Raw genomic sequence first — 72,089 nt, 5'->3', positions numbered from 1 at the left:
ACTGCAGCTGCTTGAATTCCTGCAGCCTGTGCTGGCCCCGGCTGAGCTATAGGAATCACTTCTGGGTTTGTAGAGGCTTCTGCTCCCCCTACTGCTTCCCCAACCTCTTCACACACAGGCAGGGCATACCTTGCTCTCTGACTTTCAAGAGCTTTGTGCAAGAGATACAGGGTCTGAGTCACCCCGAGATCTTTTTTGTCAGCTTCCTGCCAGGCAGCCTCTCCATGCTAGCATTTGGCAGCAGTTATTCCAGGGGGGAGCTCCTCCAGAATTTCCATTCATCCTATGCCCAACAATCATTTGGCTTGGAATGGTTTCTCCTCAAACTGCAACTCTTACAACCACTCAATCTCCTCCTGACCATGGTGGGACTGGGTGGGGGTGTCGACTTGAGGCTTCCATATCCTCTTGATTGCTGCCCTGATTAGACATTCTTTGGTCAGCCCCCGCGGTAGAATTGATCTCAGTGTGAGGGATCTCATGAAGAATGATGGTTCGTTGAGGGCGCTTCCAAGAAAAGGTCAGCACACAAGGATGCAATCAATTAAGTCTTTATTTAGAAGTAAAAGTGGAGTAAAATGAGTTCCCTGGCATGGAGGCATCCATGCCTGGATTGAGCCTATGGATCAGTCCCATAGGAAGGTAGAACAAGAGCAGAGAAAAAGCAGGGAGCAGCCCCTGTGCAGGGGTTCTTATAGGGGTCCCTGGCCCCTCCCTTACAAGGTGTGTGAGGGGGCCAGAGGGCCATTAACTTTCCCCAATGGGGCTGCAGGGGCTGGAGCCCCTTGACCCACCAGTGGGATCAAAGGTGCCTCTTTGCTCCCATCTGGTGGCCTTTGAAAGAGACTGCCATGGCTGGCACAAAACACCTAACAATTCCCCTTCTTGCCAGCCAATGACAGGTGACGGTGAATATGTCTGAGAGGGCAAGCAGGTGTCATAGACATACAGATGCATCCTTTATAGGACCAAACACAAACCCAGAAGGTTGTGTCGGTCAATGGGCACAGGTTTTGTAAACAGGTCAGCTAACTGGTCGGTAGTGTTACAATGCTTGATGTGTACAAACCCCATTCTGGCAAGCTACCTGACATTCTTGTAGCGGATGTCTATGTGGCGGGACCTAGAGCCCACCACGTATGCCACAGAGATCCCAATTGCAGCCATATTATCTTCCTGAATGTCACATATAAATGTCATACCTGCTCAATATACTCCCCCTAGCCTGGCACCTCAAGGGTGAACTCAAGCACTTCTGGTCCCCTCCCCTTCCCCTGGGCACTCCTTACCTGATGCTCCACCCCTAGGGTACTTAAGGTCACCCCAAGTCGCTCCTGTTGTTGTTGTTGCTGATACCTGTAAAGAGAAACATCTGTAAATAAAGGATGATCTGATTCAATCCAGAATAGTGTCTTTGTATGTTATTGGGTCCCTCCTCGATCCTTTCACAACAAAATGGTAGCAGAGGATGGTTTAATGGACCAATAACAAGAAGACATGCCCAAGAAACAAATACCTGGTGAAGAAAAGAAGAAACCACACACCAGGTCAGATACGAAAAGGATGAAGGAACTACACCCCCAGGATGGAGATTCCCCGGTGGGGACACCTGAGAGGCCCGAGGACAAGGCAGATCCCAAGATTTCCACTTCCGAGGACGAAGAAAGGGTCGAGAGCCTAAGCGACGAGGAAGCCAATCACCCAGACAGCAATAAGCTCAGGCACGAGATACTGAGACTACTGGGATCGACTGCAGCCGACAAAGACCTCATAAGCAAGATCCGGAAACTGTTCCAGGACCGCGAGGCAACCAAAGATGATGGCAAACGCTCGAAGAAGCCGAGAGACACCCACCCGGTAAGCAAACCTGCCCAAATCGAATCCCACGCCGAAACCGAGGGAATCGATGCCGCACCGAATTTTGAACAACATTCATTTTTGACCACATGGTCCACCAAGATGGCCAACCACCAGCCAATCAAACTTAAAGATTCAAAATGGCCGGCGCGAAAAAACTGCAGCCCCCAAAGCAGCGAAGGGGATAGCTCAGGGGATGACGATACCGGGTCGGACACCGTGACACCCCCAAACGACTGGCAGATAGAAGAAGCCATAAAGACTCTCACTGCTGCGTTTGGGCCGCAACTGGAAGTGCAGAAAAAAACGAGCAAGACAGCAAAAGGGGCGAGGAGCAGAGAAAGGAGACCTCCGGCCACCCAATCGAGGGACAAGGACACCAACGACAGCCCAGCGATACCACCATGCACCCCGAGGACCCGACCACACACGCGATCCAGACCGAGCGTGCCGCAGCGCGAAGAACGGAGCCAGCACTCACTGCCACCACGAGCGCGTCCAAGGGGACCTGGACTCCACCACAGAGAGAAAGCGACTCTTCGGACGTCTCCGGACTGCTGCTGGACCCTCGGGGGCAGAGCAGAGGCCAGCACGACCAGGAGAGGCCTTTCCACCAGAGCAGCCACAGCGAGATCCTTCGCCAACGACTCCATGACCGGAATGGACTTCGCGCATGCGCAGAGCAGCCTATGGGGAGAAGAAGAAAAAAAAACGCAAGGAGGGACTTTTAAATTGCCTACAAGCATCCCCTTGCCATACTGCGGATATCCACACATTCAACACCAGGGACAGACACCTGCTGTAAGTAACATGAACTTTAACGCAGGGAATTTAGCTAAAGACTTTCCAAAGCTAAAAATGAATGGATCTAATCTGCTGGAGTGGTACCAGCAACTCCAGGTAGTGTTCTTAAAGGAAAATGTATTGTTATTCATAACTAACCCCCCAGAGAAGCCCTGGACTCTCAAGCAGGATTGTATGCATCACAGGGCATTCTACCTACTAATTTCCAGCATTTCACCACCCATGTACCCCAGTATTGAGCATTATCTAACTGTATCTGAGTTGACACAAAAGAAGTTTAGGCTTGACGACTTCCACTTGGCTCCGCGAGCTTTGAAGACGCTCCTTTACGAGCGCCTGATCCCTGGCTCTGTTAAAGCCCCAGAACAGCTGTCTGGAGGCTTGGAACCCTCTCCCCGGGCAAAGGGGAGAGAGAAGAGCAGACAGGTGGAGGTTGAGCCCCCCCAAATGCCCTAGGAAGGATCCTGGGGCACGAAGGGTGCGCGCTCCCTAAAAGCCTGTCAAGCCACTCCGGACCAGGGACGAATCCGCTAATTAGCGGATTTAGAAGCCACGACCAATTTTGCCGATGGAAATGAGGGGATTTTAACATTTTGAACTAGCAGCAGGCAAAACAAGCAAGGAGAAATCAGACCGCAAGTATCTTTACCTAACTCCGATGTTTGTAGCCTCCTTCGGAACTAACAATTAGTACTTTGCAACAAAATGGTGATTCAAGCCTGAAGGGGTGGGAGAAAGTGAAAGCCAGAGAAAGTTTGTTTTGCTGGCAGCCCTTTGTCTGAAAAGAACTTTGTACTGACAGGAGGAAGATTTTAAAACGCTAAGACTGGAACTTTTCTTGAGGAACTTTTCTTTCTGGCTTCTGATTAAAATATAAAGAAATTTAAATTGGAAATGGCCTCAAAACCTGTAAAGACTGTTCCTATTAAAGGAACAGGAAGTGCTGGCAGCTCCCCAGCTCATGTTTCTAGACTGCAAGCTTCTGCCCCTCCAGCAGATCTGCAGACTTTAACGTTGGAGATGTTACAACAAGCCCTCCAAGTTACACAAGAGAAACTTGCTATTTTGATTAATGAAAAAATTAATGAAACCAATGAAAAAATACAGGCTGTGTCAGATGATATTGCAATTCGGAATCAACAAATTAGGGATGATATTATAAAGACATTTAAATGTTTGGCAGGCAATATTGAAATGGTGGATGATAAAGTTGAAGAAGTTAAACAATCTATGGTAATCTTGGATAATAAATTAGATGAAGCTCAGAACAGAATTCAAAGGGCTAAAGATGATGTAGCTATGATACAATACAGAGATATGGAATTTGCTTTAAGATTTAGAGGGGTGAAGGAGAACAAACAAGAGAACTTGAGAGAAATGATTGGGCCCTGATGCTTGCTGCATCAGTGGGGGGGGGTGAGCAGTTTCCATGCTGCCTTGGCTGGCTGCCATCAGTTGCTGGGCCTCGTGGCCTAGCTGGGGCCCACCAAGCCTCGCTGGAGTAGGTGGCCTGGGGGTCACCATGTTGCTTCCAGTTGGCCCTGGAAGCTGCAGGTCGCGATTTGGCGCCAAAAGCTCTGGGCCCCCAGGGGCCTCCAGGATGACGGTGCCATGTTGGGGAGCCTCCTGGGCGCTGGGGAAGGACTTACCCGGTGTTCAGAGGCCCCCTGCGCTGGTGTCCCACGTGGCTGGGCTTCTGGCATCCCTCGGGTTGCTAGAAGCGTTCGTAGCAGCTCTCTGCATTCCTCGCCAGTGAGCTGGTCTACGCTGGGGTTGGCCTGGTCCCTGGCCGCATCCCCAGTGTCCTGGCAGTCCTGGGTGGACTGCTGGTCTTCCATGCCTTCCTCTGTGGCTTGCAGCTGCAAGGAAGCATGCAAAGGGGTCCCTTGCGTTCTGCTGGGTCCTCTGGGGGCATAGAGATCATCTGTACCCTCCTCTGGATCGAAGCTCGCTTAAGGGACCAGATGCAGGGCTGCCAACCTTGCTTGGAGACTCCTGGTCATAACTGGGGAAGTCCTACCATCCATCTCCGAGGGGTTCTTGCTGGAACCTCCTGACGTCTTGTTTCTGCTGGCTTGGAAGCGCTGCCTCAAACCATCCTCTGCTACCACCTTGTGAGGGATTTCATGAAGAATGATGGTTCGTTGAGGGCGCTTCCAAGAAAAGGTCAGCACACAAGGATGCAATCAATTAAGTCTTTATTTAGAAGTAAAAGTGGAGTAAAATGAGTTCCCTGGCATGGTGGCATCCATGCCTGGATTGAGCCTATGGATCAGTCCCATAGGAAGGTAGAACAAGAGCAGAGAAAAAGCAGGGAGCAGCCCCTGTGCAGGGGTTCTTATAGGGGTCTCTGGCCCCTCCCTTACAAAGTGTGTGAGGGGGCCAGAGGGCCATTAACTTTCCCCAATAGGGCTGCAGGGGCTGTAGCCCCTTGACCCACCAGTGGGATCAAAGGTGCCTCTTTGCTCCCATCTGGTGGCCTTTGAAGAGACTGCCATGGCTGTCACAAAACACCTAACACTCAGGGCTGACTGATAAAGCAGATCTTGCTTAATGTCAGGTGTGCGTCTGTTCAAAACCCAAGAAAGAAACCCCCCAACTCCATGTTTGTAGAGAAGAGGTACTTTTACTGAGTTTGAAATGATAGCAACAAAAAAAAAAAGAAAAATCTGAAGCAAAAGGTGCAAAAGTTACATATTGAAAGTATCCCCAAATCCCTCCCCCCAAAAGGACCCAGGCTGAATGTCCAATCCTCAACCCATATGGCAGTGATGGAATTCAAATTTTTTTACTACCAGTTCTGTGGGCATGGCTTGGTGGGCATGGTGTGGCTTGGTCGGCGTGGCTTGGTGGGCATGGCAGGGGAAGGATACTGCAAAATCTCCATTCCCACCCCACTCCAGGGGAAGGATACTGCAAAATCTCCATTCCCACCCCAGTCCTGGGGGAAGGATATTGCAAAATCTGGAGCTAGCCAGAGGTGGTATTTGCCGGTTCTCCGAACTACTCAAATTTCCACTAGCAGTTCTCCAGCACCTGTCAGAACCTGCTGAATTGCACCCCTGCCATATGGTGTCATGTGGGGCGAATCTTCAGGTGTTTTCACCCATCTGGTATGCCAGGACGGTTGACCTTGACTGGGTATAAACAAATCCATTCAGCTGCACAGTAGATCATGAGACAATCCTCCCTTTTCATTCACACAGGCCATCTCTCTCCAGCTCCCATCCCCCCTCAACTGCCTATCTTCCCTGCTTCCTGTTACTATGGCAGCAAGCAAGCATCATAGAGGCTGACAGGTGGATCTTTCTCTGTATTTGGTGGGACTTGGGGATGGGTGGCAACAGCCAGCCACATGGTGAGGCACTGTGCTGCTCGGTGTCCCTCTTTGCTGCAGCAGAAGTAATGGGGCCCCAACATGGCTTAGCCAGCTTTGAGGAGGAACGCCTCCCTTTCTCCCATTTTAGGTGCTCCATTTCTCTGGAGCATAGTGGCTTCAGCCTTCTCGACCCATATGCTTGTGGAATTCAGCCAGTTCGATTTCCACTTTGCTGGGTAAGATGTACCACCCTGGGAGGGTCCATGGAGCTCCCCAGGACAAGCAGGTGTAGTATATCTTATTCAGCCCTTCTGGAAAGTAGGTCATCAGCAGACATTTAGGGCCACTCCCCCAATCAGCTGGCCAATCTTTGAAATTCTTGGACATATTCCAGCACTGACTGTTTCCCCTGTTTAATGGCTGGGATTTGGATCTCCACTCATCAGTCAACAAGGAGGAAGTCCTGCCCCTGGCCCCTTTGTTGGACCTGGAAGCCTTGCCCTCCGGCCTTTCCAGGCAACGTGGAGCCAGGCACGATTGTCCCTTCACGCCCGGTTCCCAGGAGACTGGCCAGGAGTCTGTGGGTCTCAGGCTAGGCAGGCTGACTGGCTCATGAGGCGGTGGTGGCTGCCGAACTGGTGCTGGGATCACCGCTCGGGATGAAGCCAGGCCTGGATATGGTGGCCTGCCCTCGCCTGGGCAGCTCCAAAATTAAACGCTTCTTTTTCTTGCAAGTACGTACAAACATCATTGAAGGGTGAAATGATGAGTAAAGGAGAAGCGAAGTTCTGTAACCAGAAAAACTGAGAATGAAAACAATGTATTCCAGCTAAATTAGAAGTGGTTCTTTGTGAAGGATCTCTGAAAGTTTTGGAATATTGCAATAAGGCCCAAGGGGGAAAAAAAATAAAGTAGAAAGATTCAATTAAAAAAGAAGAGAAAAATGGTAAGACATCCACTGACTGCTTTGAAAATCCCTTTCAAATTTGTTTTCATTTACAATGGATTGAAAATATTTGCTTGACTACATGCTTTAATGTTCAAAAAGAATAATCTTTATCAGTATAAGCAGAGATGTATTCTTCAAGCTTTAATGCATTTTGCAAAATTGTAATAAACTGAATGCCACTGTAGAACATCATTTCTCACAAAAAATGAAATTTAATGGACAGTAAAGTAAGATTTTACACTTAGGCAAGAAAAAAACCAAATGCACAGGTGCATAGGTAGTGCCTGGCTCAACTGGAAGTAACTGTGAGATGGATCTGTGAGATGGAAACTTATCAAACTGATCCAACGTAGAAATAAGAAGACATTTCCTGACAGTAAGAACAATTAATCAGAGGAATGGGATGCCTTCAGAAGTTGTGAGTACACCATCACTGGAGGTTTTTATGAAGAAATTTGTCCATAATCGTAAAGGGTCTCATGCTTGAGAAGGGGTTGGACTAGAAAACCTCTAAGGTCCCTTCCAACTCTGTTAGTCTTTATAAATCTCCCCATTCAGTCTTACCAAGAGAATGGCAATAAACAATACTTGGAAATATACATCAGGTCTTCTGATAGCAAAATCTCATCTTATTGGCTAGTATCAAGGGGAAGATGAGTTTGAAAAAGCTTCCTCTCTCACCATAACATGCAAGACAAGTCAAGGACTGGCTGGAAGGGGAGGGGCGAGGAGAGGCCAGGCGAGGCACTTCTTGATGTGAGTGACATTGAGTTGGCCACACCCACCCAGTCACATGACCACCCAGTGTCAGGTTCCGGATCAAGACGGGAAAGAAAACAGAAAAGAACTGCACTTGAGTCACCAGAATGCCAAAATGAGACTCAAAAAGAGGCTTGGAAAATTACAGCTTTTATTTGTACAAAGAAGAGATGGGTTGACTTATTCCATATGCATATAGACAACAAACATGTGTGTCACCTTGTTGCATGGGCAGAGGAAAAAAAATACACATGCTCCATACCAACGGCTAGGCAATTGCACTTAGGCAAACTTTCTACATATCCAATATAATTTGTAGCATGCCAGTTAAGAATTTCATTACCCGCATCTGTCCATAACCCACTAAGTTTAGGTGCATTTTCAAATGGGTTACTAGGTTGTGTCAGGTTAATTCCAGACTAAAAGGTTACATTGAGCAAAGAAAAGACCCTTGCTTGTAATATATGGTTTTTCAGATTAATCATTGCATTATATTCTCCTATTAGTTCCTCCTCCTGTAAGAAAATTATAACCATTGCCTTAAATCGATTCATCCTATATCTTCAGGGCAGTGGTGGGTTGCCCCCGGTTCAGACCAGTTCTATAGAACCAGTAGTAAAATTAGTGGGAGGCTCCGTCCACAGACCCTGACATCATCAGAAGCGATCTGCGCATGCACGAGTGAAGCAAGCGTGTGTGCGCGATCCCGTTGCGAACCGGTAGTAAAGGTAAGTAGAACCCACCCCTGCTTCAGTGATTATGATATCACTACCTCCTAGGACTACTGTGTTCAAGGCAGGTTGATCAGGTTAAAGGCCCCAATTCTTACACAGTTAATCTACCCAGTCTTCCACTATTACTATATCACAAGGTTCTTCACAAGCGCATACTGGTCCACAATGACAACAATTACAATCACAGAACCAACGCAAAGTTTGAAAGTTTGAAAGTTTATTAGATTTCTATACCACCCTTCTCCTGAAGGACTCAGGGCGGTATACAGCCATATTAAAAACACATATATTTATAAAATTTAAAACCAATTAAAATCGAATATATAAAATTGGCCCTCAATTTAAAACACACATACACCCATTTAAAATTCATATTAGGCCAGTCCGGCTTGCTGGAACAGAAGGGTCTTAAGGGTGCGGCGAAAAGTACGCAGGTCGGGGCTAAGACGAAGCTCTAGGGGCAGCTCATTCCAGAGGGCTGGTGCCCCCACAGAGAAGGCTCTCCCGCTGGGTGTCGCCAGTTGACATTGTTTGGCCAACGGCACCCTGAGGAGCCTCTCTCTGTGGGAGCGTATCAGCCGGTGGGAGGGAGGTTGTTGATGGCAGAAGGCGGTCTCGTATATATCCCGGTCCTAAACCATGGAGCGCTTTAAAGGTGGTGACCAATAACTTGAATTGCACCCGGAAGACGACCGGGAGCCAGTGCAGCTCGCTCAGGAGTGGTGTTACGTGGGTGCACTGTCGCATCCATAACCACCCACACGGCCGCATTCTGGACCAGTTGGAGCCTCTGAGTGCTCTTCAAGGGGAGCCCCATGTAGAGAGCGTTGCAGTAGTCCAGATGGGACATGACGAGGGCATGAGTGACAGTGTGCAGGGCATCCCGGTCCAGAAAGGGATGCAACTGGTGCATCAGGCAAACCCGATAGAAAGCTCCCCTGGCCACGGCCGTCATGTGATCTTTCAAAGACAGCCATGCATCCAGGAGAACACCCAAGTTGCAAGCCCTCTCTGAGGGGGCCAGGATCTCACCCCCAATAGTCAGCGATGGAACCAGCTGACTATACCAGGACGCTGGAAGCCACAGCCACTCGGTCTTGGAGGGGTTGAGTTTGAGCCTGTTTCTCCCCATTCAGATCCGCATGGCCTCCAGGCACTGGGACATCACGTCAAGGGCATCATTGGGGTGGTCCGGGGTGGAGATGTACAGCTGAGTATCGTCAGCGTACTGATGGAATCTCACCCCGAAACCACGGATGATCTCGCCCAGCAGCTTCACATAAATGTTGAACAGAAGGGGCAAGCGGACTGACCCCTGCAGCACCCCACATACAAGGCACCTCGAGGTCGACCTCTGCCCTTCTGCCAACACAAACTGCATACGGTCGGAGAGGAAGGGGGAGAACCACCGCAACACAGTGCCCCCCACTCCTAACCCCTCCAATCGTCGCAGATGATACCATGGTCGATGGTATCAAAAGCCGCTGAGAGATCTAATAGGACCAGGAAAGAGGAGCAACCCCTGTCCCGAGCCCTCCAAAGATCATCAACCAATGCAACCAATGCTGTTTCCATGCTGTACCCTGGCCTGAAGCCTGACTGGAACGGGTCTAGATAATCGGCTTCATCCAGGTACTGGGGCAGTTGTCATGCCACCACACACTCAACAACCTTCACCACAAAGCGAAGGTTGGAGACTGGGCGATAATTCACTAATACAGCTGGGTCCAGGGAAGGCTTCTTGAGGAGAGGCCTCACCACCACCTCTTTCAAAGAGGGGGGGAAGTAGCCCTCACTCAAAGAAGTGTTAATAATCCCCTGGAGCCAGCCTCGTGTAACCTCCCGGGAGGCCGGCACCAACCAGGAGAGACATGGATCCAATAAACATGTGGCAGCGCTAAGCCTCCCCAGAATCCTGTCCACGTCTTCAGGAGTCACAGGGTCAAACCCCTCCCAGATAACATTCTCAAGACCCCCCCTCCATCACTCCATCTGGATCTACCCAATCAGAGTCCAGACCTTCCTGAATCTGAGTGACTTTGTCATGCAGGAATTTCACAAAATCCTCAGCCCTGCCCTGCAAGGGGTCTTCTCTCGCTCCCAGATGAAGGAGGGAGCGGGTCACCCTAAAAAGGGCTGCTGGGCGTTTCTCTGCAGACCCGATAAGAGCAGAAAAATAATTAAATTTTGCCGCTTTTATCGCCACTAGGTAGATCTTAATATGAGACCTCACCAGTACTCGGTCAGATTCGGAGCGACTGGTCCTCCAATCACTCTCCAGGCATCTTTTCCGGCGCTTCATCTCTCTCAGCTCCTCGGAGAACCAGGGAGCCAGTTGAAATCGGCACTGGGTCAGAGGCCGCAAAGGCACAACACGATCCAGAGCTCCGGCAGCCGCCCTATCCCAGGCGGCCACCAGCTCTTCAGTCGTGTCGTGAGCCAGAGCCTCAGGGAATGGCCCAAGCTCTGTCAGGAACCTATCCGGGTCCATCAGGCGCCTGGGACAGAACCATCTAATCGGTTCCGTCTCCCTGCAGCGAGGTGTAGTGGTTTGAAAGTCCATACGAAGGAGGGAGTGACCATGACAAGGGCTCGATGACTAAATCCCCTCTTTCCAAATCACTCTGCCACTGACCAGAGACAAAAATCAAGTCCAGAGTGTGTCCCCCCATGTGAGTAGGGCCTTGAACTAATTGGGTCAGGTCCAAGGCCGTCATGGAAGCCAAGAACTCCCGAGCCGCCATAGACGTTTCACCAACAGATGGCAGGTTGAAATCCCCCATAACCATAAGCCTGGGGGTATCAACCACCACCCCAGCTATCATGTCAGGCAGCTCAGGCAGGGCCGCTGCCACGTAGCAGGGAGCCAAGTACGTAATCAGCAGGCCCATCTGCACCCCACGACCCCACTTCATCAGGAGGGACTCACATCCGGCTATCTGAGGTACAGTGGTCTCCCTCAGACATAGATTTTCTTTAATAATAACTGCCATCACCCCCCACCCCTACCTGAGCCCTCGGCTGATGAAATGCCCGGAAACCTGGTGGGCACATTTCAACCAGGGGCACCCCCCCTTCTAGGCCCAACCAGGTCTCCGTGATACCCACCACATCCGCTCCCTCCTCCTGAATAAGATCGTAAATGACGGGGGCCTTATTTATCACGGATCTGGTGTTGCACAACAACAGCCGAAGGCCCAGGCCCTGAGAGTCTGTGCTACCTGGGGAACGAGTGAAGCCTTGGGGACTGGAGTGCGCAATCGCTCGAAGATAGCGAGAGCGCACTCCCATAACATGATATGGCCCCCTGCTTCCACCATATCTGCCCCTCCCACCCACAGTACAGATCATACGGCCCTTGTAAAATTGACCTCTAAACCCCTCCCTGATGTCCACCCCTGCACCCCTAGTGCCGCTGCCCTCTGCCGGACCCGGACTTGACCCTTGTGGGTTCTCCCCCAATCCCACTCTGGTCATCCCTGAACCCCTTAAAATTTTAGTTAACAATACATTTAAAAAAACCCTTAATCTTCACTTTGACGCATGCCATCTCTCGGGGTTCCAAAACCCGTCATCAAGTTCCACAGTTTCTTTTGGGTTCTGCAGATGGAATAACAGAGGCCATCACTCAAGCAGGAAAAATCAAAAATTTGATACTCCTGGAACGAGAAGCCCATTCATACCACAATGACCACATCAGTTTTTGGTAATGTTTATTATCAGCAGGTCTTCTCCAGGAACCATATTCCACTATTTAAGTTCATCAACTGGTCCTTTTTGTAGTAGGTCCACCTTTTGTCTTTAGTTTAGACTGCTGTTTCAGTGGTCAGCAGGATTTGGTAGGGCCTTTCCCAGGCTGGTTAGGTTTTTCCTCATGTCAGCTTTTATCAGGACCCAATCACCAGGCTGGAACTTATGGACAGCAAATTCAAGAGGTAAGGTTTGAGCTAGTAGTCCTTTATTTCTGAGGTAAGATAAAGAAGAGAGTCCAAGAATACAGTTCTTTACAAAAATATCTTTAGTTTCATATTGTGGATAGTGTGGTAAACCAAACATCATTTCATAAGGTAATATATCCCTTTTTGGACAGATTCGAATTCTGAGCAAGGCTAAGGGTAAACATTCGGTCCATGGCATAGATCCATGATGGCGAACCTATGGCACGTATGCCAGAGGTGGCACGCAAAGCCCTCTCTGTGGGCATGTGCACCGTTGCCAGCTGCTCTTCTGGTTTCTGGCACGCGCATGCACACTGGCCAGCCAGTCTTCACATGCACCAGAAACCCAAAGACCAGCTGGCTGATGCGCAACCTGGTCTTTGGGTTTCTGGCATGCACATGCATGTCGGCCAGCTGGTCTTCATGTGCGCCGGTGTCAGCTGGTCTTTGGATCTCCAGCACTGTGGCGTGTGCGTGCATGCACAGTATGCATACACGCGTTCTGGTTTGCGCACTACTGAAAAGTTTGCCATCACTGGTATAGATGAATTCGCATTCCATGGAACATGACATTCCCACTGAATTCCCACACTCCATGATTGATTGAAGCACTTTTGTAGTAAAATGAGTTGTGTCTATGGCTTTTACTATCCCATATCTAGGTATTATCTGTTCCAATATAATTTTGGACACTGCTGCAGTGGCTCTCATACCTGGATAAGCCTCAACCCATCCAGTCAAGTGATCCACTATCATCAATAAATATTTATTAATCTCCCCACTTGAAGTAGTTTAATAAAATAAATTTGAATGTATCTCCAAACAGCCATATATTGCAACTGGGAAAACCATACTCTTGACTATACGCATTTTTGTTGGCAGGGTGATGTCTCTGCTTTTTAGTATGCTATCTAGATTTGCCATAGCTTTCCTCTTTTAATTTCTTGGCTGCGGTCCCCATCTGTGGTGATCTTGGAGCTCAGGAAAATAAAATCTGTCACTACCTCCATTTCTTCCCCATCTATTTGCCAGGAATTGAGAAGGCCGGATACCATGATCTTAGTTTTCTTAATGTTGAGTTTCAAGCCAACTTTTGCACTCTCCTTCTTTACCCGCATCAAGAGGCTCTTTAGTTCCTCTTCACTTTCTGCCATTAAAGTGGTATCATCTGCATATCTGAGGTTGCTGATATTTCTCCCAGCAATCTTAATTCCAACTTTTGATTCATCTAGCCCCGCCTTTCTCATGTGCTCTGCATTTAACTTAAATAGGCAGGGCGATAGTATACAGCCTTGCTGGACTCCTTTCCCAATTTTGAACCAATCAGTGGTTCCGTGTCCAGTTCTCACTGTTGCTTCTTGACCCGCATATAGGTTTCTCAAGAGACAAATACAATGGTCTGGTACTCCGATCTCTTTAAGAACTTGCCACAATTTGTTGTGATCCACACAACAAATAGTCAATGAAGCAGAAGTAGATGTTTTTCTGGAACTCCCTAGCTTTCTCCATGATCCAGCGTATGTTGGTAATTTGATCTCTAGTTTAGGAGTGGGTTCTAAATTTTTTTACTACCGGTTCTGTGGGCGTGGCTAATTTTGTGGGTGTGGCTTGGAGGTCATGTGACTGGGTGGCCATGGCTATGTGTATAGGAACTACTCAGAGGGCTGAAAAAAGTCAGGTCCTGACAGGTCCTTGCACTTTTGACTAGTCCTCACACTTATGACCATCCTCACATTTATGCCCCTGCAGCATTCTTAACAACCATGTCACTCATTTCACAACTGCTTTTCTTCACCATGGTGATAAGATAGAGCAAAAAACGTAAAATGTGAGGACAGTCGTAAATTTGAGGACTGGTCAAAAGTGCGAGGACCAGTCAAAAATAACTTTTTCAGCCCTCTGAGTAGTCCATGTGCACAAAAGGACTACCCAGAGGGCTGAAAAAAGTGATTTCTGACAGGTCCTCACACTTTTGACCGGTCTTCGCACTTTTGACTGGTCATCATTTATGCCCATTGTAGCATTCTTAACAACCGTATCACTCATTTCACAACTGCTTCTCTTCACCATGGTGACAAGATAGGGCAAAAACGTAAAATGTGAGGACAGTCGTAAGTTCAAGGACCGGTCAAAAGTGCGAGGACTAGTCAAAAATAACTTTTTCAGCCCTCTGAGTAGTCCATATGCACAAAAGGATACAGCAATAGAGAGGGATGAAGGAAGGAGAAGAGAGATGGAAGAAGGAAGGAGAGAGAGAGAAAGAAGAGAAGGGAGGAAGGAAGGGAAGGGAAATTAGAGTAGGAGTGAGGGTAAGAGAGGGAGGAAGAGAGGAGGAGAAGGAGAAAGGAAGAGGAAGTAGGGAGGAGAAGAAGAGGGGGAGGAAGAGAAAGTAAGAAGGAAAGAAAAGAGAGAGGTGGTAGGTTTGAGGAGAAAGATTGCTGTACAATAAAAAAGATGAAAGGGAAGAAAGCCAACCCCAAACAAATATAAAGATATTAAGATAAAGAATGAATTGTTAAACTTTAAAGAATAAAAGAGAACAAATATGAATAAATAACAATAATTAGAAACACACATACAAACATACAATGTATTTTCTTTGAACAGAGTATTTGGCCGGTTCACAAGTTTAAACAGTGTTTAGTCATTTCAATTAAATTTACAATTTCTATATTTCTTTTTTGCCATATTTATTCCTCATCTATTTTTTAAAAAAACCAATATTACCCTTCATCCTGATCTCTAATCTTAATCAAATTCATTTTTTCCCTTCTATTCTATATTATACCCCTTCCCATTGTCATCTATTTTTATATCCATCCTCACATTGGTTAATTATATAATATTACAGCTGTTTAATACAAATTCAACATTTTAATATAAATCAATTAGTTATATAACTATCTTTTTGAATATTAATCAATATGAACATGAATATTCCAATTATTTCCATGCAATTCAATTTCTTACAAATCAATTAATTATATTTACCAATAATATTAAACCAAATAATTTCCCCCATATATTCCTCCAAACTACAACTTAACCATTTCTGCTTTCAACACAATATACAATTAATAGTATCTCAATTATTACAATTCCCTAGTTAAATAGAGCTTTTTTTCTTTTGTGTTTTAAAATCTTGAACTCTCCTCTTTTGCCCTAAATTTCCCATTGTTTGCACCTACCTTTTTTGGTGAGGAAAAAGAAAAAGAAATCTCTCTCTGCCTCATTTTGTCACGTTGCAGCAAAGAACCTGCTTTACTTTCAGTTTTGTTTTTTCAGGCATAGCTAGGGGGAAAAAAATCTGCTCCAGCACTCTTTGCAGCTAGCAACAGAGCCCTGCGCAAAACAGCTGAGAGCAAATCAGCTGAGAGTTGAGAGGCCGATCTAATCAACTTGTGCTAATTAACCTATGCTGAAGCTGAAAGGGAATGCTTTTTCTATTTTTACAGGCACCGTTGTACTCATTTGTTTTCTTTTAACACTGATCAGCTGTAGGGCGGCCCTTTAAAACCCCACGGCAAGAGTTTAAACAATTTTTTTCCCTCTAGCCATCAGCTGGGACTCAGATTGGGAGTGGGCAGGGTAAGCGAACCGCAACCAGGCCGGGAATCGGTTCGGGGGCGTGGCCAGCCAATCTTATTACCAGTTCTCCGAATTATTAAATTTTTTTACTACCGGTTCTTACGAACCGGTGCGAACCAGAAGCAACCCACCACTGCTCTAGTTCCTCTGCCTCTTCGAAATCCTGCCTGTACCTCTGGTAGTTCTCGATCCACATACTGCTGGAGCCTAGATTGTATGATTTTAAGCATAACCTTACTAGCATGTGAAATGAGTGCAATGATGTGATAGTTTGAACATTCTTTGACATTGCCTTTCTTTGGAATTGGAATGTAAACTGACCTTTTTCAATCCTGTGGCCACTGTTGAGTTTCCAAAATTTGCTGGCAAATTGAGTGTAACACTTTTACTGCATCGTCTTTTAAGATTTTGAATAGCTTAGCTGGAATACTGTCACCTCCACTAGCTTTGTTGTTGCTCAGATTTCCTAAAGCCCATTTGACTTCACATTCTGTTCTGTCCCCGTACCACGCACACACCCAACCAGCCAGTTGAGGATTAAATAAACTCTTCAAACACTCAACGTCAGTGATAAGGAACTTGGCAGCAACTCCGTGGCTGCCTGCCAAGAGCTTTTACTCCGATAACACAGACAAAAATACACACAGTTTGAATAGTCCAGTTTGTAATTAAATCCACAGCAAATAGGTGTTGTGTCCGAAGGTGCAAAGTGCCTCGCCAGAGATTAGCTTTGTCCGTCACAGAGTCCGAATGGCCACCACACTCCCTTTTATAGCCTGTGGGGTGTGGTCCAGTGATTCAGCTAATCTCTGGCACGCCTTCCCCTCTGCTGCGCATGCTTCTCCCTGCGCCTCTGGTGAGGGTCCAGCCAGCACTTATTTTCCTCGTCGCTGTCCACCTGTGGCTGCGGGGATGTGCTTGGTTCTGAGCCTATCGTTTGGCCTTCGGTGTCCTCCGGAGGCATTGCCAGAGAGGAGGGTCCTGGAGAGGGAGGCCTTGCCAACTCCTCCCCCTCACTCTCAGAGTCTGCATCTGTCGATAGCCCAGGCTCAGGCAACAGAGCCACAACACATTCTAGGATGTCTGGCTCGAGTTCAGTGACCACCCCATCGTGGTTATCAGGGGCATTAAGCTCGTTCTTGTATAGTTCTTCTGTGTAATTTTGCCACCTCTTCTTAATCTCTTCTGCCTTATGCCCTGCCATTTTGGTCCTTTATATCATGCCCATCTTTGCATGAAATGTTCCCTTCATAGCTCCAATTTTCTTGAAGATATCTCTGATCTTCTCTATTCTATTGTTTTCTTCTATTTCTTTGCACTGTTCATTTAAGAAGGCATTTTTATCTCTTCTAGCTATTCTCTGGAATTCTGCATTCAATTGGGTGTATCTTTCTCTTTCTCCATTGCCTTTTGCTTCCCTTCTTTCCTCATCTATTTGCAAAGCTTCCTCAGACAGCCATTTTACTTTCTTGTGTTTCTTTTTCTTTGGGATGGTTTTAGTTGCTACCTGTTGTACAATATTGCGAACCTTAATTTAACTTAAGGAAGTACATCTGGCAAATCCAGAAGAATGGCCTTCTCTGTGGTGGATGCCTCCTTTTGGACTATTATCCCCGCAGAAATTAGACTGGCCCCCACTTTGACAATCTTTTTGAAGCAGGGGTGGGTTCCAAATTTTTTAATATTTTTAATTTTTAATTTGTGGGTGTGGTTTATTTTGTGGGTGTGGCTTCCTGGTCATGTGACTCAGTGAGTGTGGCTTCCTGGTCATGTGACTTGGTGGGAGTGGCTTACTGGTCATGTGACTCAGCGGGCATGGTTTCCTGGTCATGTGATTCAGTGGGCATGGCTTCCTGGTCATGTGACTTGGTGGGCATGAGTTCTTTGCCCTAATGAATGACCTACAAAAAGAAGATATACAAAAAGGTAGTTTATTATTTTGTGCACTTACTTATTTACAGAAGAATAAAATAAGTACACAAAACAATAAAAGAGCTACACAAGTACTTACAGAAGAACAATGAAAGTGTTGTCTGTATTCAACGGCACAGACTTCCTTGCTCTAATGAATGACTTGCACAAAGAAGAGATACAGAAAGGAAGTTTTTAATTGCATGCACCTTACATAAGAATAGCACACTGAAAGAGCTACACACAAGTACTTACAGAAGAATGATGACAGTGTTGTCTGTCTTCAAAAGCACTGACCATCGTGCCCTAATGAATGACCCGCAAAACAAATACTTACAGAAGAATGATGAGTGTTGTCTGTCTTCAACGTCACTGACCACGGTCCATGCCATAATGAATGACAAGTACTTACAGAAGAACGATGACTGTGTTGTCTGTCTTCAACTTCACATTCCTTGCTCTAATGAATGACCTGCACAAAGAAGAGATACAGAAAGGAAGTTTTTAACTGTATACACTTACACCTTACATAAGACTAACACACTTACTTGTGTTACTGGTCCTTAGCTTTAAGATGTTTCCACATCGTTCTTTCATTGGCAGTAGCAGCCTCCTCAGTTGCAATTTTTTTGCTCTTTATTCTTGGAATATTGGCTGTGCAATGTTGTGCTCTTAGCCATTTTCTGATGGAACGAATAGGGTCCCATTGTGTTACAGGTAGGCCAATTACACTAATCATCATCAGATTACTTATGTTGGGAATAGTTAGGCGAGTTCTTTATTCCGAACAAATGAGGTTCATTTTTGAAAACCCCCTTTCTACCTCTGCTGAACTCACAGCAATTGTTCTGACAATATCTTTAGCTTTTTTAATACTGTCAGGAATTGCATAGTTCTTTGAGTCTTTTAATACATTTTCTATGAAATCTCTGTAATCGTTCATATTAATTTCATAATTAAAAATTTCACCAAATTCAAGCAATTGTTCTTTAGCTTCTGGCCATGGAATGACTACATCTTTAATATTCCAGTAATCTGGCTCCAAAAATGTGAGAAATTGTAATTTATTTGAGTCTTGCAATTGGCTACCTGTTTTTAGATGTTCGCAATCCATCAATCTTTTCCTCAAATTTGTTATTACACTTTCCAAACTTTTTCCCCAGGAAATCTGACAAATCGATGATTTTGAACAAATTTTAAATTTTTGAAAGCTTCTGAAGTAATCATTCCATTAACCTTTTTTTCATATGGACCCTTTCCACGTCTAAGCATTTCAATTTTAAATTTCAATTTAATTCAATTTATATGCCGCCCCTCTCTGAAGACTCAGGGAGGCTCACAATACATTTAAAATCCTAATAAAAAACATTTAAAAATTAAAAAAACATTAAAAACATTAAAACTCATTCATACCATTCATGGCTGGATCTCACCGGATTGCAAGAGCGAGATCAACGGCCCCAGGCCTGCCAGAAAAGCCAGGTCTTCACTGCTTTTCGGAAGGCCAATAGGGTGGGAATGGTCCGGACCTCAGGAGGTAACTGGTTCCAGAGAGCTGGGGCAGCCACAGAGAAGGCCCAATGCTGTGGGCCCACCAGCCGGCATTGTTTAGCTGATGGGATCCAGAGGAGACCAACTCTGTGGGATCTTACTGGTCGCTGGGAGCTATGCGGTAGAAGGTGGTCTCAAAGATAACCTGGCCCTGAGCCATGTAGGGCTTTAAAGGTAATAACCAACACCTTGAATTGTGACCAGAGACCAATAGGGAGCCAGTGCAGCTTGCGGAGAATTGGTGTAATGTGGGTGTACCTAGGTCAGCTCGCGCGGCTGCGTTCTGGACCAACTGTAGTTTCTGAACACTTTTCAAGGGTAGCCCCATGTAGAGCGCGTTGCAATAATCTAACCATGAGGTGACAAGGGCATGAGTGACCGTGAGGAGAGCCTCCCGATCAAAGTAGGGCCACAATTGGTGCACTAGGCGAATCTGTGCAAAGGTCCCCCTAGCCACAGCTGTCAGATGTTGCTCTAATCTTAGCTGTGAGTCTAGGAGGACACCCAAATTGCGAGTCCGTTCTGAGGGGGACAATTTCTCCCCCCAGAACCAAAGATGGACAGTCAAGATAGTCTTTAGGAGGCAATACCCACAGCCATTCGGTCTTGTCTGGGTTAAGTCTGAGCCTGTTGACTTCCATCCAGACCCTCACAGCTTCCAGGCACCGGCACATCACATCCACCGCATCACTGAATTGATGCGGGGTAGAGATATACAGCTGGGTATCATCAGCGTATTGCTGATACCTCACCCGGTATCGTTGGATGATCTTACCCAGCGGCTTCATGTAGATGTTAAATAGGAGGGGAGAGAGGACCATGCCCGAGGCACCCCACAGACGAGGGGCCTAGGGGTTGACCTCTGTCCTCCTACCAACACCGACTGTGACCGACCAGAGAGATAGGAGGAGAACCACCGTAACACGGTGCCTCCCACTCCCAGCTCCCTTAGTCGTCCCAGAAGGATACCATGGTCAATGGTATTGAAAGCCGCTGAGAGGTCAAGTAGCACCAAGATGGAGGAATGACCCCCATCTCGGGCTCGCCAGAGATCATCCATCAGTGTGACGAAAGCAGTTTCTGTGCTGTAGCCAGGCTTGAAGCCAGATTGAAAAGGGTCTAGATAATCCGTTTCCTCCAATGACCGCAGGAGCTGAAGTGCCACCACTTTCTCTACAACCTTTCCCACAAAGGGTAAGTTGGAGACTGGAGGAAAGTTCTTTAATTCTGCTGGATCCAGGGAAGGCTTCTTGAGGAGGGGCCTTACAACCGCTTCCTTTAATAGTTGCGGGAAGGCCCCTTCCCTCAAGGACGCGTTAACTAAAGCCTGGAGCCAGCCTAGTGTCACCTCCCTGCTGGCCGAAACCAGCCGGGGGGGGGCACGGGTCCAACAAACAAGTGGAGGAACTCATCGCTCCTACAGCCTTGTCCACTATCTCAGGCTCAGACTCATCCCACACAATAGAACTAAGACCTGTCCCCGTCATCTCGGTCGGAATTGCCCAATCTGAGTCCAGGTCCCTCCGAATCTGAGCGATTTTATCCAACAGAAACTGCACAAACTCCTCAGCTCTACCCTGCAAGGGCTCTTGCACTCCCCCTACATTAAGGAGGGAGCGAGTCACCCTAAATAGGGCAGCTGGGCGCGAATCCATGGATGCAATAAGTGCGGAAAAATGTGAACATTTTGCCACCTGTATCACCACTAAATAAGTCCTAATAAAGGCTCTTAAGAGTGTTCGGTCAGATTCGGAGTTACTGGTCCTCCAGTGTCACTCTAGACGTCTCTTCTGGTGCTTCATCTCCTGGAGCTCCTCGGTAAACCAGGGAGCTTTCCTGGATCCACCGCCATGGAGAGGTTGCAAAGGTGCAATCCAGTCCAGTGCCCCAGATGCCCTATTCCAGGCAGCTGCCAGGGACTCAGCCGGACTGTGGGCAAGGGAGTCAGGTATCTCCCCAAGCTCCTTCTGGAAAGCTTCAGGATCCATTAGGCCCCTAGGGTGGAGCCACTTAATCAGTTCCGCCTCCCTGCAATGGAGGAGTAGCGTCCTGAAGTCTAACCTCAGCAGGAAATGATCTGACCATGACAAGGGAGAAGCTTCTATACCCCTTAATTCCAGATCACATCTCCACTGCCCCAAGAGAGTCAAGTGTGTGTCCCCCTCTATGAATCGGACCCTGAACTACTTGGGTCAGGTCCATGGTTGTCATGGAAGCCATGAACTCCTGAGCCGCATCTGAGGATTCGCCAACTGACGGCAAATTGAAGTCCCCCAGTACCATAAGCCTGGGGAACTCCACCGCCAGCCCAGCTACCGCCTCTAGCAGCACAGGCAGGGTTGTTGTAATGCAGCTAGGAGGCAGGTACATCAGCAACAAGCCCAACTGAACCCCTGAGTCCAACCTCAAAAGGAGAGACTCACACCCAACAATCTCAGGGGCAGGGATCCTGCGAGGGCAAAGACTCTTCCGGACAATAGCTGCCACTCCTCCACCCCTTCCCTGGAGTCGCGGCTGATGCAATATCTGGAAGTCAGGGCACATCTCTGAGAGGGGCACACCCCCCTTCTGGCCCAGCCAGGTCTCCGTTATACATGCCAGGTCAACCTCCTCCTCCAGGATTAAGTCCCGAACAAGGGGGCCTTGTTTTTTTTTTGTTGTTTTTTTTTTATTGAAAAGTTTTACAAAAAACAAAAATTTTCTTCCCCCCCATATTCCCCCCACCCTTTCCCTCCCCTCATCCCACCCTCCCCCCCAGACTTCCCAGAGCAAAATACAAGGTATTTCATTTAACAATCATAAACTAGATTAACCTACTTATCCTCAGACTACTAACTCCCCCCCCCGAAACCTTAACTCCACTATAGATATCAAAATACTTCTAATACTTAACGTTCAATCATAAGCTATATGATATTTTCTTGTCTGATACTTATTTTGAATATAGTCAATCCATCTTCTCCATTCCGATACATATCTTTCTTCTGTATAGTCCTTCAAATATGTTGAAATTTTCGCCACTTCCGCTAGGTTCGTTACTTTCAATGTCCACTCTTGAATAGTAGGCAAAGAGTCCTTCTTCCAATATTGCGCTACCAACAGCCTAGCTGCTGATATTAAATTTAAAATCAATTTAGTCTCTAATGCTGTACAATCCGTAGTTATACCCAGTAGGAACAATTGAGGAGTAAATTTCAACCTTCTTTTCAAAATATTCTGCATCACCCACCAAATTTTTATCCAAAATGCTTTGATTTTCCTTCAGGTCCACCATATATGATAATAAGTTGCATCATTACATTCACATCTCCAACATTTAGCTTGCAAATTAGAGTACATACATGATAATTTTTTAGGATCTAAGTGCCATCTATAAAACATTTTATAAAAATTCTCTCTCAAATTTTGTGCTTGCGTAAATTTAACATTTCTGACCCAAATCTTTTCCCACGTTTCCATCATCACTGGTTCCTGAAAGTTTTGTGCCCATTTTATCATACAATCCTTAACCAATTCCGTTTCTGAATCTATTTCCAATAATGCATTATACAACCTTTTAATATGCATCTGGCTTTGATCTCTAATCTGTTTCACCAGATTTTCCTCATTTTGCATAACACCAAATTTTTTATCTTCCCTCCATCTAGCTTGAAGCTGACCATACTGAAACCAAGTATAAATTATCCCTTCTTCTTTTAATTCATCTAAAGATTTCAATTGCATCTTACCCCTTTCCAAAAAAAGAAGCTCTTTATAAGTAATCACCTCTGTTTTTTGCTCTGTAGTTATATTTTCTATTGCATGTCTGGGATTTGCCCATATGGGTATCTTATAGTTTAGCTTGTATTGGTACTTTTTCCAAACCCTCAACAATGCATTTCTAAGTATATGACCCTTAAACACTTTATCCACTTTTTTTTCATATAACAAATAAGCATGCCATCCATATAACAAATCATAACCTTCTATGTTTAACATTCTTTCTTCAGTTAAGTTACACCAACCACTAATTTGTGATAAAGCAGCTGCTTCATAATACAATCTTAAATTAGGCATTTTAAGACCTCCTCTCTCACGTATATCCTGTATAATTTTCAGTTTCACCCTTGGTTTCTTCCCAGCCCAAATGAAAGTATTAACCCCTTTCTGCCATTCCATCAAATTTCCATCTTTCTGATCTGTCCCCGTCCACACACACACACACACAAACACAGCCAGCCGAGGGTTAAGGAAGAACTTGGAACACACCCAGCTCTTTATCTCCAACTTGGCAGCGATATACACGCCGTCTGCCAAGTGCTTTTATTTCCACAGAAAACAGAAAGATAAATACTCAGCTTCCAAACGTCCAACAACAATAAATATTCTTCCCAGCAGTTCCGAACGAGGCTTTAGTGACTATCCAAGGTTAGTTTTGTTCGTCACAAGGATCACTGGCCACCACCCTCTATTATATAGTCTCTGGGGTGTGGTCCAGTGACTCAGTTCTAATCCCTAGCACGCCTCCTGAGCTGCTGCAATAGTTTATCACGCCTTCGGAGGCGTGCGTCCAGGAATGATGTTTCTCCTTCGCTCTCATCCGAGCCACCTGTCTCTCTGTTAATCTCCTCTCCCTCGGCCAGCACCTGAGACAGTGCCAGAGGGGAGGGGCCTGGAGAGGGAGGCCTGGCTGACTCTTCTTCCTCATGCTCGGAGCTTTCTTCCTCTGATGGGACAGGCTCAGAGGGCGGGGCCACAACACTTTCTTAAGCACTGGTATCATTTGGAACAAAAATAAAAACCTAGGTAGTACATTCATTTTTATTGCTGCTATCCTTCCCAGTAATGATAGTTGTAACTTTTTCCAATTTCTTTCTGTACTTTTTGCCAAAGAATTTCATAATTATTTTTAAACAATTTCATGTTTGAAGCTGCAATATATACTCCTAGATACTTAACCTTTTTAACTACTTCAAACCCCGTTATTCTCCCTAAGTCTTCTCTTTGAGTTTTGGACATGTTTTTAGTTATCATCTTTGTCTTATGAAGATTTACTTTAAATCCAGATACTTTGCCATATTGAGCTACTATGTCCAGCATATAGGAAGCCGCTTCTATAGGTTGAGATAAAGTAAGAACCAGGTCATCTGCAAACGCTCTTAGTCTATAATCCTGCTGTCTAATTACAATTCCTTTTATTTTATCAGAGTCACGTAACTTATTCAACAAAACTTCTAAAGTTAAAATAAACAACAATGGCGACAAGGGACAACCCTGCCTAGTACCTTTCTCAATTTTAAACGTATCTGTTAAACCTCCATTAACTATTATTTGTGCTGTTTGTTCCTGATATATTGCTCTAATTGAATGTATAAAATACTCCCCAAAGTGCATTTTTTTCTATTATCTTAAACAGGAATTGCCAGTTCAATCAATCAAATGCTTTCTCTGCATCCAAAAATATGAACGCTGCAGGGACCTGGTTATTTTTTTCCAAATATTCCAATAGGTTTATAATTTGTCTAACATTATATTTCATCTGCCTCCCTTTTATAAAACCTGATTGGTCATTATGAATAGCTTGTTGCATAACTGGCATTAATCTATTCGCTAATATCTTAGCAAAAATTTTATAATCCGTGTTCAAAAGTGAAATTGGCCTGAAATTTTCAGGTTTGATACATTTGATCTTCCTTCAGAATCAATGAAACAAAAGCTGTTCTCCAAGAGGGTGGAACTCCTCCCCCTAATTGAATTTTACAAAATAGAGCTCTAAGCGGTTCTACCATTTCAAACGGTAAATTCTTATAATAAACAGCTGTTAATCCATCTGTTCCTGGAGCTTTCCCTGTTTTTAACTGCTTAATTGCTGCAATGATCTCCTCAGAAGTTATTGGTTGATTCAATCCTTCCCTCTGTTCCAACGTTAATTCCGAAATATTCCCATCCTTTAAATATCTATCTATATCTATACCTTGTATTGAGTCACTAGCATATAACTTTGTATAAAATTCCAAAAAAGCCTTTTTAATCATATTCTGTTGGTAAACTTCCTTACCTCTATATTCTATCTTACTAATGACTTGTGATTTCTCTTTTTTCCTCAGCATGTAGGCCAACCACCTACCTGGTTTATTGGCATTACAAAATGTATTATGTTTAGCATATTGTAAGCTAGTTGCCACCTGATCAGCCATTAACATATTAAATTGCCCTCGTAATATATTTATTGTTTCTTTTACTTTCTTATCTCCTGGATTAGATATAAGTAATTGTTCCTTCTTTTTTATTTCTTCCTCTATCTCTTTACGCTTCTTTTGTTGTTTTAGTCTATATTTATTGTTCATATGTATTAACATACCCCTCATATAAGCCTTACTAGCATCCCAGACCATTTCCATAGGAGTACCCTTATTCATATAACAAAATATTCTTTCATTTGTTTTTTAAGCTCTTTAACATTTTCTTCATATCTAAATAAATTTTCATTTAACCTCCAAGACCTCCTTTCTCCCCTCTCCTGTTCAAATTCCACCCAAACCGGACTATGATCAGTTAAAGTTCTTGGACATATCTTCGTCTTCTTCACCCTGGAAATAAAATCATTTGTGGTTAGTATAAAATCAATCCTGGAGAAGGATTGATGTCTATCAGGAAAAAAAGTAAAGTCTCTTTCCTCCACATTACGTTCTCTCCAAATATCTCTCAGTTCTATATCTTCCATCATATCAAAAAAAGATTTGGGTAGTTTTGCACGTGTTGAGATCTTTGATAAGCTTTTTTTATCTTTCTGTGTGTCTATTACTCCATTCCAATCACCCATTAATATGAAAGATTTATAGTCCCATTGTATTATTTTAGTATGTAAAAATTTATAAAACTTGTCTTGTTGCTGATTACGGGCATATATTCCAATAAAAAGCATTTTCCCAGTCTGTGTTAATAATTCAATTGCAATATATCTTCCTTGATCATCTGCCTCAATTAAATGAGCTGATAGTCCTTTCCTTACATATATGACTAGTCCATTTTTCTTCTCTGGCGCTGATGCCACAAAAGTGTACCTAATCTTGAATTTATTAAATATTTTTGATCTAATAATCTGATATGTGTTTCTTGTAAGCAAATAACGTCATTGTTAAATTGTTTCAAGTAGTGAAATACTTTCTTTCTTTTTTGTGATGAATTTAGGCCATTGACATTCCAAGATAGGAATTTAGTTGCCATCTTTAGCCTTTCGAAGCCTTGTGAGCATCAGCTGAAGCTCCTCCTCCACCTTACTCTTCGGCCTAGCCCCCCCCCACTGCTTCTGTTTTTTGAACTTCTTGAGATAAATCTTGAGATTGTTGCCTTTTTGATTGTTGTTCTTGAAGTTTATAAGTTGATCGGGTCAGTCATTGTACTTTCAGCTCTCCCTTCTTAGGTGGTTCCAAAGTTGGGGGTAAGCCCCCAAGATCCAGATCTTCTTCCACGATAATTCCTCCAGCTGCAACTTCAGCATAGGTTTGTATCTGTTTTCCATCTTTTTCTTGCTGTAACATCTCTGTTTTCTTCCTCCCCCCCCCCAGTGAGGGTGGGTATCCAGCCTTTAAAACATTTACATAGAAATCTTTTGCCTTCCAGACTGTATTTAACCGGTATCTTTCTCCATTATAAGTCACTATTAGACTAATTGGAACATCCCATCTGTATGCCACTTGTTGATTTCTCAGCTCATTTACCAAGAAGCCAAAGTCTTTTCTGCTTCTCAACATCTTTGGAGGAATCTCTTTCAAAACCACCACCTCTTGCCCAGCCACCTGAACTTTATTCTTGTAGGAAGCTTGTAAGATATCATTTCTAATCATCCTAGTTGTAAAATAAATCACCACATCTCTTGGCAGTTGCCTTTGTTTTGCCAGCCAGGAATTAACCCTGTAAATTTTATCAATTTGGCTTGCCACATCTTCTGGTCTTTCTTTCGGGCTTCAGGCCTGGGTACAGCACGGAAACGGCATTGGTCGCGTTGGTTGATGATCTCTGGAGGGCTCGGGACAGGGGGTGCTTCTCTGTCCTGGTCCTGTTAGATCTCTCAGCGGCTTTTGATAACATCGACCATGGTATCATGCTGCACCGGTTGGAAGAGTTAGGGGTGGGAGGCACTGTGTTGCGGTGGTTCTCCTCCTTTCTCTCAGTCGGAAGTTGTGCTTTCTGTGTCACCACTGACACAACTGGAGAACCTCCCCCTCCTTTAACAACTCCTGGTTTCGCTTGTCTAGAAGCCATTCCCCCCCCTCTTTTAAGGAGATCTTTAAAAGCCACAAAGTCTTTGAAGATGTTTATAATTTATAATTTCTAATTTGCCAGGCAGAATAGTTTTTTTTTTTCCCTCCACAAACTCTCAGTTCCCAGCAGTTAATAAGCAGCTAATCCACTCTCCCAGCGCAAAGTTCTCAAGCACTTTCGTTTCTGGCTTTCACTTTCAAAACCATAACAAAGACGCCATCTTCAGCCTCCAGCTCAATAAGATTCAAATTGAAACAAAGTAACTTTGGAGTTAAGCTCTGTACTTTTAAGGCTTGTTCTCCTGTTTTCCGCTCTGCCTGCACTTGTAATCAGTCAAACTCACTTTTAAAAGCAGGATCGGATCGCGGCTTCTCGCTCTGCTTTCGCAGAGTCGTCCTGGCTCTGGAGCTTCTTGGCGGGCTGGCTGGGGAGCTCTCACCCTCCAAGCCTCTGGAAATGTTCCAGAGGGCTTTCAGGGAGCTCTACTCTCGCCCACCGGCTCTCCTCTCCTTCTTTTCCCGAAGGAGAGTTTTTCAGCCGCCAGACAGCCGGTTTGCGCTGTCAAAGCGGCTTTTATGGAGACACAGGGCTGGCGGTCTTAAAAGACCGTCCACGGAGCCTGCGGTGCCAACCGGAAGTCTCAACGAGGGGGCCTTGTTAACAACAGACCTGGCATTAAGCAGAAGCAGCCTGAGGCCAGGGCCCTGACGTCCCGATTCACCAGGTATATGAGGCGAGCCCGGTGAACCAGAACCAAAGGGGCCGGAACAAGTAATCGCTTTGAGACAGCGAGTCCTAGTTCCCCGAGAGCAGCCTACCCCTTGGCTCCTGCCATATCTACCTCTCTTGGTCATAACCACAATACTCTGGCTCTCCAATACCCGAGAGATCCCCTCCCCCACCTCAATGGCCCCCCTCCTCCCCGGCAGGCAAGGCACCCCACTCATGCTGAGCTGAGGGTCATATCTGAGCCCCCATCTGCTTCTGTTTGCACATTCAGCAGAGGGGGCTCCATTCCTTGCCCCCGGCTCCCTCATTCTCCTGAAATTCAGCCACTCCAAACCCATTCCAAACCGATTCCTTCCATCCCATCCATCCCAACACCCTCACACTTCAAATGCTTTAATTCACCTGCACATTTCAAATGCTTTAATTGATCTCAGCACAAATTTTTCGGCCTTTATGATATTTGTATTTTTTCCTTGCAGTGCATTTGACAGAAAAGAAATCTCGTTCAGAATATCAATCATCAAGGCCAAATCAGTCAAAAAAATTATATTTTCAAGACGGGCAACCATACCTGGATATTTTTCATTTCCATGAAAAAACTGATGTAGCGCTGGATAAACATGCCACACAGCTATGGTTGACCTTAAACTACAGGCAGCCCATCTTTGTCCCAAAACTCTTCCAATTTTTACAATTTCAAGTCCAAGTTGTTCTGATATATTGAAAAGTTCTATCTGGCTCTTACAGGATTTGTGGAAAATGATGTGTATCTTGTCTAGAAATATTTTGAAATGGTTTAGTTGCTTGATGTCCTTTATGGAGTCATCTAGAACCAGTTGGAGGCGATGGTTCAAGCAGTGCCATGTTATGATGTTTGGGAACTCTTTCGCTAGTCTAGTACTCACTCAAGATTTTCTCCCAAGCATAACGCTGGTACCATCAAAGCAAAATGCTACTAAATGTTTTTGCAGATATTCCGTAGTAAATCCAACTTTATGTAAATTTCCTATCACTAAAGAACATATTGTCTCTGCATCTTGTTTTTCCAATTCCACAAGCTCAACAAAAACTGTTGTTGGGTTATCCGAATCCTCAACTTTTACAAAAACTATCACAACTGGTTTGCATGATAGCATTGAGGCTTCATCAATTATCAAACATATTTTTAGATTCTGCCCAATATTACTACTAAATATTTCAGTTTTAATTTCGTTTGCAATGAAAGCAACTATTTTCACTGCACTTCTTCGTGAATGCAATCCTCCTCCCAGATCTACTCCGACTGTAGTTACCAATTCTACCTCTCCTTCTATGTCTGAAAATGGTTTACATCTTTGTGCCAGACTGCAAGCTTTAAGAAAAACTCTATAAGTAGTAGATAAATGTTTGTCAGTTGACCTATCTACTGATTTTGTGATTGCATCCAGCTCTCGTTGTTTTAGGTCAGTGATGGCTAACCTTTTTGCCATCATGTGCCAAAAGCGAGGAGAGCATGGGGGGGTCACGTGCATGTGTGCCCACAGCCATAATTCAATGCCCCCTGTGCCCCACCCACCCCCCGCATATGCGCCCGCAACCCTCCCCCATGCTCTCCCCGCTTTTGGCACACAATGGCAAAAAAGTTACTGGTGGGCCCAGAAGGCCTGTTTTTTGCCCTCTCCAGGCTCCAAAGGTTTTCTTGGAGCCTGGGGAGGGCGAAAATAGCCTCCCCACCCCCCTGGAGGCCCTTAGGAGGTCGGAAATGGCCCGTTTCCCAACTTCCGGTGAGCCCGGAAGGCCCGAAAATCAGCTGGCCGGCGTGCCCATGCACACTGGACCTAAGCTAGAGCAACGTTTGTGTGCCCACAGATATGGCTCCGCGTGCCACCTGTGGCACTCATGCCATAGGTTCGCTATCACGATTTTAGGTTGTCTCTGCAAATGGTGTGAGATTTTGATGTAAAATGTTCTTTCATTTTTTTCCTAAGAGATGCTTGCTGTACCTCTTTACTTGTCTCTGCTGCCTCAATTTTGAAGTGTTTCCATTCTTTGGAAACATGAACGCCTTTCTCGAATGCGAAATCATGTTTCGCACAGTACTTACAACCTAACTTTTTGTTTGTTTGTTTTTTGAAAAAAGTTTTATTTTAGATTTTTAAAAAAAGGCAACGTAAAAATATCATCCTTACAAACAATTATAGACAGCATCTCAATCAGTTAAAAACATTTCGTGCTTACAATTTTCCAAATCTCATTTTATAACAATTATTCTTTACTTGAACTGAAGATAAATATTTAAACATTTCATATACTGTATGCTATCTCATCTCCATACTTTTTTGTCAAACCATTGATAAAATATCTCCCATATCAAATAATGTTTATCTTCCTGTTCTCTTATTTCAAATGTCAATCTACTCATTTCAGCACAGTCCAACATTTTCATAATAATTTCTTCATCAGCAATTATCTTCTCTCCTCTCCAGTTTTTGGCAAATACAATTCTGGCCGTTGTTAAAATGTTCACAATTAAGTATTGTAATTCTTTATTAAATGTCTCTGGTAAAATTCCTAATAAAAATATCTCTGGTTTCAATTCAATATGTCTCTTTGTCATATTTTCTAACCACATATGTATCTTAGTCCAAAATCTCCTTGCTTCCACGCATGTCCACCACATATGGTAATACGATCCTGGAGTTTGATGACACTTCCAACATTTCTCCGATTTATTCTTAAACATTCTGGCTATCCTCGTCGGGGGTAAATGCCACCTGTAAAACATCTTATACAAATTCTCTTTATATGCTGTCGACATTGTCATTTTATAATTATGTGACCACATTTTTTGCCATTTCTCTAAATCAATACTATAACCAAAATTTTTCCCCCATGCTATCATTGATTCTTTGACTTGTTCTTCTTCCAATTTTACTTCAAGTAAATATCCATATAACTTTTTAATTACATGGTCTTCCGAACCCATTAATATCTTGTCTAAACCAGTCGAACCACTGTAAATACCTTCTTGTTTGAAGTCTTCTTGATATCTGGAAAGTATTTGCATGTATGAAAACCAATCTATCTTAATTCCCTGGTCTTCTAAGTTTTGTTTCAATTTAAGTTCACCCTTTTCATCCAATAATTCACTATATCTAACAATTTGTTCCTCTACAAATACCATTGGTTAAGAAAAAGCTTCAATTGTAAATACCCAGACTGGAATCTTCAAATAATGGTATTTTTTGATCTTCTCTCATGTCAAAAATAAAGCTTCACGTATCTGATGTCTTCTAAATACCCCTGAATTTTAGTTCCTTTATACCATAAGAAAGTGTGCCATCCCATCAGCAATGTCCCTCCAAATTTAATAATCTAGTGTTTTTCAATGTTACCCATTCTTTAATCCACATTAAACAAACTGCTAGGTAGTATAATTCAAAATTCGGTAATCCAAAACCACCCCTCATCTTAGCATCTTGTAACAGTTTGAGTTTTATCCTTGCCTTCTTTCCCTGCCAAACATATTTCAAAACTATTTTATTTAAGTCTGCAAAAAATTCCTTACCTAGCTTTACAGGAATTGTCTGAAAAAGATACAAGATTCTAGGTAAAATATTCATCTTAATAGTTGCAATTCTACTAATCAAAGATAACTGCAAGTTTCCCCATTTCACCAAATCCTGTCCTATCCGTTGCTTAAGCTTATTGTAATTATTTTCTTTAAGAGAACTACATCTTGCTGTTAGTTGAATCCCCAAATATTTTACCTTATTTGTGACCTGCATCTTTGAAATCTCCCTCAGTTCTCCTTTTTGTTTTTTTAACATATTTTTGGTCATTATCTTCGTCTTTTCTGTATTAATTTTCAAACCAGCAACCTCCCCAAATTCACCTATTTTTTCTGTCAATTTATTTTTTGATGTTAATAGTTCTTCGATAATAAAAACCAGGTCATCAGCAAAAGCTTGTAATTTATATTCTTCCTTTCTAATTTTGATTCCTTTTATCTCTTTTTCTTCTCTAACATTTCTATTCAACACTTCCAATGTCAATATAAATAGCAATGGGGATAAGAGACATCCTTGTCGAGTACCTTTTTCTATTTCAATAACATCAGTCAATTCTCCATTAATCATTACCTTTGCCGTCTGTTTCGTATATATAGCTTCAATTGCCTGAATAAATTTCCTTTCAAAGCCCATCTCTTCCATTTGTAACATCATAAATCGCCAGTTCACATTGTCAAATGCTTTTTGTGCGTCTAGAAATACCAAAGCCATTTGTTTTTCAGGATGCGCTTCATAATATTCTAGGGTATTCAAAATTATTTTTATATTGTTTCTAATTTGTCTTTTTGGAAGAAAACCATTTTGATCTGAATGTATAAAGTTATTCAAGTATCTATTAAGTCTTTCTGCCAGTATTGAAGCAAAAATTTTATAGTCCAAGTTTAGCAGGGATATAGGCCTATAGTTTTTAATTTGCTGTGGGTCTGTGTCTTCTTTGTGAATCAGTGTGATATAAGCCTCAGTCCATGGTTGGGGTATTGTTTTATTTATCATTACTTCATTCATAACATTCAAAAGTGGAAGGCATAAGGATTCTTGTAATGTCTTATAGTATTCAACAGGCAAACCGTCTGGTCCTGGTGTCTTTCCATTTTTTTGTTTCTTAATTGCTTCTGTTAATTCCATCATTGTTATATGCCCATCTAGCATTTCTTCAATGTCCTTGGGGATCAAAGGTAATTTTGTGTTCTGTAGATATTTTTTAACTTTCCCCTCTTCAACCAGCTCTCTTTTATAAAGTTGCCTATAATACTCTTGTATTATTTTTCCCAGCTCTTTATTTCCAAATTTACTTTGTCCTTGATCATCAATCAGTTTTATTCTCTTTCTTTTTTCAATTTATATGCTAGCCACCTTCCTGGTTTATTTGCATTTTCAAAATAATTCTGTTTAACACTTCTTATTTTTTGGGCTAGCTCTTCCTTCTCCAGTAAGTCCATTTTATGTTTCAACATATCCATTTTCATTTTTACATCTTACTTATGTGGATTTTTCTGGAGTTCCTTTTCAGATCTCTTATATTCATCCTTTAATATTGTAAAAGTTTGTCTTTTTTTCACATTCCTTTTCTTTATATAATCTTACTTCCCATTGTTCTTTGAATTCCACAGTCCCGCCAAGAGTGCCCTCCATTGATTCAATCATTACCATTTCCTCTTCTGTAGGTTTTGTCGACATCAGTGCAGCTTGTGTTTCTGTTTCCATTGCCACTTCCTTTTCCTTTAAAAAATCTTCATAAAAAGCTCTTGCTTTATCAATTGTATCTATCCTGTATCTTTGAAGCTGCCATGTTAAGATCAATCCTTCTGGTATCAGCCATCTAAAATTAACACCCTTTTGAATTAGTATCTTGGTCAGAAATTTATACTCTTTTCTCACATCTCTCACTTTCCTTGGTATTTGTTTCAAGACCACCACTTCTTTCTCCTTGAATTTCAATGTTTTTTCTCTCGCCACTTGGAGAATTTGTGCTTTAATCAATTTCTTAGTAAATCTTATATGGACTTCTCTTGGTAATTTATTGTGCATAGCATATCTAGTGTGAACTCGACAAATCTCATCCACACCATATGTCATCTCCTCTCTAGATATCTCCAAAGCATCAGCAAGCATAGAAATCGTGACATTCGCAAGATTTTCTCCTTTCTCTTCCTCCACATTTTGAAATCTGAGATAGAATTCTGCTTTATCCATTTCGAGTTCCACTACTGCACTTCTTTCGCTTTCCACCTCTCTCAGTCTATTGTCAAAATCTTTCATTTTTTCCACCTTTTGGTCATCCTTCTTCTCAAGCTCTTGTAGTCTTCCTTCAAATTTTGACATTGCCTGTTGGATGCTGACCACTTTTTCATCTGTCTTTATTAGTTGTTGTTCCAACCTTTGGACATTCTCGTCTGTCTTAAGTAATTGTTGTTCCATCCTCTGAACTGTGTTCAAAATTGTTTGTAGCGACGCTTCTTTCTCTTTCTCTTTCTCTTTCTCTTGTTGTATCATGGCCTGGATCGTCATTGTCCTCCAGATGGAGATGCAGAAGGTGTGGTTGCAGCTCCCACTGTTGCTGTTTTTTTACTCATTTTATTATAATCCACTGGTGTAAAGGCCAAAAGAGAAAAAAAATTAAAAAACAAAAAACAAAAAGAGAAACAAAAAAGGAAAAGGAGAGGCAAAAAAGCGAAAAATCAAATATGGAAAAAGAAAAAGAGGGGAAAAAAGCCAGCTCTTCAGGTTCTTCCAAATCCTAATCCAACTAAAATTCCATTAAAAAAAAAAAGAAAAAAGAAAAAGAGAGAGAGAGAAAATTCACATAAAAACAAAATATCAAAGAGAGAGAAAAAAAAACGGTGAATAATAAAAATATAGAAGTCCAAAATCAGAAATCCACAATAGGGAACAATATAGGGGGAGAAAAAAAAAATCATAAGAGATAGAAAAAAAGAAGGAAAAGGAAAAAAAAAAGAGCTTCATGCTCTTGAATGCCTTAATCCAATTCAATTCTTAAAAAGTCTCAAAATAAAAAAGATCTTTCACTTATATTTATCCAGAAAGCATACAGAGAATTCTCTCTCATACAAGCCTCAGAAAGAGAGAATAACAGTGGCTGCCCAAAAGAGTGGTGGTAATAGAGAGGAAAATTCCCCTCCACACTTTTCCAAGGCTCCTACTTCAAAGCCACCAAGAACACCTGAATCAACAATGTAGATAGATGTTCTCTTCACTTATGCTAAACAAGCTGAAGCTCAGAGCCACTTAGTTATTATTTTGGCTACAATGTATCTTTCATCTTTCTGCCTAGATACACATTGCAGCTGAATTTCTTCTCTTCTTTTCTTTTCCCCAGCAGATGGCAGCACTTTCACTCTCTTAGCTTTCCTACGTTAAAAATCCAAATCTTCTTTATTAAAAGTTAATTTTTTATAAAATAAATTTTTATTGAATATAAATATTAAAAAAGACATAACACAACATATACACAAAAAGATTATGATTTCTTCCTAAGCATTTTTTCAAAGTGACATTCTACAATTCTACTTGTAATATATTTCTTCATGTCTCCTTAATCTAATAACATTTTTTAATTTAAATTGGTAATATTTCCCCCTATATTTTTTGTTTATTTCTCATTTTTAATCAATTATACCAATTATTCCATATTTTGTAATAATCTGATTCTTCTCTTTCTTGTATTTCTTTGGTTAACCTATCCATTTCAGCACATTCTAAGATTTTTTCTATTACTTCTGTTTCATTTGGTGTTCTTTCTTGCTTCCAATTTTTTGCGTAAGTTATTCTTGCAGCTGTTAGTATGTGAATTGTGAGATATTTGATATCTTTAGGATATGATTTGTTAAAGATTCCTAATAAAAATGCTTCTGGTTCTTTTTCTATCTGTGTTTCTGTTATTTGTTCCAACCATTTTTTAATGTTAGACCAAAATTTCTTTGCTGCCGGGCAAGTCCACCATAAATGATAGAAGGTCCCTTGTGTCTTTTTACACTTCCAACAGATCGGGCTATTTTTAGGCTGTATTTTTGCCAGTCTGGTTGGAGACATGTGCCACCTATAAAACATTTTCAGTTGGTTTTCCTTGTACGCCGCTGCTTTCGTTAATTTTACGTTTACCTGCTAGAGCTTTTCCCATTTTTCCAAAGGTATTGTATGTTTGATGTTTTGAGCCCATTTAATCATCGTTTCTTTGACTGTCTCTTCTTCCAATTTTTAGCATAGAAGAAATTTGTAGATTCTACTAATTAATTTGTTTTCTGAGTCTAATATAATTTTATCTATTTCTTGTTTTTGGTTATGAATTTCATATGTTTTTATATGTTCTCTGTATTTGGATTGTATTTGAGTGTAAGTCCACCAGTCTATTTCTCTGTGTAAATCTGTCTCCAATTGTTGTTTTGTCTTTAATTTGCCTTGATAGTCAATTATATCTTTATATCTAATTATTTTTGTCTTATCTGTTAGATTTGGGTGTCTAATTGATTCTACTGGCGATAACCAATTTGGTATCTTCATATAATGTTTTTTAATTTTAAGCCAAATTTGTAGTAATGAGTTTCTTATTGTGTGTCTTTTAAAATATTAATGTGTTTTGTATTTTTCACCCCACATAAAGGAGTGCCAACCAATTTGGAGTTCGTGTCCCTCAATTGTTAAAGTTCTAGAGTCCTTTAGTTCTATCCAATCTTTGACCCACGATAGTACTGCTGCTTGATAGTATACCTCCCAGTCAGGGAGTGCAGCTCCTCCTCTATCTTTTGTATCCTGAAGCAGCTTAGATTTTATTCGTGGCCTTTTCCCTTGCCATATAAATTTAGATGTTATTTTATTCAGCTTTTCAAAAAATGATTTATCTATTTTAATTGGGGTGACCTGAAACAAATATAAAAATTTAGGTAAAATAGTCATTTTGATGGCCGAAATTCTTCCTAGGAGTGCGATATGTAAATTTTCCCATTTTTCTAAATCTTTCTTTGTTTGTTCTAGTAGTTTGTCATAATTATTTTCTTTAATTGCTGACGTTCTTGTGGATAACCAAATTCCTAGATATTTTATTTTTTTCGTTGTTTGGATTTCTATATTATCTGTCAATTCTTTTGTTTGAGTTTCCGTAAGGTTTTTTACAATTAGTTTCAATTTACTTTTATTGATTTTTAGTCCGGCCACTTCTCCAAATTCTTCTATTTTTTGGAACAGATTAGGTATAGATTCCATAGGATTTTCTATCAAAAACACTAAGTCATCAGCAAAGGCCTGGGCTTTGTATTCTTCTCTATTAATCAATTCCTTGATCTTCTCTAATTTTTTTCAACAGGATTTCCAATGATAGAATGTACAGTAAGGGGGAGAGTGGGCAGCCTTGTCTGACACCTTTTGTTATATTAAATTTATCTGTTAGGTCATCATTCATAATTATCTTTGCTGATTGGTTGGTATAGATTTTCTTTGCTATAATTGCTATAGTTTTGCTATAGTTGCTATAGTTGCTATAATTTTCCCAAATTTTTCCCCAATTTGCATATTTTGTAATTGTTCAATCATAAATTTCCAATTTTGGTTATCGAAGGCTTTTTGGGCGTCAAGAAAAACCAACGCAGCCTGCTTCTCCGGATGTGATTCGTAATATTCTAGAGTATTAAGTACTATTCTCATATTATTCTTTATTTGGCGTCCCGGCAGAAATCCATTTTGGTCTGGGTGTATATATGTATTTAGTACTGATTTAATCCTTTCGGCCAAAATTGCTGCAAATATTTTGTAGTCTACATTCAGTAATGAATTATTGTTATTATCGCTTCTGTCCATGATTTTGGTATTTTAGCTTTCTCCATGGCTTCACTGTATAATCGCAACATATTTTCTCCCAGTACTTCTTGCATTGTTTTATATATTTCTACAGGTAGCCCATCGAGTCCCGGTGTTTTATTATTTTATTACTTTTTCAGTACTTCATCTAATTCTAATTTAGTTATTGGCTTATTGAGGATTTCTCTTTGTTCTTCTGTGATTTTTGGCATTCCAGATTTTCCTATGTACTGTTTTATCTTGTCTTCCTCTATTTCTTCTTGATTATATAAATTCGCATAAAATTTCTTAATAATTTCTTTTTTGGCCTCTCTACTATGTTGGATTTCCCCTTTATCGTCTTTCAGTTGGTATATCGTTCTTTTTTTCTGTTCTTTCTTCAGTTTATAGGCTAGCCATCTGCCCGTTTTATTTGCGTATTCGAAATAGTTTTGTTTCGCCATTTTTATTTTTTGGGCTAGTTCTGTTTGGTTTATCAAATTCAATTTATGCTTAGTAATTTTCCATTCTTCCTCTATTATTTTATCCTGGGGCTTTTCCTGGAGTTTTTGTTCTATTTGTTTTAGGTCTTTCTCTAATTTCTCTAATTGTTTTTTCTTCTTTATTTTTTTCCTCATATATGCTATTACTAGGCCCCTTATATATGCTTTTAGGGTATCCCATGTATTTTGTAAAGAAGTTTCCTCTATTTTATTTATCTGAAAGAATATTTTTATTTCCTTTTCTAACATCAAATTAATTTTTTTTTCTTTACATATTCTTTGATTCATCGTCCATCTCTTACATCTTCTTTCCCCTTTCCAGTTTATGAATAGTGGATTATGGTCTGCCCATTGGTTTGTGCCTATCTCAATTTTTTCTACCTCTACTTTGATATTTGGGGTCATCCATGCCATGTCCAATCTTGACCAGGGGTTATGCGGATGGGAATAAAAAGTGTATTGGGCCTCTTCTTCATGTGTTTCCCTCCATACATCTGCCAAGTTTAGTTCTTCAGCCATAATAAAGAATTATTTTGGAAGTATTTCTTTTTTCCTTTGTTTTTTTTATCAGTTTTGTAGTCCTTATTTGCATTTACTATTGCATTATAATCCCCTATTACACAAATATCGTCATATTCTAACTCTGCTAATTTTATGTGTAGATCTTTTAAAAAGTCCTGTAGTTTTTGGTTAGGTGCATAAATCACTACAATTAACATTTTCCTCTTTCCTATTTCTAATTCTACCATCACCACTCTACCTTGCTCATCGGTATAAACTAATTTAGATTGTATTTTTTCTTTTACGTAAATCACTACTCCTTTTTTCTTTTTTTGGGCCAGAGATGAGTATAGTTTTCCTAGTTTGGGGTTTTCTAGAATTTTCTGATAGTCTTTTTGAATGTGTACTTCTTGCAGACATATCACATCTACTTCTAGTTTTCGTAATTTTGTGAAGATTTGATTCCTTTTCTTTGGAGCATTTAAGCCGTTAATGTTTACCAAAAAGAATTTGATTGGTTCATCCATTGCCTATCGTATCTGTCTTTTTGTGTTTCTTGTTTCCATCCGTGCCTTTGCTTTTGCACTTTCTCTCTCTTCTCTCTCTTTTTCTTGCCTCTGTCTTATTTCTTTTTCTTGATTTGTTTCTATTGGTTCTTCTTGACTTCTACTATCTGTTTCCACCTTGCTTTCCTGTTCTTCTTCTAGTCTAAAGTGTGTATTATGAAATTCTCTTGCCTTTTCTAGAGTATCTATGTTATATTTTTTGTCTTCCCATGTAATTAAGATCTCCTCTATTCGCAGCCATCTGTACATTATCTTATATTTGATCAATAATTGTGTTAGGAACTGATATTGTTGTCGTAGGTTTCTTATTCTTCGGGGTATCTGTTTTAGAATTATAATTTCTTTATCATTATAAGTCACTGTTTCTTCTCTAGATTTCTTGTAGACTTCATCTCGAATCGATCTTTTTGAAAATTTGACATGGACTTCTCTCGCCAGTCTGTGTCTTCTTATATAGTTTGTTTGTATACGGTAGGTTTCTTCCAATTGTCCTTTTATTTCTTTAGGATCTTTTTGTGTCATTCCTGCAATAATCTCCACCATCTTTCCTTCTAATTCCTCATTTTTTTCTTCCGGTATATTTTGAAATCACAGAAAGTATGAGGCCTTTTCCATTTCGAGCATAGCCAAGGAGTCTGACATTTCTTTATTTAGTTGTAAAGTTTTTTGTTCCATTGCTTCTACTTTTAATTCCACATGATCTATTTTCGTTTCCGTTTTCCTAATTCTCTGTTCGTTTTCTGCTATAGAATTTTGAATACTCCCAATTTTATCATTCATGGTCTTAATATCCTCCCTAACTTCTCCTATTTCATTTCTAATCTCTGCATGAAACGTTCTCATTTCTTCCTGGTTTTCTGCTATTTTTTCTTGTGTTTGGAGCAGTGTTTCCTGGATCTTTTGAAACATGTCTTGTATTACATTTGGTGCCATTCCAGTTTTTCTTTTTCTTTCCCCGCTATGCTATCTATTGTTTTTTGTTGTGAGGAGGAAGGAGTCATTACTATCGTATTGGTTGTAGGTTTTTTCTCTGTTTTTGTTATGGTGGATGTTGTAGACATTTTCAATATTTGTGTAAAGCTTTCCAAACCTAACATCAATTTTTAGGTTATTCCTTGGTATCTCTTTTCCCCTCCACACACCGCTTATATTCCACACAACTTATATATATTATATTATATTATATTATATTATATTATATTATATTATATTATATTATATTATATTATATTATATTATATTATATTATATTATATTATATTAATTATATTATATTATATTATATTATATTATATTATATTATATTGCCAATTACCCCAGTTAAGCAATTAATTCTTACTCACAATACAAATCAATTTACTTATAGTTATTTCATCAGTCAAGATTTTAAGTTTGGTTTTCTTAATTTTCTAATTAGGAATCTTTTCAATCACTCCCTTTTTCAATCAGTCTATCTCAAACATACAGTGCTATTTTGTATTAAAGTTCCAATCTTTCACTTTAACAATAATTCCTTATCTCTCTCTTTTTTTTTTTTACTACCGTTTGTAATTTCATAGTACAATTTATAGTTATAAAAATATTATTACTTATATATTTCCTTTAAATGTTAAACGTATTGGCTAATTAAACAGTTCAAAATTAATAATTCGCTTCCCTCTTAACATAATTTTTATTTCTTTGGTCTTTTATTTTCTTCTTCTTTTACCTCTCTCCTTCAGTTCTTTTACAGTCATAAAAACACGATCTGTGTCCGTCTCAGTCCTTTTTACTTGTCCCGATAATCAACTCTCTGCTTTCAGTTTTCAAATCTTTTTAAACTTAAGTTATTATTATCCAAATTTACTTATAAATCCAAAGTCCAAAATCCAAACAAACAAGTCTTCTGTGTCCGCGAACTTCGCCACTTAGTCCTTAGTCCTTTCACTCCACTTCTGGTATTTCAGCCTCTGCGCTCAGTTTTCCAATCTTTTGGGGTTTAAGTCAATTGTAATTCCCGAATTCAAACGGATTGTCTATATCCACAGAATCCACAAACTGCTCCCTCTGCTCACGTGTAAAAATCCGCTCTCACACCACTTCAAGTGCTATTTCTCCTTCTCTTATATTTGCTTAGTCATTCAATGGGTTCTTTCTCTTCCGCGCTGTAATTATTTCCTTTTTTTCTTTTCCTCTTGTACCGCCGCTGTTGTAACTTCACTTGTCTTCCTCTGTTTCGATCGCGCGTCTCCTGTTTACCGCCTCTATTGTAGATGATCTATCTGACCGTCACTCGAGTTTGCTTCCACTTTTTGCTTCAATCTGGGTGGGCGCCATCACTCCTGTCCGCCGACTTCTTCTCCAACAATTTAAGAGATTAATCGCTCGACCTCCCTGCTGACAGCGCAACACCAGGGGGCTTCGCGAATTCCTCTTTCGTTTCCCGATCCCTCCGAGTTCGGGAATGTTCTTAAATAGCAATTAATGAGGAAATTTGGGTATCAGAGATGGAGCCTCTGTTTCCTCACCCGTTCATGATGATGTCACCACCGGAAGTCTTTCAAAGTTAATTTTTTAAAAAGGAAGAGTTAGAAAAGAAAAAAAGAGGAAAGAAAAAAAAGGTTTCACAATGGATCAGTCCCAATTCAGACAAAATTCTTTCTTTTTTTAAAAAAAAGCATAGTCCCAAAAATCAATGTCTTCCCCTCTCTTCTCATTCAGTCCAGTCTCAGTCTTAGAAAGCAATTAGTTTAAAAGCCATTCCAATCAGCAATCAGGTTTCAAATAGTCTATTCAAAATAGATTCGCCGCTTAACTTCCTTTAATTAATCATCCACTCACTCATCTCTTAAGGTGAACTTGTCAGTCAAAGTAAAGCTCTCTCACCAGATCGGATAGCTGTCATTCCTCTTTCTTCCTCCGAAGCTGCCCCAGCCTTGGCAGCCGCAATGGCTGCTTCCCCGCTGCTGGAAAAAGGGCTTTCCTGGATCAATCAGGGACTTTGCGATGTCCCTGAGATCAACAGAAGGTGCCCTCCACTGCCACAGTCAAAACTAGACCGTGGGGTCCTAACTGGACCGTCTGGCAGCGGGGCTATCAGTGGTGATTCTGGAGCCCCAAATCGCCCGTCCGTCTCGCCGCGATGTCAACTTCCAGTCTCACAACCTAACTTTTTGTGTGCAACTTCCAAACCATCATACTTATCTTGAAAGTTGCTGTATTGCTGAAATGTCCAGCAGTCTGGAAGATCAGGAAGACTTTCAGTTGAGGAGATTGGTTTGCTGCTTTCTCCATGTTCAAGTGGCGGCAGTGGTGCTTGTGGTGCAGGTACTTCTGATGGTTTTAGGTCCAATTCTGTTGTATCTGATTGTTCCCGTCTTGGTCTCTTGGTGAAGAAAGAGGCCATACTACTTTGCTTTTTCATCCTGTTAAACACTACTGCAAAAGAAAAGAAACAATATTGTGCTTTGGACTTGATTGTGGTTGTAAACTGAGGACTAAAGGCAACTGAAAGAGTCTCTGTTTTCACCCAACAATGTACAGTCTTTTCAGGATGTGTTCATGGTCCAACAAACAAGAAAGATAAAGTATTTCAGCCAAGAAGTTAGATCAAGAAGAAAGGGTACATTCACAGAGCAATACTGAATTGGTTTTCATGAAATTTATTCCCCAGTTCAAAGAACAGGAATATATGAAGTAGGTTGAGTATTAAGGTCAGTACAAGTCAAGTAGCTATTCAAGAGTTAGTGGTATCATCATGGTTAGAAGCAATGGTAAAGCAAGATATGGATTTAAAACCAGAAAGATTTTGTTAGGTATTTTAAAGAGAATACAATACATATTTAATTTTACACATGTTAACAGCTGCTAGAATTGTGTTTGCACAACAGTGGAAAAACAAAGCTATGAAAATGAATAAAAAAAATATTAGAATGTGCAGAAATGAATAAAGTACAAATTTAAATCAAGGAGAAGGCTTCGAATACTTTTTAACATGGAGTTTGTTTTATCAATGGCTAACTAACAGAAACAGAAGTTAGAAATATAAAAGTATAAAAGAAAACACCAATTAGATAAGGAAAGCTCACTAAAATGGATAAGCACATAGTATTAGTATTTGATTATGATTAATGTGTAGATAACTATGAGACCATACACCGCTGCCCCCCCAAAACTGGGACAGTGCCAGGAAAACACCAAAAGACTAACAACAGTCCCCCAAAAGACTGCAGATAAAACCAGTTTTTTCCCTAACCCTTAAGACAGGAAAGAAAGCCACTGGAATAAAAACCATCATCAAGGCATTGTGGGAAGTATAGTACACCCCAAAAGGAGAGTGCCAGAAACCTCACAGCACCAGAAACCTCAGAAAACAGTGCCAAGAAATTCAAGCCAGCCCTTCCCCCTTTAAAAAAAAAAACCCAGGCAAAAGCACCAGCTTGAAGGAATACTTAAGATAAGGGGAATCAGGCTAAAAATAACTCCCCTGGAACTCCCATTTCCTCTTTCATGGCAGAATTAATCCACAGGATAGGAAAGACAAAAGACCTGGGACCAAGATTAACCCAGGTAAACAGGAAAAGGACACCCAGGGCAATCAGAAACACATCAAAACACATCAAGCTGCAGGAGCTCACAAAGCTGCACAAAGCTAAACATATGAAAGCAGCTATTCAGTCACATAAAATGTGGTTGCTGCAAGAACTTCTTTCCTAAAAAGAATAACATTTCCATATAATAACATTATTACAATCATTTTTTTTAAAGCATAAAGAAAAAAAACCAGCCACTTACCCAATTGAAGGTACAAGGCAGGCAAGCAGGCAGGCAGGCAGACAGACTCAGTTGCTCACTGATGAGATGGGTGCAGCTGATGGATGCTTTCCACTTCCAGCAGGCAGGTCTGCACTCGGGATTCAGCTACTGAAGGTTGGCTGGAGGCTGGAGGCTGTACAAGGCAGGCAGGTAAGGCGGGCTGGAGGCTGGAGGGATGGTGGAAATATTAGGCCACCTGGGATGGAGCCGACGCAGTCGCGAAGCCTATGGCAGGCCGGGGATTGGGGCAGGCAGCCAGGAAGGCCCCGGCCAAGCTCTGGAAGCTGCAGGAGCGCATGGGCGGCGGGGAAGGCACCAGCCAAGCCTGGGTGACTATGGCAGGCCGGGATTGGGGTGGCTGGCCAGGAAGGCCCCAGTCAAGCTCCGGCAGGCTGCAGGAGCGCACGGGCAGCAGGAAAGGCACCAGCCGAGCCTGGGTGGCTATGGCAGCCCCGGGATTGGGGTGGGCAGCTGGGAAGACCCCAGGCAAGCTCCAGCAGGCTGCAGGAGCACGCAGGCAGTGGGGAAGGCACCAGCTGAGCTTGGGTGGCCATGCCACACTGGGGATTGGGGCAGGCAACCAGGAAGGCCCCAGGCAAGCTCCAGCAGGCTGCAGGAGCACGTGGGCAGCCAGGAAAGCCCCAGCTAAGCTCTGGCAGGCTGTAGGAGTGCATGGGTGGCGGGGAAGGCACCAGCCGAGCCTGGGTGACTATGGCAGGCCGGGGATTGAGGCAGCCAGCCAGGAAGGCTCCAGCCAAGCTTCGGCAGGCTGCAGGAGCTCACAGATGGTGGGAAAGGCACCAGCCGAGCTTGGGGGGCTACGGCAGGCCAGGGATTGGGGTCGGCGGCCAGGAAGGCCCCAGCTGAGCTACGGTGGGCTGCAGGAGTGTGCTGCCAGCCGGCAAGGCACCATGAAAGCTACAGCGGACTAAGGCAGCCTTGGGATGGTGGGATAGCTTACCCTGTAGGTGGGAGGAGGCAGGTCTGTTGGGGTGCAGGGGAATTCAGCAAGCCACTTCAGCAAGCAGAAATGGAATTTACAAGCGCAAGCGACTCCTGCCAAGGAGGTCACGTGAGGAATGAGTCACGAGTAGTGGGCTGCGTGGCGAAGAGGCATTTATAGTGCTTGGATGGGCGGGGCGAGGTTCGAACAGGCAAGTGAGCGGCAAGCATGCGAGCGTCGGGCAGGCGGGTGGGTGGGGCAAGCGAGCAGTGACAGGGTGGGTGGGGCAAGCGAGCAGCAGCTGATTCGGGGGCATGGTCAGCCAGCCATTGTTACCGGTTCTGCGAACCACAACAGATTTTCACTACTGGTTCTCCTGAACCAGTGCGAACGGGAAGCAACCCACTACTGTTTGGAAGGCCCTAAAGACATAGTTTTGCCAGTGGATCCGGGGAACCCAGAGTGCAATGGAGCTCATTGAATGGTTTATTTAATAGTGTACTGTTACCAGGGTGGGTGGGTGAGGGATTATTGCTTTGTTTTCTATATTATGTTTTTATTATTTGTAAGCTGCCTAGAGTTGCTATGAGTGAGAAAGCAACTATATAAATTTTCTAAATAAATATATAAATAAATAAAATAAAGAACTTGCCTGAAATGGAGATGTAAAGAATGTATACGCTAAACTATAGTGTAATTTCAGCCAAATATTTTCATCATCATCAAGCAGAGAGGAAGGAAGCTCTTAAAAGGTATGAGAATAGAGATCTATTGGCTAATAATCGAAAGTTTCATGCAGCACATGACCTCATCCCTCAATCCTTGTGGACTATGCATCAAACTGACATTTGCAGCAGCCAACACAAGCTGCTGTGTTTTCTTATTTGCGTTATTTCTAAGAAGATATTTTAGGGCTGAACACATTTCCTTTTGTTGCCATGGCAGCCATGACTGTGGTTATGTACCGTGAGAAAAATACCAAAATTAATGAGTGAATGAAAGTGCAATAGAAAGAAAAACAAGGTTTAAAAGTGGTTATAATACTAATAAAAAAAGTATTTTAATAATTTGCAGCAAAGAGAAATACAGAGAGTTAGGCATATACTCGAGGTACATATACTCTCTATAAAAATCCCAGAGGCTCCCCCCGCCCCCAAATTATACTGCCTTTTTGATTTCATAATGACATGTGACTATTACTTCAGCTTACATCCATTTTTAAAATCTCTCATAAGGAGTTTAACTTTAAATCTTAAACTTTAACATTTAAAGTTAAAGTTTAAATGTTCTGATAGTGTTTTGATTATAGACTATATTTAATGTAATTCTTTTGCAGCTTTATAATAACATCCTTCAGAATATACCCAAATATATTTTAGATATAAATCTTTTATTTCAGTCCTTCAAACTAAAATATTCCCAGTCTACACTCAATCAATTGCACTGAAATTTGACAGATTATCTCTAAAATTAGCTTTTCAACATACTTTAATCCACAAATCAATGTTATTTTTTAAAAATATTGTAGCTCCCTTCTTATTCATTGACATTAGAGTGTAAGAGAGTAAATAATTTCAAAATGTTAATTTTGGCTAAATGGGTACTGTACATTTTCAACAGAAATCAAAAGAGGCTAAATATCATAAAAAGATTTTCTAATTTTATTCCACTTGGCTTGAAAAACCAATATTGTGGATCTAAGATTATACCAAAACACAAATCTATGCTTTCTTCTCCCCTAATTCATTAATTTAAAGGGGTCATTTAGGCTAGGGGTCCCCAACCCCCGGTCCATGGACCAGCACCAGTCTGCAACATGCCAGCAACTTGTCCACACAAACAAGCGAAGCTCCATCCGTGGGATGCAGGCAGCACACAAAACCATGCCTCCTCCAGTCCACAGAAAAACCTTTCTCCACAGAACTGGTCTCTGGTGCCCAAAAGGTTGGAGACTGCTGATTTAGGCTATCATACTTAGTGCAGCAACTCAAATTAAAGCATTACAGAGAGATGGGACACATCTCTCTGTTTGAACAAACCCTATAATAGGAACGTACTTACTACTCTGGGTAATTATTTACAGGGACAAAAGAAAAAATGCTTGCAAGTCTTTTATGTTGTTCATTCCCTCTTGTTTTTTATGTTTTCACTGTAATTGTAGGAAGGGAAGAATTGTCAGAACAAAGCAAAGAAGATTTGAACTCCTCCATAAAGGAATTGGGAAGAGTTGCAATTATTCTCATGTAAAATTCATTTAGTCTTCTTCCTTTGTTGAAGAAATCTCTTCTTTGAATGCAGCCTTAACCTCAGATATAATTTTACTAAGGCCACTTATAGCTACCTTGATACAACATGCCAGAATAAGGCTGTCCTTATGTTGTTCCCCAGAATATTATAAAAAGTGCAACATCACGTTTAGGGCTCCTGAAGTGAGAAAAACTAATTATAGGAATCATTTTACATAATCACAGAGCTGAGGAAATCTTAAAGTTCATTTAGACCAATCACTTGATCAAGTTCTGCCAGAATACCTTAATCATTTACCTCTTCTTGAAGACTTTAATTCAAATAAAACTCAATACTTCATGTGGCAGCCTATCCACTGGCAGACAGTTCCTGTTATAGGGATGGATCTGACCCAATAACTCACAAGACAAATATATATATAGGTATACATCTGGAACTGCTGGATGACCTTGTGGTGGAAGTTCTTATACCCAGGGGGAGGAGTCAGGAGGTAAGGTGTGGTTATGGGGATGATGGGATATGTGACTTGTTAACTCTTGCAGGACTGTGGGGTTGTGGTGTGAGGGAGTTAGACATTTAACCTGACAAAACCCCCTCTAAATGTCTAACTGGTTACAAGTACATGGCTTTTACATACGTATACATAAAATTACATTGTTTACATATAGACACATATTTTAGACATGAGGTATGCGTGTTGCTTGTGGGGTAAAGGTTTTGTGAGTATATCTGCTGTCTGCTCCTCAGTGTCACAGTGTACGGCTTTAATAAAACCAATCTCTGAAAACTGCTTGACATGTTTACATTTGATATCGATATGTCTTGATCATTGGCCAACGGCATCAGCCCTCGATATCTCTATTGCTGCCTTATTATCTTCATGAATAATTATTGGGTATAGTTCAGTCCAAATATCACTGAGTAAGTCATCAAACCATATTCGGTTGTTTGCGGCCTTCGACAGACAGACGAATTCTGCCTCAGTGGTGGATGTGGCTACAAGTTTTTGTTTCCCCGTGTACCAGTGAATAGGACTGCCATTGAGGAAGAGCACATAATCTGAGGTGCTTTTCCTACTTTTGATATCTCCCACCCAATCAGCGTTGGCATAGCAGGTCAGCTTTGGTTTCATGGACAGGTCTGGTTCAAGGCATAATTGTGCGTTGATACTGTATTTGAGGTATCTGAGCAAACTCTTGATGGCATCCCAGTGTGATGTTGTAGGCTTGCTCACGTGCCTGGATAGTAGATTGACAGCCAGGGCGATGTCTGGTCTAGTCTAATTGGCTATGTATAGTAGTGACCCTATGGTAGATCTGTACAGCTTGTTGTCAATTAAGGGTTCAGACTCGTCATACATACTTTTTAGAAAGTCTGGTTGCATGGGGGTCTCACTGGGCTTCGCCTCTGACATATTGCATTTTGACAAAAGTTCAACGATCTTTTCTTTTTGTGAGAGTCAGAAGCCTTGTTGGTCTTGGTCACTTGAACCCCTAGATATTTGTCTATATTTCCTAGTGATTTTAATGAGAAGTGATTCCCCAGTTCAGTGGCAAATTTATCACATTTGTCTTTTTGCTTGCCTATGTACAATATATCGTCCACATAGACAAGGATGCTCTCAAATGATTCATTCTCTCTTTTTGTAAAGAAGCATTTGTCGGCTGAAGTGGCGGTGAAGCCCATAGAGTTGAGGGCTTTGGCTAGGCAATCGTACCACCTCTTGCCTGATTGCTTGAGTCCATATAAACTTTTATTCAGAAGCCATGTGTTGTTTTTTCCTTCATTGTATCCTGGTGGGGCTTTGACGTAGATTTCTTTGTCCAATTCTGCATGGAGATATGCGGTTTGCACATCGAATTGGAATACTTCAAGTTCCAGAATAGTGGCTATTACCAGTGCACTCTTGACGCTCTCAACCCTGACTGTAGGCGAGTAGGTGTCTGTGTAGTCCTCTGGATACTTCTGGGCAAATCCTTGCGTGATCAGCCTCGCTTTGTACAGTGCTTTGTTGTTTTCCAGTGTCTTGATTCTGAACACCCATTTGGTTCCTATTGGTTTTTTGTTTGATGGTGAGTATACATATAGGTCTCTGAGGCTCTCCATCTCTCTTTCCATGGCTTGTTCCCACTTTTCTCTCTCTTCCTGGGGAAGGTTGTGTATCTCCTCATAGGAATTTGGTGTGGGGTTGTTGGAATGTATAGACATAACGTAATCTTTGAGTCTCTTTGGCAATCTATTCCTATTTGCCCTGACTGGCCTGTCTGGGGTTGTATCTGTTTCATGCATGCACTTGGCTTCGTTGTTTGTAAGGCTGTCCAAGTCCAAGGTGGGATGTCCTTCCTTCCATTCCTTGGCCTTTATTTCGTAATGTTTGGGTTTGTGCGTTTTGGTTTCCTTTGCCTTTTCTGTGATCGTTTCCTCATCTATTTGGTTATGTGCGTGTGTGTCCCTACCAATGAGAATGTCGTTAGAGTGAAGCCTTGACCAGTTTGAATGTTCATGGAAGTCCGCAGATCTGGATACGACAAACTTGTTGTTGCAGTCTACGAACCTGAAACCTTTCGTTCCTGGTTCATATCCCATGAACTTTAACCTCTTGGATATCTTTTCCCCCCTTCTTTCTCAATTGTCTGGGAATGTGGATGTCTGCTGGGGCACCAAATATATGTAGGTGGGCCAAGTTTGGCTTTCTCTTATACATTATCTCATATGGTGTTTTATTAATCAAACTTGACCATAACCTGTTTAATGTATAGTTGGAATAATGCAGTGCCTCTGACCAAAATGACTGGCCCATTCCTGCGTCCTCTAGGACACACCTCATCATCGTTTGGAGTACACTGTTTTTTCGTTCTACGACCCCATTTTGAAATGGTGAAAAAGCCGAAGAAGTGTAGTGAACTATGCCCTGTTCTCTAAACCATCTCTGGCCATGAACTCTGATCCTCGGTCAGTCATTATTTGTTTGACTTTCGTATCGTGTTGTAATTCTACCCTTTTGTGGAATTCTTTGAATTTTTGAAATACTTCATTTTTATGCCTGAGTGAATAAACATAGCCATACCTGCTATAATCATCCACAATAGTTAAGAAGAACCTTTTTCTATACCTAATTGATGGTTTCAATGGCCCTACCAAGTCCATGTGTACCAGTTGGAAGATAGAGTCAGTAGTCTGTTCTGACTTCTTTGGCCTTTGCCTTAACCTTAATTTTTGAGCGCTTACAAATGGAACATTCTAAGTAGTTTTCACAGTCTTTTACTTTTAGGCCCTCTGTACATTCCAGCATTTTTTTTACAACAGGGAAACTGATATGTCCTAGTCTCCTGTGGAGGAGATGGGCGCAGTTATCATGGATGGGCCTTCCCATAGACATCGTGTTTTTATCTGGTGACTTACACTCGGTTGCCCCCTGGCGTACCCCCTCTCTTCCCATGTTTCCCTTTTCCTCACTAGCAGTGTTTGTGTTTATGCTCCCTCCATTGCTCTCGCTGGGTGTGAAGTAGGGTAGGTCATCATGTATTATTACCTCCCCAACCCTATTTCCTCGATTGAATATGTAAGCTTTTCCTTCCTTGAACACTACCTCGCTGCCCGTGTCCTGTGTGAGTTTGGTGGTGGCTAATACGTTATAGGGTATTTCTGGCACATACAATACCCCCTCTATTTTTCCAATTTCTGGGATATGCACTCTCCCCTTCCCTATTACTTTGGCACTACTCTGATTAGCCACCTTTATCTCAATATCTGTTTCTGTGAGTGAACTGAATAACTTTGGGTTGCACGTGGTATGGTTTGTGGCTCCTGAATCTAAGAGCCACATGTCCTCGGTTATTTTTTGTTTGTGGTTTGGTTTCCCATATCTGAAACCGTACATGGAACTTGGATTGCTGTCCCTTGAACTGTCTCTATGCTCATTGTGTCGCCTGGGATTGGGAGACCACCCACACCCTTATTCCCTAAAAGGCCTGTGGTTTTCTCTTCTTGGGTTTTGCTCCGGTAGTAGGTGGGGTTGTAAGTTCGAGTCCTGCCGCGTAGTTAGTCTGTAGGTGGTCGGCATTCTTTGTTTGTCACGAAAGTGTGTCGCCTCTCTGGGTAGTGGTAGGTTAAGTGCTTCATTGTCGGTGGTTGTTCTGGTGTCCCTCTGGCTTCTAGGGTTTTCTTTGTGGCTTTTAGCTGGCGCGGGAGGCTTGAACATGGGGCCGCTAGAGTCTCGATGGCTCTTTCTACTTCGAGCTCGGTAGGCGAGCTCCTGTTGCATTGGGTTTGTTCCTTGTAGTCATTTTCAGGGTGTCCCTCGTTTGTTTCAGGGTTTTGGCTGGTTCGTGCCATTAAATTCAAACCCCGGCTTTCTATTGGTTGCTGGTCAGTCCAAGATGGCCACCGGGAAAGTGGCGTGAAAGTGAATTCGTCTATGTCCGGTACCTCTGCTAGGGAATGCCTTTCCCTTACCGGGCTGATGGGCGCTTCCATCATTTTCAGTAAGGTCATTCTGAGTTCATTTTTCTCTTGTGGTTCTTCTCTGTTGTGGTCGTCTGCTTCCCCTCGTGGTCTCTCGTTTCTGAGAAGTGGGTACGGATCGCCATCCTGCTCACTCTCAGTCGCTGTGATTCTTGCTGTGGCACCTTCGAGTGCCTGTAGTTCAGCCATTAGTCTGGTGTAGGCTCTTGTGTTTATTCTGTTCTTCATTTCAGAATAAACCACTGGTTCTGTCATTATTCAGAGTTATGGGTAACCATCCTCTGCTACCATATTGTTATAGGGATGGATCTGACCCAATAACTCACAAGACAAATATATATATTTCTTAATTCCCTTTATTGCAGGCCTGAAATAATCCTGGGCCTATTCAGTTAATTGTAACTGACCTTTGTCCTTTTCCTTGCAGGTATACATCTGGAACTGCTGGATGACCTCGTGGTGGAAGGTCTTATACCCAGGGGGAGGAGTCAGGAGGTAAGGTGTGGTTATGGGGATGATGGGATATGTGACTTGTTAACTCTTGCAGGGCTGTGGGGTTGTGGTGTGAGGGAGTTAGACATTTAACCTGACAGTTCCTCTGGTCAGGAATTTCCTACTTTTGTCTAGCCTGAACCTTGTTCCCTTAAACCACTAGTCCTGGTCTTGCCCTCTGGTAACAGAGAAAATAGGAGATCCACATTTAGCAACCACTTGTTCAGCAACCGTTTGAATTTATAATTCAGCCCCACTTCGCTTTGATGGCATCCTGCTATAAAAGGTGGGAAGGAGGTGTAAGGGGATATAGGGAGGGTGGAGATGACAGGATGAGAGGAACCAGAAGTGCCAGCCTGGAACAGTTTGGCATATCCAAGGACCCAAGCATGAGGAAAGAATGTGAACACTCATCAAAGAGGCACCAAACATTAGGACTGTTACAGTGGTGGGTTTCAAAAAATTTTACTACCGATTCTGTGGTTGTGGATTGGTGGGTGTGACACAGTTTAGTGGGCATGGCTTGGTGGGCGTGGCAGGGGAAGGATACTGTAAAATCTCCATTCCCACCCCACTCCAGGGGAAGGTTACTGCAAAATCCCCATTTCCTCCTGATCAGCTGGGAATTGGGAGGCAGAAAATAGATGGGGGCGGGGCCAGTCAGAATTTTTACCACCAGTTCTCCAAACTAATCAAAATTTCTGCTACCAGTTCTCCAGAACTGGTCAGAAACTGCTGAAACCCACCTCTGGACTGTTATCAAAACACTTAGATTGAACCCGATTGGACATTTACAAAAGGACTGGGAGGGGACTTCCCAGGAGAAGAGAAAAACACTAGGTTTACATGGGGATTTTCAGAGATGGCTTTTTAACACTGTGACCACTTGGCTTCAATAAGTTATACCTCTCTCTACAAATTGAGTTCTTTCTTTTCTGAACATCCAAGCTGGGGCAGGCCTGACATTAAGCCAGATCTGCAATAACTATCCACATGGAGACATTTGTCTACTGTGGGGACTATGCACAGAATATCTAACCAAAGAGAAGGAGTAGGAGGAGATGAAGATGTGGGAAGAAGCCACTTCAAGAATGAGGGCAAGAGAAAGCAGTGGGAGCTACCCCGAACTCGGGGAAGGAGCAGAGACCATAGAAGACTGACAAAAGCCCTGGTAGTCTGTAGGGATTGGGAAGATGGGGGATTGGGAAGACATACGCTCCAGAATAACCATGGACCGAAAATGGGAGTGGAGCAGCAGGAGCTGAACCCGATCCCACAATCAGGCAATCAATTTATTGAGAGATGCCTTTGACAAGCTCAAAGCCTGAGATGCCCGAGGGTTGCCATCACCATTGCCAGCTCAACCAAATGAAGTGACACTCACACCAGCTGCGGCTCCGGATGATACCCCACAAGTTCTGACATGGCAGCCAGCACTGACTCAACCAGTCCAGCAACCCACTCCCACATGGACTGCCCCTCCCTGGAGAAGAGTTGGCATACTGCCAGCACTGGGGGTAAAATTTAACTGGTATTCTTCCTTACCCAAGTGTGGAACTACATTCAGGAATATGGAACCAACCTGTCAAATGATCCAGTCAGAGTGCAAAGCATCACCATGGCCCTGGAGGGGGGAGCAGCTGAATGGATGGTTGCAGAAATGAATAGACTAACGCTAGCAATTAAGGAAAAAGAACAAACTGAATATTATATGACATGGGACATTTTATCAATCATTAGATAACAAAAACGGAAGTTAGAAACAGGGAAACAAAATAAAAAGATTAGTGAAATAAAGAAGATATGTTAAGAGAGAGAAGCAAATATTATAATTATTATGTTTAATATTATCATTTTAATATTATAGAATCAATGTTAATATGATGAATATTGTTGTAAATATTGATTATTATTTTACAATAATAATCAATGACACACTGTTTAATTGAAGATGGAATTATTACATTAAAAAAAAAAGAAGGGGCTGCTTCTTCCCAGAGAAGAGATTGCATACCACTGGCACTAGGGATGAAATTTAAGTGGCATTAAGTGGAGAAAGTGAAGAAGGAGAGAAATCTGGCATGCTAGTGCGACAGGAAAAGAAAGGAGAGGAAGAGAAGTGGTGAGAGCAGACGACGGCATGCCATGACTGCAAGAGAGGCCTGAGTGGACGAGCACCCGAGCCAGAAAGTGGAGAAAGAACTCGTCGCTTCAATAGAACTTTTAAACAGAGGGACCAGAAGAACCCGAGGCTGAATAAAAATGGAGAAAGACAATAATAACTTAATAGACTATAGAAAATATATAACAATATAATCAAGGCATTAAAGAGTTAAGAGGAGTAAAGAAAGCTATATCAAGAAGAAGATACAAGGATTTATACTGAACTTTGCACTTAAGGCCTTTTTATTATTATTTATCACCCTCTATTGACTAATTCTAAGCTAACTAAGACTCAAAGGATTAAATGTCAGATATTGCCTGCATATGATGCACCAGAGACTAGAAGGGGTTAAGTCTTTACAGACATCACATGTGACTATATCAGCCAATGAACTCTCTTATTGGACTCTTACCTAGAAACCACTTGGATATCTTCCCCTTTTTTCCCCCTCTCTCTCATCTATCTCTCAGCAAGACAACACGTGAATTTTCTCTCTCCTCTCAACATCTGAGTCATACAGTTAGGGTAAAAATGCAACAGGACACCCTGTTCATTATTGTATGCATGTATATATTTGTAAATAATAAAACAACTTTTTGAACCTGAAGCTATATTGACCAAATAACTTCCTCATAGAACCAAATGAGCATGACCATCAATATATATCTGATAAATGGTAGCAGACGATGGAAAATTATTGCTCAGGTCTATGACTAAAGACTAAAAAAAACTTTCTATTGAAGCTATGCAGCAAGTACAAACCTCTTCACGAAAGGACCCAATTTTTTTTTCTCCTCTTCACCCGAACACCGAAAGAACAGACCCACGCTTACAACAACCTTGCTTCGATCTCAATTCTACTCCACCTCATGACTATCATCAAGGACTTCAACCTTCTGAATCCCTTGTATGTTCCAACCCTATAACTTCAGACCAACTTTTATTTTCTCAAGCTTCTCCAAACCAGCATTTATATCAAGCTTTATATGCGACAGGCCTGCTAAATGCAGGCTGGACTCCTCAAAGAACTCTTGAACTATTAAACACCCTTTCAACCTCACCAGACCTGGTAAGCGACAATTTTTTGCTTCAACCCATAGATTCCCAGATTGACTTTTTAAACACCCATTATATTAAAAATCCTCCCTCCCCACCTATTGACTTTATTGCTTCCCATATGGCTTCCACCTTCCCCGAAAGCATGGCTTCAAAAATGGCCGACAAAATGGCCACCCCCACACTCCACCATGCGGTCCACAAAATGGCCAACAATTTATATGACCACACTTTAAACAAAATGACGTCTACCACTTCAGACCACAAGGTCTCAACCAACCCCCTTACCCCCATACATCCTACTACCCATCCCACAACTGGAGATATTCAGACTGATTCCCTACCTTCTTCATCCAGAGCACCGAGTTCGAATCCTCCCAATTTTTTTTTCAATTTTCAGAACTTTTCTATTTTTGCCGCCGCTGCAGACCTCCCCATCTATGCTGCTGCAGCTGCAGCAGCTGCAAATATTTCTACTGATACCAATATTGTCTCCAATGTAAAAAGATCCTTTTCAGTCTTTGCAGCCGCCGCCTCGCTCCCCCCATTATCGTCGAAGATGCCACCACCGCTGCTACCGCTGCTGCCACTGCCGCCTCCAACACTACAGATGCCCTGTCCAAACAACAAATTCACACGATTTTTGCAGCCTTTGCATCAAAAGCCAACCTACCTTCTACAGCAGCCAACGCCGTCGCAGCAGCTCTTCCGAATCAAACTACAACCACCACCTCCATTATTCCTCCTATCATTGAATCACCTACAACATCTTCTCTCACACCAAACGACTCCAATCAACAACCCGACGTTCAATTACCTATCTCTGCTGACAGTAACTCATTTCAGCCTTCTATTACTGTAAACTGTAATGATTTAAATATTGAAACTAATAATTCTTTGTCTTTATCTACTAATGTAAATTTATCTTTAGAAATTGAAACTATTTTGCAACATTTTAAACAACATGGCCCATTACCTTTATCACCAAACTTCAAAAAATTACAAACCTCAGGTAATAATTTCCCTACTTGGGAACAAGAAACTCATTTACATCTTTTAAGAGAAGGCACATTTCTTATAATTGAATCTCCCCCTAATAAACCTTGGTCATCTGACTTAACTTTTCTTCACAATAGTGTTTATGCCACTCTTATGTCAACTTTAGAAAGTGATATTGTTCATTCTATACCTACAGGTTTTACTGCACAAGTATGGCAATACTTACAAAAACATTACAACAAACCCTCGCCTGCAACTATCGCTACTCTTGCCAGTAACTTTTATAGCACCATATATAAACCTGGCACATCTATGGCCAAACATTTTTTCCACCTCGAATCCATGCGAAAACAACTGATTCAACGCAATCATCCTGTACCTGAAACTGCCATGATTAGTATCATTTTCAATTCTATTAAACACATCCCTGGTTGGTCAGGATTCATTAATAGTCTCCACTCCTTACCCTCCCCACCACATGTACACTGTCGCTGAAATCAAATCCAAATTAATAGACGAAGATAGAAGACTCTATCATACTGATAGATACCCTACTTCTTTTGACGACCCTTTTTACCTTAAACATGATTCCCATCCTTCACATTCTTCACACAAACCCTTCTACCAAAACTGGCAGAAACACCCCTCTCAATATCAAAATAGTTTTAATTATTGTAACTATAGAGGACATTATCATACCTACAACTCCCATCCTCCACACCGTGACAACACCACCCACACTCATGATACAAGGGGATACACCCCTACAGACAAGACTAACAAAAGAAATCATACTATCAAAGAACATACTGAACCTAAAAGATCCATGCCCACTGAATTTTACATTAGAAAGGGTCCCACACACAAAGATTATAAAGACAGAAGGGGACAACATACTGAACAATCTATATATTCTAACTCCGAATCCCAAACATTTGGCATCTTTCCCAACACCCAACAATACCTGCGTGACACCACGCACCTATGGGTCATCGATTCTGGAAGCATACACCATACCACCAATAACAAATCCATATTATATGATATTCACCCAACCAATATTTCTATTACAGCAGTAAATGGTACTTCCAATACAGTTGAATATGAAGGATCTATCTTTATACCCGGTATAGGGGACATTAGTCAAGTGCTCTATACACCTACCCTTGGCCACAATATTTTGAGTACTTTAAAATTAGGTAAAATCGGTTTTAAAGTATCTCTTGATGATCAACACAGTTTTATAAAATCCAAACATGATAACACTATTGTTGCTAATATTTCTGTCATTAATGATTTATCTTTTCTTATTCCAGATTCCTTTACATCATCCTCTCCCACGACTCAACTACCACAATCATCATCGAGACCTGACCCTGACAATCATCCCGACCGTACACCTGACACCCACCACGAAGGTACCACACCTCACCATACCAATACACATGACACTTCCGACTCACATAACGACCAACACACCACACCATACCTCTCTCCAACTTCACCCACATCACAAAACCAACAAAACTCAAAAACAAAAATTCAAACTCATATAGGTGAACCTTTACACGATAATTGTGCCCATTTATTACACAGATGTTTAGCACATGCCAATACTGTTGCTGTAAACAATACTCAAAATTTCTCCCAAGGCATATGCACTAAGGATTGCCCTATCCAACTTGACTGTGAGATTTGTAAAGCTACAAAATCAAAGGCAGCCCCAATTCCCCACACCAGCACCAGACGATCAAAACACATATACGAATTGGTACACGTTGATATTGTAGGCCCTTTTCCACTTTCTTTGGGCAAACGCAAATATTTTTTGAACTTAGTCGATGATTTCAGTAGTTTCGGACATATCTATACCCTTACTGAAAAATCTCAAGCCTTTCAAAAAATAATAAAAATTTTACACTCTCATACAAAACCAACACAACATCAAACTAAAGAAAATTCAAACAGATTGTGGAGCCGAATTCACATCTGTACAATTTCAAAACTATATATATATATATATATATATATATAATTTGATTTATATGCCGCCCTTCTCCGGAGACTCAGGGCGGCTTACAATGCGTTAAGCAATAGCCTTCATTCTTTTGTATATATTTTTTATACAAAGTCAGCTTATTGCCCCCACAAACTGGGTCCTCATTTCACCTATCTTAGAAAGGATGGAAGGCTGAGTCAACCTTGAGCCTTGGAGAGATTCGAACCAGCAGAAATTGCAGGCAGCTGTGTTAATAACAGGGTGCACTAAACCCCTGTACTATCAAGGCTCCAAAGGCAAAACATCTCCTTTTACCCCCCAGCAGAATGGGATTTGTGAAAGAAAAAATGGAATATTACAGACCATAATGCGCAGCGTCATGTTAGATGCTGATGTATCCCCTAGCTATTGGGCAGAAGCCCTTGCATATGTCAATTACATTTTTAACCGCACATGGAATAAGGTTATTAACCAAACACCCGATTTTCTTGTATATGGCACTCAACCACACCTCACACCTTCGCGTTTTTGGCTGCTATGCATACGTCAATATCCCCAAACCACTCAGACGGAAGGGGAATGAGGTGTCCAAAAAATTACGTTTCATAGGATATGCACCAGGTTCGAAAGCATATCGATTCATAAAAAACAACAACACAGTAATAACTTCCCATTCAGCCACATTCATAGAAAACCACAACTGGACCAAAATACACTCAAATGACTCATACGTATTAACCCAAGAAACAAATACATCAGATACACCACAGAAATTTCAACATGTACAAACAACAACACCAAAAGTTACACCATGAACAAACAACACAGATACACAACTACCAATCAGAAAATCCAAACGAATTACACAAGGCATCCCACCTAAAAGATTTGACGTGAACAATGTGACACAGATAAACCAAATACCCATCATTCCAAAAAATTTTAAACACATGCTCCAATTACCGGAATCAGAACAATTAAAATGGTGGGACGCTATGTCCAAAGAAATGGACTGTTTAATAAATTTAAAAGTATTCACAAAAACAACACCTCCACAACACAAACACCCGATTGGCACTCGATGGGTTTACAAAATTAAAACACTCCCTGACAACACATATCTATACAAAGCACGCCTCGTAGCCCAAGGTTTTGTCCAACGCTTTCCCGAAGATTACGATGAAACTTACTCCCCCACAGTAAAACCAGAAAGCATAAAAACGGCACTGACTTCAGCCATTGTCTCAAATCAAGAAGTTACCAATTTGATGTCCAAACCGCATACCTCCATGCACCATTAGAGGAGGAAATTTATGTCAATGGGGCACCAGGATTCCAAGTTGAATTCGGCAAAACATGGAGGCTACACAAAGGGTTATACGGCTTAAAACAATCAGGCAAACTCTAGTTTGACTGTCTTACCAAAACTTTAAAATCAATGGGGTATAATCAAATTCGATCTGACCAGTGCGTAATGACAAAACCTTATGAAGGGGGAAAAGAAATTATTTTAATCTATGTTGATGATTTGATTTATATCAGGCCCAACATACAATCCAGCGAACAATTTGCAAACAAATTAAGAGAACATGTTAATTTAAAGACCTTAGGTCATATAGACCAATATCTGGGCGTACAAATTTTTAAAACTGATAGAGGTTTTTGCTTCTCACAAAAGGATAAGATTGAAGACCTGTTACAAAGATGTGGCATGGAAGACTGCAACCCCACAGATACACCCATGCGCAGTGACTATAATAAAATTGCTTATCTAGACGGTAACAAGCATCACAATAAAACTCAATATCAATCCATCATAGGATCACTCCTTTATATCAGCAGATGGAGTAGACCCGATATATCATTAAGTACAAATCTCTTATCTAGACAAGTAGGTGAGCCTAAAGAACAACATTGGGTTGCTATGAAAAGGTTACTCAGATATTTGCATAATACAAAAGATATGATCTTATTATTAGAACCTGATGAAGGGGTCACCCCAGAACTTATCTGTTATTCAGATGCCGATTGGGCAGGGGATGAAAAATCAAGAAAAAGCACATCAGGCTTTATATACTTCCTAAATGGTTGTCCCATAGACTGGCATGTTTGTCGCCAAAACTTCATTGCTAATTCCACGGCCAAAGCTGAATATGCCAGTGCTCCTGATGCTTGCACACTTCTCACATGGATATACGAATTAGTTTCAGATATTTGGACACAACCTTCACTACCTATCACTCTCCATGAGGACAATGAGTCCGTCATAGCCTCTTCGGTCAGGGATGATGTCAGCTTCAGATCTCGCCATATTGATATACGTTATAAAAATGTGAGAGACCTAGTTAAAAAGTGTTTTGTTGAATTTGTTCATTGCGATACCAAGGACCAAATTGCCGATTTCTTAACTAAACCTGTACCTTGTGAAACACATTGGAATCACTGCAAATCAGTTGGACTGTACTTATAATTGATTTTTTCTTATACTTGTGTTTATTATTATTTTTGAACACTGTTCCATCACACTTGGCAATAGAAGGGGTCTGTCAGATATTGCCTGCATATGATGCACCAGAGACTAGAAGGGATTAAGTCAGACATCACATGTGACTATATCAGCCAATGAACTCTCTTATTGGACTCTTACCTAGAAACCACTTGGATATCTTCCCCTTTTTTCCCCCTCTCTCTCATCTATCTCTCAGCGAGACAACACGTGAATTTTCTCTCTCCTCTCAACATCTGAGTCATACAGTTAGGGTAAAAGTGCAACAGGACACCCTGTTCATTATTGTACGCATGTATATATTTGTAAATAATAAAACAACTTTTTGAACCTGAAGCTGTATTGACCAAATAACTTCCTCATAGAACCAAATGAGCACGACCATCAATATATATCTGATATTAAATATACCTATATATTTTATACATAAATATTAGTGGTAATGTAAGTACTTATGAATCAGTAACATTTATAAAATATGCATTTTATAGAGAGCTAAAGTATAATATATTTATATCTGTATCTGACCACTTATAAATTTGGATATATTTACGTGTTGATAACCTGGTATTTAAAATACTTAATATCCATAAGGAGGGTAAAAAGAGGGGGGGAAAATAAAAATAAAAGTCAAATAGTAAATGGTTGATGACAGTGTGGAAAAACATCTAGAGAATACTGGGAGAACAAAGTAGGGTATTGAAAGAGATGACCAGTCTTACAACAACGACTTTAAAGGCAGGGGAAAAAACTGCATCAGAGGCTCGGCCTCTGAAGCCTCTTGAGGGAGGTGTGTGTGTGTGTGTGTGTGTGTGTGTGTGTGTGTGTGTGTGTGGCGGCATTTTGAGGAGAGCAAGGTGAAGGGAGACCAGATAACCATGCCAGCTGCGAAGCGATCAGCCCCTTCCACTGCCACTGCCTCTGCCTCTTCCTTCTCTCTGCTAACAGAAGTCAGAGAGGAAAAGGCAGTTACTTCGCCGGGCATTTCTCCGCATTTCCATCCCAAGTCACCCACAGCCACCACCTCCCATCTGGCACAAGCATCGCCTTTCCAACAGCTCCAGGCAGCGGCAGGCGGGGGTGGGGGTGGGGCGGCCTTGGGGCCCTAGGAAACTACAGGCTTTCCGGATGGGACTTACAGGAGTCCAACTAAAATGCAGTGCTCTTTCTCTCCCAAGCAAGAGCAGCAGGGGACAGAAGCAGCAGCTGCTGACCTGGAGAGCATATGGAGCCCTCCACATGTTCTCCGGCAACTTGTTTTCTCTCTCTCACTCTCTTGCTGAGAGAGAGAGGGAGTTTTTCACAGCACTGCGCTTTGGGTCCTGGTAAGTCCAGAAAGCGCTGCACCAGAGAGAAACAGGATTCAACCCATTTCTCTCTGCCTGTGTTGTGGCCCGTCAGTGGCCTGTGCAGCTGGTAGCTGATACCAACAGCGAGGAGGCTGGTGTGGTGCTGCACCAGCAGCCTGTGCAGCTGGCACTTGAGTCAGACAATGAGGAGGTTGGAGAAGATGTGGCGCCAGAGGCGGGGATTCAGCCAGGGCCTTCAGAACCTCCAGAAGCTCCCATAAGTGAAGAAGAAGAAGGGGAGGAGCCTCTTCTCGATGCATGGGCGCACAGAGATGCCAACAGGCAGGAGTGACTCCTCAGGAGGAGGTCTCCTCAAAAGTAAGGCTTGGGGCTAATTGGCCACTCTCAGCCTATTTAAGGAAGGACGACGACTGAGGCAATTTGCAGGGAACAACTTCGTTCACTCTCCTTCGCGTCTTGATCTTAGTTCTCATCAATTTCCTGCAAATTGCTTCTGGGCTTTCTGCCAACCATAGTAAGATTATGATTATTTATTCTTTGGATTCTTGTAGGCTGTTAAAAAAGTTAATTAACAGCCTTTGTTTGAAAAAGACTGATTTAATTTAGTAAACTAAGGTTTGTACAGACTTTGTGTGTGCTGCATTCTTTGGGGTCCGTAGCTGGGGCAGAACAGCCTGGCTTTCCAGATGGGACTTACATTTAGAAGGACCCAAAGTGCTGTGCTGTGAAAGACGATTCCCCAGCAAGAGAGCGGGGAAGATAAAACAGGTCGCCGGAGAACAATGTTCCATGTGATCAGCAGCTGCTTCTTCTCTCCACCACTCTCTTGCTGGGGGAGTGTCTTTCGCAGCACAGTGCTTTGGGGACCCATCCAGAAAGGCAGGCACAGAGAAACAGCCAGGTTGAAGGCCAGTACTTTCAGCTTCCATGAGGAACCGTGGCTTGGAGTGGTTTTGGAGGTTGTTAAGGAGGACCGCTCCTCGGCCCCAGCCATGCGTTTTCAAGCCTGGGCTGCTTGGAGTGAAAAGCTATTGCAATAGCCGGGGCTGGAAAATGCATGGCTAGCACCGAGGAGTGGTCCTCCTTAACAACAACTTTCCTCATGGGTGCTGGCATCCCCTCTGCCATCAGCTATGGGAGGAAGGTAAGGTCACGAGCCTGTTGGGGACGGTGGGGGGCTCATGGCAAGCTAGGCTACAGGCAGCATGGTCTGGAATGGAGCTGGGCCAGGCCGTGGCGGCTTAGCTAGCCACGTGAGCTTGGGGGGGTGCAGTAAGCTCTGGGGATGGGGGAGCTAGTGCGACTTATCTGTGTAGGCAGGAGGAGGCAGCTCAGTTGAGGCACAGGGCAGGCACCACGTGGGAAGGCAGCTTAGGCAGGCAAGCAGCCCGGGAGGTGAGGAGTGACTGGGCGGGGCGGGTGGGTGGGTGGGGCGAGCGAGCAAGCGGTGACTGGGCAGGCGGGGCAAGTGAGCGGCGACCGGGGACCGGTTTGGGGGCGTGGCCAGCCGGCCATCACTACCAGTTTGGCGATCTTGGCCAAATTTTCACCAACGGTTCACGCGAACCGGTGCGAACCGGCTGAATACCACCTCTAGTACTGTCTATCCCATTTTTTTTTTTTTAATTTGATTTATATGCCGCCCTTCTCTGGAGACTCAGGGCGGCTTACAATGCGTTAAGCAATAGCCTTCATACTTTTGTATATTTATACAAAGTCAGCTTATTGCCCCCACAAACTGGGTCCTCATTTAACCTACCTTAGAAAGGATGGAAGGCTGAGTCAACCTTGAGCCTGGTAAGATTCGAACCTGCAGAAATTGCAGGCAGCTGTGTTAATAACAGGGTGCATTAAACCACTGTACTACCAAGGCTCCTATGGTATAGGATATGGTATATATGGTACTATCTTACCAATAAGTAGGCTGTGGTCTACCTACTGAAGTCTAAGTAAACTGTGTCCCCAACATTTTTCTTAGCCACTAATTTAGTCACTTTGTCAAAGAATGCAATAGGGTTTGTATTGCATGACCTGCTTTTGACAAACCCATTTTGATTTTTATTAAGTGTCTTGTTTGTTTATAGGAGCTCACAAATGTGCTGCTTTATTATCTTTTCCAGGTATTCCCAGGTATTGATGTCAAGCTGATTGGTCTGTAGTTTCCTTTTTTGTAGACTGGAACCATATCAACCCTTTTTTAGTCCTCTGGTAATTCCCCCATGCTCCAGATGCTCTAAAAAAAGATCATGCCATACAAATCCTATTGCATTCTTTGACAAAGTGACTAATTCTGAGATCACATCTGCTAGCTTCTTCAGAACTCTGAAATGTAATCCATCTGGTCCTGGCAATTTCAACTCGTGAATAAATGTTCTCTTACCATTTTCTTGCCTATTTTAACTTGTATTCTTATTCTGTCTCCTAAGGTGCTGCTTTTGGTAGGTTGGACTATTTTTTCCTTTTGTGTGAAGACAGATGCAAAGAATGAATTAAACAGCTCTGCTTTCTTCCTGCTATCTATCACCTTCTTGCCATCTTTACCCATAAGTGGACTGATTATTTCCTTGATTTTGTATTGTTTCTTACATATTGAAAGAAACTTTTAAAACTATTTTTAATCATTTATTTTAATACATATGACTCCACTTCGTTAGGTCTGTTTCTTTTAAACAGTCAGTAGTTGTCCTCCCTTTCCTCCTTTTTGATTTTCCCCTCTCTTCTGCTTCTTCCAATTCCCTTGCCAAACTCTATTTATTCTCTCCATTCTCTCAAACCAATGATTTCCATTTTGCGGCAAAAATAAAAAGTAATTTGTCACCTTAACAAATTTATTTCCTTGTAAAATGTAATACCACCACTCATGCATCAGTGGTGGTTTTCAGCTAGTTTTATCTGGTTCAGGCGAATGGGTAGTGGCGGCTGCAGGAGGCTCCGCCCACCCGCACATCATCACGTCACATTTTTGATGCTCTGTGCATGCACTGAAGGCCCTGCGCACGTGTGGAGATGGTGCTGGTGAGCGTAGCGCACACGCGCACTCACATTTGCAAACCAGTAGTGAAGGTAAGTGAATACCACCCGTCATACATGGTATGTTCGATCCTAAGTGTCACAGGAATCTTTATCACTCTTGATCTAAGAATATGCCATCTAACAATACTATGGGTATTTGGTAGGATTTTTCACTTTCTAGTCTTTCACAGATCCATGAGATATCTGATGGCAGTTCTGATATCTTGTATTATTATATTATTGTATGGTTGAAGTGACAAAAAATCTAGTCTTTGGTGTAATTTAATGGAAATAAAGTTGCTAGTGAATCTTTTTTGCCAGAAGTGTACATGATTTCAAAATGTAGCTGAGATGGCAGTGATGTGGAGAGAACTGAGCTTTGACTTACTGAAGGAAAACCCAGGCTTTTCAGATTCGGGTTTTCCCAGATGTGCCAGTTTGCCTATTCTAGTAAAGAGAACTTTGGAAAATGCTTACTTCCGCGTCTTTACTTGGAGTTGGGGTTTTTCTGGAACGCTGACAAAAACATTCTTTGTTGTGCTTTTTTGATTAAATTGATTAAATTAGAAAACTGTAAAATAATAACATATTTATATATATGGAAGTTTATACATTTCTATCCTGCTTTAATATTCTTATAAATCACTCAAGGTGGTGAATATATATATAACACTCTTTCCTCCTCCTATTTTCCTTACAACACATTGTTGTGAGGAATGGAAATGTTATCCATTTAATAACCCTATGAAATGGATTGGGCTGAGAGAGTGATTGGCCTACGGTCACCCAACTATCTTTCATGGCTATGAAAGAAACCATTTGGTCCCTTCTATGAAATGAAAGTACAGGACACAACACTCTACAGGACAAGACACTGAGCTTGTCGATCGAAAGATCGGCAGTCCAGCGGTTCGAATCCCTAGTGCCTCGTAACTATAGTTGACTATGGCATTTCAGTAGACTGATAAAGAAAACAGATGTACAAGACAGAAGACTGGATTTTGGACTTTCCTTTTGGCTATTAATCTATTATTATTATTACTCACTGACTGATGATTGCTTTGAAGTTCCGTGTTTTGATTTTTGCTGGTGATGAAAGGCACTCTATTTTGTGTTTTGTGTCTTTTATTTTATTTTATTTTTTTAGGAACCTTTTTTTCTATGCCTTCTTTTTTTTAAAAAAAATGTAGATTGACAAGAAATCGGATTAAGTTTGGAAGAGTCAGAAGAAAATTTTTCCTTTTTGGTTGTTTGAATTTGTATTTTTATCTTTTACTTTTGGCAGTTGAATTTTTTTTTCTCTTTTTTTCCCTCTCTGTTGGGGTATTTGGAAATTTGATTTTTGAGGGAGGTGGTTGATTGGAATTTTTGTTTCTTAATTTTTGTATTTTATTTTTCATTTTTATTTTTATTATTCTTTTTTTCCCCTAATCCAACCATTGGGGATTATAAATAAATTTACATCACATCCACACCCAAAAGCAAGTCCCTCATCAACAAAAACACAGAAAATGTCAGAGATGATGGCATTAAGAAATTTTATACAATCACTTCATGATGACTTAAAACAGGAAATAAAAGAAATGAAAGCTATGATTGGAAAAAATGAAGAGAGAATCCAGAAAGTAGAAGAAAAAGCGGAAATGACAGAAAAGAAAGTTGAGAAATTAGAAGAAAAATTGGCACCAACTGAAAAATCAATTATCCTGTTGGAGATGGAACGTTCTGAGTGTTACTTAAGATTTCAAAATATACAGGAAGAAAAACGAGAAAATTTACCTGAGATGATTGCTGAGATATTATCAGAAATTTTGGAACAATCCATGGAAAAGATCTTAAACGAATTGACAATGCCTTCAGAGTATACACAAGATATGCAATGAGGAACAAACTACCAAAAGTAGTACACGTAAGATTTACGAAGAAGGCAGTGAAAACAGAGATATCACAAGCAGCAAGAAATACAGCACTGAAACACAAAGATAAAGAAATTGTGGTATTAAGACAAATACCTAGAAGAGTTAGAGAATTGAGGAGAGAATATCAGTTTCTAACCAAGTTCCTAATATTCAAAAAAGTGAATTTTAGATGGTAAATACCAGAAGGAATTTTGATGACATGGCAAGAACAAAGACATAGACTTAACTCCATTGAAAAAAGCAAAACTATTTTATCAACAATTTTGTGGACCACTAGAAGACGACTTGGGAGCAATAGGAGAGACAAAGCAAAAAGATGAAGAGAAAGATAAAGATGAAAAAGGAAAGGAAGAAAGAGCCCTAAAAGAAGGAGCGAGATCTAAAGATCCAATGGAACAAAGAGAGACAAAGGCGATGAAGTCAAAATCTAGTAACAAGTAAAACATGGAAGAAGAAATTAAACCATATCTTTAAATGCAAATGGACTGAATGCGGCGATAAAAAAAACCAGAACTTTATCTAAATTAAATAGCTTGAAGATGGACATTATATGCCTACAAGAAGTACATATTAGAAAACAACATTTAAAATTATTACAATATCCAAAGTTAGGAGTTCTATTTACATCATTGATACAACAAAGCAAAAGAGGAGTGGTGTTGTATATTAAAGAAAAATTAGAACCTAAATTACTTTTTGAGGATGAAGAGGGCAGGATTCTGATGGTGGAAATAAAAATGAACTTTAAACAAATACTTTTGATAGCAATATATGCACCAAATGAAAAACAAGAAGAATTTTATAGGAGATTACACAGAAATTTTTTAGAATTGGACTATGAATATGTATGTATAATGGGTGATTTTAATGCTGTAACAAATGTGGATCTAGACTATAAAACAATGAAGACAAATAAAAAATCCAGAAGAATATTGCCGAAATCTTTTTTTACAATGATAGAAGAGTTGAATATTCAAGATATTTGGAGACAAAAACATCTGAAAGAAAACCAATATACTTTTTATTCAAATAGACATTTATCGTGGTCAAGGATAGACATGATATGGGTGTCAACAGAACTTATAGATAATATACAAGAAGTAAATATTGGTTCAATTATTTGGGCGGACCATAGCCCAATGACAATAATAAGGAAAGGCCAGGAGGTGATGACAATGAAAGAAATCCCCCCCAAGATGTTGAGAACCAGAAGGGAGTATGCTTTTCTGGTGGATGAGCTGAAAAAATGTCAATTACAGTATAGATGGGAGGTGCCAGCCGGCCTAGTGGTGACTTATTCGGGAGAGAGATATCGGCTTAACACAATATGGAAAGCAAGAGATTTTTACATCAATGTATTAAAGGCTGGGACACCCAAATCACCAGAAGGAAAAAGAAAGAAGGAAGTAATGGAAGGAGAGAGAGAAGAGCTACTGACAGTAATTCAGGAGGGAGCCTTGACTGGTCAAGAAGAACCACTACAAATTCAGATGGCTGTTCAAGATTTGGATTTAATTGACATATTAGAAGAACCAAAGAATCAAAGACAGACCAGAGCAGCAACAGCTAAGCGCAAGGAAGAATTAAGATAGCAACAACTTCAGATGGCAACCCAAGAAACTACTAAAACAGAAGCTGTGGGAGGAGCAAGACCTAAAGGTCAAATGAGGCAAGATCATCAGAAATTGCTCCAGACGCTTCAGAGGCCCAGAGATGGGAACTAGATTTTTGACTTGGAATGTTAATGGTTTGAATTCTCCACAGAAGAGAAGGAAAATATCTCACTATCTTAAACAATTCAAGAACGAAGTAATTTGTTTACAAGAGACTCATATTAGGATACAAGATCAAAAATATTTGACAAATACAAGATTAGGTACACATTATGTAGCAGCAGCACCAGAGAAGAAAAATGGTATAGTTATATATTTGAAAAGAGACTTAATTGCAAAATTAGTTGAAGCAGATGATCAAGCAAGATTTTTAGCGATTGAACTTTTAATAAAAGGAGAAAAAACACTTGTAATTGGAGTATATGCCCCGAACCAACAACAAGAAAAATTTTATAACTTACTACATTCAAAGCTGACACAATGGAGATATAAAACTTGTATCCTATTGGGGGATTGGAATGGTGTTCTGGACGTAAAAAAAGACAAGAAGGGACCTAAACAAAATGTTTTGACAAGAGCAAAATTGCCCAAACCGTTTTGGGAGATGATGGACGACTGGGAGTTGAGGGATATTTGGCGTGAAAGAAACCCAGAAGAAAAAGACTTTACTTTTTTCTCGGATAGACATTAGTCTTTTTCAAGGATTGATTTTATAATAATTACTAATGATCTTTTATCTAGGGTGAAGAACACGAAGATTTGTTCAAGAACATTGACAGACCATAGTCCAGTCTGGCTGGAATTGGAGTATGGAAAAGGGCCTAGGAGGTCCTGGAGGTTAAATGATAATTTGTTTAGATATTAAGAAAATGTAAAAGAGTGTAAAAAATTTATGAAATAATTTTTTGCTATGAATATACAAAAGGGTACATCTATGGAAATGGTATGGGATGCAAGTAAAGCGTACATGCGAGGAATTTTGATATATTTGAAAAATAAATATAGACAGAAACGGGGGGGGGGAGAAAAGAATTAGAAGATGAGATTAACAAACAGGAACGGGCTTTAATAGCCAACCCAACAGATAAGAAAATTAAAGAGGCAATCAATTTATTGAAGAGTCAGTTTAATACGTTAATAGCAGACCAAGTGGCAACCAATTTACAATATGCAAAACATAATACTTTTTGTAACACTAATAAACCAGGCAGGTGGTTGGCATATTTGTTAAGGAAAAAGCAGAAAGTAAGGACAATAGAGAAAATAAAATACAAGGGTAAGGAGGTTTATGAGCAAGAATTGATTAAAAAATCTTTTTTAGAGTTTTACTCAAGGCTGTATACTAGTGATAAAATTCAAGATACAGATATAGATAGATATCTGCAGAAAGAGAATATTTATATAACTTCAAAAGAGCAGAGGGATAGCTTAAATCAATTGATAACTTCCGAGGAAATTTTGTTTGCAATTAAGCAGTTGAAAGTGGGCAAAGCTCCTGGAACGGATGGTTTGATAGCTACTTATTATAAAAGTTTACAGGAGGAAATGGTGGAACCATTGAAGGAATTATTCAATAATATACAACAGGGAGGAGAGGTACCTCCAACTTGGAAGACAGCATTTATTTCGCTGATCCCAAAAGATGGGCAAGACTATACAGATTCTAAAAACTATAGGCCGATTTCACTTTTAAATACAGACTATAAGATTTTTGCTAAAATTTTAGCAAATAGATTAATGACAGTTATGCAGCAAATGATTCATCATGATCAAACTGGTTTTATAAATGACAAATGAAAAGTAATGTAAGGCAAATTGTTAACTTATTAGAGAATTTGGGAAGGAACAACCAGGTCCCCGCAGTGCTAGTTTTTTTGGATGCTAAAAAAGCCTTTGATAGATTGAATTGGCAATTTTTATTAAAATTAATAGAAAGGATGCAACTTGGAGAACATTTTGTACAATCTATTAAGGTAATATATCAAAAACAAACAGCGCAAATAATAATCAATGGTGGTTTAACAGATAATTTCAATATAGAAAAAGGAACAAGGCAAGGTTGTCCCTTGTCTCCGTTATTGTTTATTTTGATGCTGGAAATTTGATTAAGTAAAATACGTGGGACGGATATAATAAAGGGAATTAGAATAAGACAGCATGAGTATAAGCTACGAGCATTTGCGGATGACCTGGTTGTTACCTTAGCCCAACCGGTACAATCGATTACAGCCTTGATGGATATAATTTGCTCATATGGACAAGTATCTGGTTTTAAAATAAATACAGCTAAAACAAAGATAATAGTTAAAAATATGGTTAGAAGCCAGAAAGAAGAGATAGAAAGGTTAACAGGATTTGAAATAGTTAAGAAGGTCAAATATTTAGGGGTTTATATCATGACTGCAAATACGAAATTATATCAGCATAATTATGAACCGTTATGGCAAAAAATGCAGAAAGAGATGGAAAATTGGAAAAAATTACAACTGTCTTTGCTGGGTAGGATAACTGCTGTAAAAATGAATATCTTACCAAAATTTTTATTTCTTTTTCAAATGATACCTATACATAAAAAAGATGAAAATTTGAAGGAATGGCAGAAGGGCATAAACAAGTTTGTGTGGGCAGGGAAGAAACCGCGAGTTAATCAAAAGATAATGCAAGACACCCGAGAAAGAGGTGGTCTTTGTCAGGGCATTTATTAATCCCATGTTTGGCTCTGGGACAAATCACCCTGGTTTAATTAGAGGAGATGGATCGTGGCTCCTCCTTGTTGCAATATTTTGAAAAAGAAACGCGAAGAAAAGTTTCTAATAAAACTCATTTATTTGTTATAAAGAAAATAAAACACCTCACTAACTAAGAAAAGTTAATTGCTACATTTTTGCAAACGAGGTTTTCTCTGCTGATCCAGCCGGACCTTTCTGGCAGGAGAACAAAGGAAAGAGTGTGTGAAGCAAGTGAAAGAATGCAGACATGTGTAGTAAAATACTGATAAGGAACTTGGCAAACTACAGTAAGTCTATTAGTCCAAAAATAATGAAGCTCAGCTGGGAAATAAAAAATGCTGTGACTGTCTTAAAATGCCTAACTTAAGATTGTATTATGAAGCCGCTGCCCTCTCAGCAATTACAGATTGGATAAATTTAACGGAGGAAAAGATATTGAATATTGAAGGATATGGTCTGGTTTACGGCTGGCATGCTTATCTATTGTATGACAAGAAAGTAGATAAGACTTTTAAGAGTCACATATTAAGAAATGCTCTATTGCGTGTCTG

The 72,089-nt window shown here is 41.4% G+C and overlaps 1 pseudogene; it reads right to left on the bottom strand.

Moving 5' to 3' along the window:
- Nucleotides 1-18,412: 18,412 nt before the first annotated feature.
- LOC139315013 (E3 SUMO-protein ligase KIAA1586-like) lies at nt 18,413-42,676 on the bottom strand (annotated as a pseudogene).
- Between the last annotated feature and the right edge of the window lie 29,413 nt (nt 42,677-72,089).

Source organism: Pituophis catenifer, unplaced genomic scaffold, assembly GCF_029215685.1.
Source record: "Pituophis catenifer annectens isolate HBS135680 unplaced genomic scaffold, rPitCat1.0.hap2 SCAF_3, whole genome shotgun sequence".
NCBI lineage: Eukaryota > Metazoa > Chordata > Lepidosauria > Squamata > Colubridae > Pituophis > Pituophis catenifer.
The sequence above is the reverse complement of the archived record's forward strand: the minus strand, read 5'-3'. Positions and strand labels throughout refer to the sequence as shown.